General features: G+C 46.1%; 8 protein-coding genes across 11 annotated transcripts; 3 read left to right on the top strand and 5 right to left on the bottom strand.

Annotated features, from left to right (window-relative positions):
* Nucleotides 1-7,008: 7,008 nt before the first annotated feature.
* On the bottom strand, nt 7,009-8,833 carry LOC120663441 (NAC domain-containing protein 1-like). The gene is made up of 3 exons (XM_039942256.1): nt 8,428-8,833; nt 8,009-8,295; nt 7,009-7,917 (listed from the first exon to the last, which is right to left on the bottom strand). The coding sequence occupies exons 1-3, from the start codon at nt 8,597-8,599 to the stop codon at nt 7,264-7,266; spliced, it is 1,113 nt and encodes a 370-aa protein (XP_039798190.1). The 5' UTR covers nt 8,600-8,833; the 3' UTR covers nt 7,009-7,263.
* Nucleotides 8,834-27,674: 18,841 nt separating this feature from the next.
* Nucleotides 27,675-30,432, top strand: LOC120666595 (zinc finger CCCH domain-containing protein 22-like). The gene is given in 6 exon segments (XM_039946467.1): nt 27,675-28,345; nt 28,422-28,583; nt 28,718-28,903; nt 29,006-29,106; nt 29,205-29,700; nt 30,255-30,432. Coding segments are annotated over 6 exon segments (1,794 nt in total).
* A 3,038-nt stretch (nt 30,433-33,470) lies between these two features.
* On the bottom strand, nt 33,471-34,849 carry LOC120663439 (jacalin-related lectin 3-like). Of its 2 annotated transcripts, XM_039942255.1 has the most exons (4): nt 34,557-34,810; nt 34,361-34,450; nt 33,989-34,255; nt 33,471-33,901 (listed from the first exon to the last, which is right to left on the bottom strand). In XM_039942255.1, the coding sequence occupies exons 1-4, from the start codon at nt 34,770-34,772 to the stop codon at nt 33,599-33,601; spliced, it is 876 nt and encodes a 291-aa protein (XP_039798189.1). In that variant the 5' UTR covers nt 34,773-34,810; the 3' UTR covers nt 33,471-33,598. The 2 variants fall into 2 exon arrangements, with proteins under 2 accessions (XP_039798189.1, XP_039798188.1); XM_039942254.1 differs by having other exon boundaries at nt 33,989-34,450; nt 34,557-34,849.
* A 2,869-nt stretch (nt 34,850-37,718) lies between these two features.
* On the top strand, nt 37,719-42,224 carry LOC120663438 (pentatricopeptide repeat-containing protein At4g18975, chloroplastic-like; the record flags this gene model as incomplete). The annotated part of the gene is made up of 9 exons (XM_039942253.1): nt 37,719-37,837; nt 38,894-38,915; nt 39,091-39,204; nt 39,545-39,655; nt 40,587-40,730; nt 40,812-41,024; nt 41,137-41,341; nt 41,543-41,637; nt 41,734-42,224. Coding segments are annotated over 8 exons (1,017 nt in total), but the record flags the coding sequence as incomplete, so codon positions are not given.
* A 2,788-nt stretch (nt 42,225-45,012) lies between these two features.
* Nucleotides 45,013-46,390, bottom strand: LOC120663510. Its single transcript, XM_039942355.1, has 2 exons — nt 45,259-46,390; nt 45,013-45,174 (listed from the first exon to the last, which is right to left on the bottom strand). The coding sequence occupies exon 1, from the start codon at nt 46,369-46,371 to the stop codon at nt 45,268-45,270; it is 1,104 nt and encodes a 367-aa protein (XP_039798289.1). The 5' UTR covers nt 46,372-46,390; the 3' UTR covers nt 45,013-45,174; nt 45,259-45,267.
* A 3,593-nt stretch (nt 46,391-49,983) lies between these two features.
* LOC120663433 (probable galacturonosyltransferase 7) lies at nt 49,984-54,978 on the top strand. 3 transcript variants are annotated; one of them, XM_039942249.1, is made up of 9 exons: nt 49,984-50,398; nt 50,484-50,524; nt 50,656-50,727; nt 51,486-51,615; nt 51,715-51,767; nt 52,260-52,555; nt 52,834-53,191; nt 53,278-53,820; nt 54,118-54,978. In XM_039942249.1, the coding sequence occupies exons 1-9, from the start codon at nt 50,248-50,250 to the stop codon at nt 54,394-54,396; spliced, it is 1,923 nt and encodes a 640-aa protein (XP_039798183.1). In that variant the 5' UTR covers nt 49,984-50,247; the 3' UTR covers nt 54,397-54,978. The 3 variants fall into 3 exon arrangements, with proteins under 3 accessions (XP_039798183.1, XP_039798182.1, XP_039798184.1); XM_039942248.1 differs by having other exon boundaries at nt 49,985-50,398; nt 50,653-50,727; XM_039942250.1 differs by lacking the exons at nt 49,984-50,398; nt 50,484-50,524; nt 50,656-50,727 and adding an exon at nt 51,213-51,369.
* Nucleotides 54,979-55,195: 217 nt separating this feature from the next.
* LOC120663436 (calcium uniporter protein 6, mitochondrial-like) lies at nt 55,196-57,358 on the bottom strand. Its single transcript, XM_039942251.1, has 2 exons — nt 56,924-57,358; nt 55,196-56,007 (listed from the first exon to the last, which is right to left on the bottom strand). The coding sequence occupies exons 1-2, from the start codon at nt 57,278-57,280 to the stop codon at nt 55,552-55,554; spliced, it is 813 nt and encodes a 270-aa protein (XP_039798185.1). The 5' UTR covers nt 57,281-57,358; the 3' UTR covers nt 55,196-55,551.
* Nucleotides 57,359-60,881: 3,523 nt separating this feature from the next.
* Nucleotides 60,882-64,653, bottom strand: LOC120663432 (protein SCARECROW-like). The gene is made up of 2 exons (XM_039942247.1): nt 62,721-64,653; nt 60,882-61,988 (listed from the first exon to the last, which is right to left on the bottom strand). Exons 1-2 carry the CDS (start codon nt 64,262-64,264, stop codon nt 61,547-61,549), a joined length of 1,986 nt encoding a protein of 661 aa, XP_039798181.1. The 5' UTR covers nt 64,265-64,653; the 3' UTR covers nt 60,882-61,546.
* Nucleotides 64,654-68,653: the final 4,000 nt, after the last annotated feature.

Raw genomic sequence — 68,653 nt, 5'->3', positions numbered from 1 at the left:
CCTACATATTCACCCATACATTACCGTCCACTATAGAGACGACACCCAAACATTCGACGCTGAATGGGCAGCGCTGCATACATTACCAAAGCAACGTATTCACTTCCCGTACAAATCGCCTTACGGGACACCCAAGGGTACAAGTGCCCCCAAGGTACACGGTTATAACCAACTACATAACGAGTCTTCACCTCGTAACATTGCCTTACGAGATGGCCGTGACCACAATCACACGGTAAGAAATCCGCACTCCATATCAGGCGGCAGATAGCGACAGGCTCGTTTGAATTGAACATCATCACCTCCTCGTATGCTCAACATACGGGACTAGTGCACGTATGAAACATGTGGGCTATTCTAAGGACTATCAGAATAATCACCTTCCTTACCACAGCGTAGGTGCGTCGTTACAGAATAAGAGTTGTGCACAAAACTAAGGTTTAACGAGAAGTAAATACTGGAAGTGCTGGAATGAAATAGATACTTAGATGCCTCCTAACTTATATCACATAATTAGGGCATAATAACTATCTATCCTATTCCTTAGCGCATCTAGCGTCAACTTTTCGAAAAACCCAAAAGTTTTGCAGTTACGCACTCAAATAATCACCCCCAGTGCAATTAGCTCTGATACCAGCTGTAACAGAACAGTCCAAATAATATTGATCAAGTGCAATAATTTATAACTTAAGCTTAAACCACAGCTTCTGCACTCAACCAGTACACCCAGACGGCCTGCTGTAACCAGGATCGATTACACGGGAACTCTCAACAAAAGATGAGCACAGGTGATTACAAGCAAAAGCAGAGTTCAAATTAATTTACAAACAGAATTTAACACAAGCTTCAGAAATAATTTACAACAAAGTTTTACAATCCAGGGTTTACAATCCAAATCTCAGAGTTCAACACAGCGGAAGTAAAACAGAGTTTAAAACAGAGACCCAAAATACAATACGATAACTGCCATCGACGACAAAAGACGAGCTTCACATCTTGCCCATTGATGTGAGGCCAATCTGCCCATACTTCATGGAGAAGACGGAACCCAGTCGACAGTCCAACTCGGAGGAAGAGGCTGACCACTCCAAGACGCACAGATCTCCTCGAAGTCTTCCGGAACACAACCTGCTCAGAAGCGGGTACAACCAAACCCTGAGTACTCTAATACTCAGCAAGACTTACTTGTCTATGGGTATACTAGCCCATTAACTAGACATGCAAAGCTCTTTGACTCTGAAGTTGTTTTGCGGAAAAGCTACTAATACTGAATCCTTACTATCAATATTTTAGCTCCAATTGATTTGACAGCTACAAACTAGGTTCGCCTATTTCTCTAGAGCATACATGGTTGATCATATTATCTTTTAGTAACATACAACTCAACATTTTCCATTCCAGTCTCATTCCACTTCTTTACTAAGATGTGACGGAGAGATCAAGGTTCTCATATCCGCGAGTCACGGCGAATCGATCCGATTTAACCTTGCAAGGTGGACCTAACTCACACGCCCAGTGCGACCCCACCGAGTTACACCGAGCAACCGTTCCCACGATTACACTGAAGCCTGAATCAAGCCCGCCAGCACCCAGATGATGAGCCCCGCACGTGTGAATACCCGGTGAACCCGGGGACGACTTCACCATCCGTCATCCCAACCCAGCACCGCAGGTCGAGAATCAGAGTTCGACACAATTTAGGTAATTATTTTACCGGTTTCGACTACCTCCTACTCCCGACATGTGATTAGTACTGTTCAATCCTCGATCAATAGTGTCAACAATGGTACGGTCCTCAATCGACACAGGTGGAGTCTCGGTTTTTCCTTTATTCCATAGTCATGTCCAACTTTCCTCCACCCGGTCTCCACTTTCAATCATATAGTACTCTATTCCCATAACCTTCTGAAATAACAACCTTATATCTCGCGGGTGACAGAAAATACCCGTCTTCTACCGAATCTTCTTTACGTCTAGCAGTGCTATCGTCCTGCACATACTAGTAGAGACACTGGAGTAACCTAGGGATTATGCATCTAGGGTTCCATACAACTCCTAGAAACTTAATGCACAAGTACATACTTTAATAACACTTTGTAAATTTAAAGTAAGGGTTATACTTCGGGGCTTGCCTTGCAAGTCAGCAGGGTTAGCAACGTCTTCCGGAGCTTGCTCAACGGCTTCCTCGATCTGCTGCTCTCCGGCTGGTGGCTCCTGGACCGGCTCAGCAACTAGCTTGTAGACAGTTTCGTTCGTGGCGTCTACACGTATGAAAAATGATGCCATGCAATAATTAAAATGGTGCAATGAAATGATATAAGTGCTCATGATATTACCGAAAGAAGATTATTTGGCAACACAAAAAGAAAAACTGCGGCTAGGAGCGAAACATGCGCAAGAACTTAACTTGCAGACATGAATAAAGCCACAAAATTTACTAGCATGAAGGTACATTGATATCACATGCAAGAAAAATTTATTAACTTTTATTGCAAAAAGAAAATATTTATTTTTGCCCTAGCAAAATAAACTGGACAACAACAGATCCACAAATATGCTTATAGGCTATTTACCTCAAAGTTTTTTAGTATACTACACACCTAAAGTGTAAGCTACTGCATAAATTTCATAATTTTTAGAGCAATAGAACAACTAGTATTAAATAAATAAGCTTAAACACATACCAAAATTTAGCAGGGGCAAAATTGACATTTCACAAGCATGAGTATTTTTCCTCTGAAGATATTGATCTAAACAACTCAACAAAATTTATATTGCATTTTTTTCATTTTTCTGCTATTTACTACTAATTTTACAAGATCAGTACACAAAACTGAAACTGAAATTTAACTGGAAACCGGAACCTCCGGGTTCCAAAACCAGCAGTTCCGGTTTTGGGGGCAAAAACAGGGGACAGCCAGGCCAGGACCATGGCCGGCGCGTGACGCGCCGCCCTCGCCGGCGGCGAGGCCGGCCGGTGGTGGGGCGGGGCAGCTGAATGGCCAGCACAGGCAGGCCGGGCCGCAGCGCGTGGAGGCATCGCGCAAGGCCGCGCCAAGGCAACCCGTGAAGGGAGGGTAGCGGTGGTGGGCTAACCGCGACGCCGAGGCCGCGTTCCGGCGACGGCGGTGCCGGGAGGAAAGGGGAAATAAGCCGGGGAGTAAGAAAGGGATGCAGCGAAGCTCACCGCACACTTGAATCGAACGGAGGAGGACCGAAGGTGGGGGCTCGGCGTGAGTGGCGGAGCTCCGGTGAGGGCAACAATGGCGGCCGGCGGTTGGATAGTCGATTCGGCCGGGAAACGACTCGAACGAGCTCGGGGAGGTGCGGCGTGGGTGCCGGGCGAGGCGAGGAGGGTTTAGGCGCGCAGAATCGAGACACGGCGGCGAGAGGTGGCCGGAGCGACGCCGGCGACGAGCACTGCTCGTGTCGACCTGGCTCAGCTCGAGCTCGGAAAGGAAGAAAGGGACGGGGACGAGAAGCCTCCAGAGCACTCGAAGGATAAGGGCGACGCGCACAGAGTGCGAGGTTCGCCGCGACGGCCGACGCGTGGCGGCGGCGGCACAGTCGCCGGTATGGGCGCCGAAGTAGGTGAAACAGAGCAAAACCGGAACTTCCGGTTTCCAAACCCGGAACCTCTGAGTTTTGGGGCAAAACAGATTCAATTTTGGAGCGCCCAAAACTAAAATTTTCGCACAGCAACTTGAACTTTGGCCAAAATAAAAGTTGTAGAGAAAGAAAAGATCTACAACATTGGTTTTGGATAAAAGTTGTTTTGGTCAACGATTTGAGAGATAAAATTGGGTCAAAAGAAGATCAAAGCTGATTTTAGACTCAGCGCAAAGAGGGGTTCAGACAGAGATTGGACTGTATTTTGACTGCTGGTTTGTAATTAGCAGAAATTGCGCAAACATAATTAAACTTGAATGTATGTGATGGCATGAATTCAAAATATAATTATGCATGCACAATTACCACTAATGACAAAGATTAAACTAATAATCATGATTAAGTGATGCTTAGCGGTTAATGTACAAAATTAACACCAAGGGTGTTACACGTATGCAGCAAGTGCATGATCAACCGGCTGCCCGTGCCTACATCAACGTCGCCGAGAAAATTCCCCCAAAAACAGAGAGAGAAACATCCACGTTGCTTTCCTTGTCAGGCTCAGGCTGGCTCACAGCAGTTGGCACGAGCGCATTATGAAACACGCGTGTTTCGTACAAGAAGAGGGAAGGAAAAGTTTGATCCTTCCGGATGCAGGGTTCCGATCCGCCGTACCGTGCTGGCCATGGATGGACATTTATTTTCCGGCAGATATGTAGTTTAAAAGGCAAAAGGGTGGATAGAAATTTAAAAATAGAAATATATTTTAATGGCACTGGTGGGTAATTTATAAACATGTATATGGGTATGTTAGGCTCATTTTTTTCATAATAGCAATGGTGGATAATTTTAATTTTTTTCTCTCCGATTAACGTGGAAATTTCGAGACTTTGAGAGCAAACGTACAGACTCCATTTGTTGGCCAAATAATAAAATAATAAATGGTCAGAGAGGTCGAATGACGGCTAGCTGTTCAGACCACCAGCATGCACACAGAATTGAACAATCGAAATTGTACCGGTCAGGTCGAACAACAACTTTATCAGCCATCCAGCATGGGATTCTGGAAGATGACAGCCTCTCCGTTTATATGCTGTGCTCTAGGGCACGTGCATGCATGCTCCATCCAGCTGATTAGATGATCTGGCTCACTGGCCAGCCGGCCGGCCGCCGGAATTCAAAGCCGATCTTGACCCACCCAGCTAGGAAAACTACTGATCTTCACCTGTACGGTTTCTCCAAAGTTGGCACAGTTTTTGCTGACTTCACGTGCCAAAAAAAAAGGGTGAGACATGACAGACAAATTAGGAGGGATGAAGATCATGTTTTTTTTTTATAAAAGAGGCCTACTATATACTGTGAAAAAAATAAACCTGCTAAGAATTCTTCTTCCATATATATACAGACACCTGATTGACTATATATATGATCCAACAATATATGGTTAGTATCATGTTAGATTTATCCATGCGGCTCTATCCCTGGAGTAGTATATCTATCTCTATATCAGGGAAAAAGTTCAGTCTATTATACCCTTGAACTATCACAAAAATCTAATCCAACTATCAAAACTAGGCAAGTTTAACTCTTATTGTGGTTTCAAAGGCAATTTTTTATTTTGTAAAAATTAAAAATGCAAATTTAAACTAAAAAAATTCATAAGCAATTCATTTTAAATTAGAAAATATGAAACTAGTAACAATTTTTTTTCTAAAATATCAGCTCCACGACCCAGAAGGATACAGGATTCGGTGCAGGGTGTTTCTGAATGAAAAAAAAAAGATGAAGAAGATTTGATAAAGACCAGGTCAAATGACGGAACGGATGGTCGGAGGGGAAGCAAAACTTCGGCCCAAATCGCCTATTTTCGGCCGGGAACTGTTCGTCTGGGGCTTTATGGCCCATATGAGGTTTTGGCCCGGGTTACTCTACAAACTGACATTTTGTATGCATGTGATTCACCAAGCATCATGATTACTCCAAGCTGATTCAGAGCCATTCAGGATCAGATCAGAACACCTGTGTCAGTTCACGTCACTCTAAGAAAGCAATTATTAATTAACGCATGGCTAGCTGGTGGCTAGATAGCCCATTCTAGAAAAGGAATCAATTAACCGCCTGTACGTGCATGTCATATCTATACATCATGATTCATGGATAAGGCAATGCAAAGGCTTCAGTCTTTTGACATATAGTAGAGCACTACAGAGATCCTAGTAAGCTCCCAAAACTTTGAATCTTAACTTTTCTCATTAAGCATGGTTAGATATAATTTGTGATACGCATATGCTTACGGCATGACTTAGTTAATTGGAGCCTCCCTCTTATCTACTCTCATCAGTCATGGGCTCTTTCTAGCTAGACTATCATGTATCATCGTCTCCAAGCACTAGGAATAAAGAAGAATCAAAGCACCAATCGTACATGGTTAGGCTCTTTAACATGTGACTTCATGCTCCAGCTAGCTTTTAATTAATGTGTTGGTGATTGGTTCAAAGCATGGGTTTAGAGATAGACCATCAGCTCCAAAAGTTAGATGTGGCGAGGCATTGTTTGCATTATCTTCTTTTCATGTGGTACGATGGTTTGAAAGAGGTAGCTACAAGCTAAACCCTTTAACAAATGGCTGTCTCCAATGAGGAGACTTTCTTAACCAAATGGGGTAGGGCTTATCTAACTGCTGATGGAGCATGTCATATGTGGACCATCACCAACTAACCATGCATGTTTATTATATATAAATAATAACCAACGCAAGTGGTATTCAATCCGATCAACGTGCGCCGCCGCCGCTGCCGTCGTTGTCTTTCCGGCGTCCTGCGGCCATTAGAATAGCAGTAGCTCCGGTGATGACGTTTTGCCATTGCATTGGTTCACCAACGCATGCACGCACGCTCATTGGATATGTCTACGTGTGTGGCCAAGCATGCATCTAACTTCTTCTTCAACGTTGAATTAGGGAGCTAGCTAGCTAGCTAGTCCCAACAGGAGGTTGAATATATTGACCCATTTGTCCTCAAGTATTTACTTTGTCTCTTGGATCGACCTGCTTGGTTTTTCACTGGCAGAAATGAGAGCGAGCAAGAATGTTTTGTGATGTGCAATGACTCAAGACACCAGCCACGCGTATGGATCGGAGTAGTGTGACTAAGCTACACGTCAAGATAACCTAGCACCAACGGCACACCGTACGACAAGTAAGAAGGTCTACGCGTGTTTTACTCTGAGATCCATCGATCGCGGCTACAACGACGACAACGGGATCAGCAGGAAGCAGAAAAAGTATATTCCTATATGGAAGTAGAACAGCAAGTGTCCCGATTCATCTGTACATCGATCTAACCCTTTCCGAGTGGATAAGGGCAACCAACAGAGCACATGGCAAATAGTACAGTACGCATAGTACAGGAAACGAACGTGGTCATCTTTCATTGATCCACACGTGACTTTCAGTACGTAGTACACCTCCCTAATTTACAACCTTTAATTAATTTTACATGAAAATGAAAATGAAAATGAAAATGAAATGCTTCAGAAATTTTGAATTCATGTTCCGGTCACAAGCAAGAACCACCCCTCAGCCTCAGCTCGGTTTGTTTGACCCAGTGCACAAGTTTCAGCTGTATGGATTCACACCAAGCTCTCGGTGCAATACTACTGCATCTCGAGGAATGGATAGCTCAGCAGGCTGCTGTACTGAAAACCACTTCTGTCCACAAGCTGCTGCTGGTTGCAGTAGCTGCTCGTCGTGCTGCCAAAATGGCTGTGGCTGCTGCTTCTTATTGAATCACTTGGCAGCTTCAGTTTTCTACTGAAGTTACTACTGCTGCTACCATCCAAGGCAGAGGATTCAGCACCATCCATGGTCATCACTCGCTTCCTCTTCAGACCGTTGCAATTAGGCGCAACATGATCTGAACATGCGTCTACTTGTGGCAAATTGAAGTAGTGGCTGTCGTTGTTATAGCTAAGTAGTGATTCGTGTGTTTGTGTTGTTATTGGGTAGATTAGCGGTGGTTCAGGTTCAGCTGGGGCATCGAGGAGCTGTGAGAGCGCCGAGTAGTCGATGGTGTTGAGTAGATCGGTGATTGAGTATGACTTGCTCATGGTCATCGTCATCGTCGTCGGATGGAACTGATGATCATGATCATCATTGGCTTCAGACTTGGGCGAGGCTGCAATTGTGCCATTCATCATGTTGTTGTTGAGGGATTCTTCCTCCTCCACAGTTGAGCCCTCCTGGTCCTTGTCAGAGAACTGAAAATTGTTGCTCTTCTTGTGGATCCTGCAGAGGACCCAGTCGTCCAGCTGAAATCAACCACAATAATTAAAAAAACATCAGCAAACGTCATAGTATATAGTAATTGAGAAAAAAAGAATATTGGGAAATTTATCTCACCCTCATGGAAGATCCTCTACGCTTGGTGGTCTTGTTAGCTCCTGTGAGGCGGTACTCGTGCATGATCCAGTCTGTCTTGACCCCCTTGGGAGGCTTACCACCATAGAACACAAGGGCTTTCTTGACTCCGATGTTCTCGCTCGTTGGAGTCAACAGGATGGCCTTGTCGGTGCCGGTGGCCTTCCAGTAGCCGGATCCGGCGGCACGGTTGGGGCGGGCGCCGTTGGGGTACTTGCGATCCCTGGGGCTGAAGAAGTACCACTCGTTCTCTCCAAACAAAGCTTTGGCTGAAAAGAAAACGAAAAGGAATATGGGGAAAAATTTTGTTAGGTTCAGAAACTGAAGTTGAAGAAAGAATAGTTTGAGATAGATTATTGTGTGGTGCTGTCAGAATTCAGATAGTATAATTAATTAATTACCAGGAAGGTCCCATGGGTTGCACTGGTAGATGTTGACCTCGGCGATGATGGGGACAGGGCATGGGAGGGAGGAAGCTTGGTTCATGAGGTAGTGGACGATGAGCTCCTCATCTGTGGGGTGGAAGCGGAACCCAGCTGGAAGATTGGGTAGTCTGCTAGTCGCGCTCGGCATGGCGTGGCGATAAACAAGAATGGTGACTGCTCAGCTCTGATGTGCTAGCTGTTGGATTAGCTAGACAGTCTACGTACTACACACAGTTTATACTACTGTTGACTACGTACTACTGTATAGATCAGAGAGCCTCAAGAAGGAAGGATCGGAGGAGATGAGAGATACCAGTAGCTAACTAACTAGAAGGAGTAGTGCTTAGATAGAAGGCAAGCATGAGTCTTGAAATTTTTGAGATGGAGGGACTGGGCCTCCGTTTTATAGGCGCCACGCCCTTGTCCTCTTGCTCATGGGAGCGTGCAGTTTTAGTGGACTAGTGTGGATTAGGATGACGTGCGTACAGGGGCACAATGGACACATTGTTGCCATGTGCCAGGGCGTCAATAACTCAGCCTGCTACGGGACTGCACTCTTTCACACCTAATTAATCAGCATCGGGTACGTACTGTAAATTACCGTGATAAGCTAATGCCTTCTTCTTCAGAGTATGCGGCGTCAAACACAGTAAACAATTGGTTTAGAGCTAAGGGCCGGGAGTGCTTGCAGATGACTAATTTGCCCTTGGGCGCGTGGTTATCGGCCGGCGTGGCTCCACGCAAGGCACCCGTGTGCAAGGGGGGAAGAACGAGGATAGTGAAAGCGAAGGAAAGCTTTGGTAGGATGAAGACGACGAGGACGACGATGTCTACAGTGCCACGTGTCGACCTGCCCGCCAATGATATGTGATGGTGTAGCGTATGGATTGCGGCGACCTCGTGGCTTTTGACTGGTCCTCCTTTGTTTTCCTTCCTGTTGAGGTTGATCCATAGGGTGGGGTCCGCCTCGTGGAAACCATGCTTGTCCGCAAATAACAAATTAAATCAAGAGAGGACCTAGACTTGAATTTGTGCCTGTCTGTGGATTGAATTTGTGCCTTTGAATGGTTCCTATAGGGAAGAGTTGGTAAACGTGGTTGAATTTAACAACATCCCGGACTGTGTTTGATTTTCATACTTTGCTAATGCTTTTTGGTTGAACCTAGATCACTGGTGAACGATTTTCAGGAGAATTTTATTGATACATGGTGGGTACGAAAAGCACAACTACCTCCGCCAACCACTCAAAGCTATGCTTGATTCTAAGGTCTCGTTTGGTTTTTTTAAATAACTGTCACATCGTATGTTCGGATATCAATTTGAATATTCAGATGTCAATTTAATTAAAATAATTACATAAGTTGCAATTAGGGCTCAAGACAAATCTATTAAGTATTACTAATGCACGTTAGCAGATGATTACTGTAGCAATTAGTGCTCAAATTATGGACTAATTAGGCTTAATAGATTCGTCTCGTGATTAAGTCACGACTTATGAAACTATTTTGTAATAAGTCTATATTTAGTACTCCTAGTTGGTGTTTACACATACGATGTGATGGAACTTATGACTAAAACTTAAAAAACCAAACCTAACATAAATGTGGACAATACTGATGTAGATTAAAAGAGTTTACTATGGATATTTTTTTCATAATGACAATGGTGGGCAACTTATATACAATGAATATTGGTGTCAACAATGAGCCAGTGAGTATACAAAAAATGGTTTGATGCTTAAAAATTATCTCAGTAAGTTGTGTTTGCTAGCCAGTGAAGAGGTACGGTAGGCCTTTTTGTCTTCGATTCATATTTATCCACAGTGGAATTGAACTAGCCTTTTTGTGTCCAATAACCGCCCACTTGTTTGGCATCTTACTATTACTAATTGAAGGTCTTACTATTACTAATTGGAGGCTCCTTTTGAGTCTCAAAGTAAAGCCACCTAGGATTCTAGTTAGACACTCTAAAAAAATAAAGAAATTCTAAAAATTCTCACAAAAATCAGAAACATCCGGCTATCAATCCGACAACTCTAATAATAATAGTCACTGGATCTGTTATATTTCCTAATAAATTACCTATCCCTACCATTATGAAATAGACTAAAAGTAACCCCCCTAAACATGTATTTAAATTACTCACCTTTGCCATTATAAAAAAATTAAAGTAACCCTCTAATCTTCATGTAAATTACACACCTATGCTATTATAAAAAAATGAAAATAACCCCCTAAATTTGCATATAAATTATCCAACTATATAATTATTAAAAGATAAAGTAACCCCAAATTTGAATCTAAACTATATATAATTATAACAAATATTAAAGTGCACCAATATAAAATTATAAATTACTATTTCTATCATTATTAATATATTATTTATGTTATTAATACTACCCATGATATGTGTCGCCATGGATTCATGTATGATGAAAGAGATAAGAATACCAATTTATAAACAAATGCTTCAATTAAATATATATCAAACATATATGGAGGTGTGATGCAAAATAAAATCTATTGCAACTAGATATAATGATAAATATGTATTTTAGAGTATGTGTTAAAATATTTAACAGATGCATGATGATATGAGATAGATAATTATAATAAATCGAATTTGTATATTAATTCTAACTAATCCATGCGGCAGCATGAGTTGATAGGCTAATATTACTACATTAGTACACATGGCAACATGAGGCTTTATCTAGCTAGAGAGGGCCGGGATCGATGGATTATACTGCTGATGACGGACCGAGTGACGAAATGTGCGAAAGTGATGCGTATGAATTGCTTGAGCGATCGCGCTACAATGCTATACTTGTTGTCATCTCATACGCACATCAGTGTTGGGATCTCAGCTTCTTAGATGTCCAAACAGAAAGCACGAACAATATGAAAATGGCAATGAAGGTAGGCACTTAATTCTCCAGTAATAACCAGAAAATTCAACCCTTTACACTGTTGAGAGAGGGGGCTATTTATACCCCTACCCCTCGGCCAGGTTTTCCTAAATTGCCCCCTTCCAACTCATTTACAACTCACTTACAGCCGGTTTCGGGATAAAATTATAAGGTGAGAGGTACACAAATCCGACCTTCTCACGTATTCACGTTTTACACACACGCCTACACCCGACGAAGGTCTTTGCATCCTTCGGGGTACTTCGGAGGTCACGGCCCTGAAGGTTCCGTCTTCGAGCGATCAGCCGTCGCCTTCGTTGCCGAAGGCGATCCCCTTGGTCCCGAAGGTCCTGGCCTTTAAGCTTGTGCTTCTGAGTGACCATTCGTCACCTTCGGCCGCCCGAAGGTGGGATCCTTCGTTTGTCGCAGGTCTTGGTCTTTAAGCTTGTGCTTCTGAGTGACCATTCGTCACCTTCGGCCACCCGAAGGTGAGATTTTTCGTTTCTCACAGGTCTTGGTCTTTAAGCTTGTGCTTCTAAGTGACCATTCGTCACCTTCGGCCATCCGAAGGTGAGATCTTTCATTTGTCACAGGTCTTGGTCTTTAAGCTTGTGCTTCTGAGTGACCATTCGTCACCTTCGGCCACCCGAAGGTGAGCTCCCTGGCTTGGGTGATCTCGGGAGCGACCGTCGCCCTTCGGGTATGCTCGCCTTCCTTCGTTGGAGCCCTGTAAACGAGTTAGGGAGCATTTCCGAGGGTGGGAGCCTATCCGAAGGTCCAATTCCCAACAATAGCCCCTCGAGGGCGAGGTCTGAAGTCGACGGTCCGAACCCGCGTCGAAGAAGAAGATTGCGCGCAACCTTCGGGAAGCTCCCGAGGAAAAACGTCTCCCGAACCGTTGGCTGCAACGGTCGGTTTTGGTTGTGCACGTGTCAGGCTCCGATTACGTTGCTTGGGCGGCCGACTCCTCGATTTTACCATTGGTACTGTTGCTTTCCCCTGCCTATATAAGCGGAGGGGTGGGTGGGTAAAACCTGTGCCCTCTTGAGCTTTGCTTACCTTCGACGCTTTTTGCTATAAAGCGCTTCTTCCGAAGGTTCCGCTTCGTGCGTGGTCAAGCTGCTCGTTTTTCTCGGTGTAAGTAGAATAGCGGTTCATGGCTCGCACTAAGCAAATAGCGAGGTTGATCGAAGGTTCGTTTGAACCCTTTTTCCTAATTTGCCTTTCTTTGTTTTTATGTAGATATGGCATTTATTAAGAAGGTGGTTTTCCGCGCAGACTCTGATCCTGTTGAACACCCGAAGGATCCGAGGCTTCGCGTCCTGCAGTCCAACAAGAAAAGGCCAGCGGAAGTCCGTCGGGGGTTTCAGTGAATGTTTCTGACCTAATGGGTCCTGAGAAGCTTAAGACCTTGCTCTTCGAGCCATCTGTCGTCTCTCAGAGTACGATCGATTTCTATGTTTCGAAAGGATATTTTCCCGAGGGGGTGTGTTGCCCTTCTGGCCTGGAGGTTTTCCCGGTGCCTCAGACCGGAGAGGTGGTTGTTTTTAAGGATTTTTTTACCACTGGGTTGCGCATTCCGATGGATCCTATAGTTCTGAAACTACTGGAGCCATTCAATGTGAAGCTTCACCATTTCACCCCGAACGGGATAGCAGCGTTGTCAAAATTTTTGTGGGTTGCGAGGACGTTTGGAGGTGGGGTGTCCATTGATGCCTTTTGTAAGCTGTTTCAGTTGCACTGTCAGCCTCGGAAGGTTTTTGTGGATGATGATGATGAAGAGAGTGAGGTGCAGAATGGGTGTTGTACCTTCGTTCCTCGCAAGTCCAACAAGAAGTCAGGCTTGACGAAGGTTGTGCTTGCCACAGCCCAGAAAAACAAATGGGAGGGGAACTGGCTAGGGTACTGGTTTTATGCCAAAATCGGTTTTCTGGATCCCGAGGGTTCGAATGAGGAGAAGTATCTGTTAGCTTCGGACATCGAGCCGTTCGATCACACTTATCAGCCTTCGTACAACAAGCGTGTGCCAGGCTTTAAACCATGTGTGGAAGATTTTATGACGGCCTGTCAAGTTTGCGGGGGCAGGGACGTGATGGAAGAGTTTTTGGCTGCGGGGATTTGGCCTTTGTTCGCTGGTTGGGCTCCTCGAGGGTTCGAGCGGAAGAGTTTTTCTGGGATGGTGTATGACTTGACCTCTCCAGTTTTCGGTCTTCGAAAACCTGAAGGTTCTAGTGACGAGGTGATTGTTGCCGAGCTGGAGCTGGAGGCCTCGGACATCTTGGGGCCTTGGAACAGGAAGGAATATCTTTCCTTGGTCGAGGTTTGCAAGAGGAACCTTCGTTTGAACAGATGCTTGGTGGAGATGGGCGTGGAGTACAGCCTTCGGCCGGTGCCTGTGGGTGCAGTTCTGAGGATGACGCCTCCGGGCAATGTTGGCTCCGAGGTGGCGTCGAAGAAGTCCAAGGGCAAGGCTAAGAAAGAGGAGATTGGGACTTCAGGCGAAGGTGGCGGAGGGGGTGGTCGTGGTCGCGGGAGGGTGAGGAAGCCTTCGAGCTCGAAGGCTTCAGTTGCGAGGGCCGAGAGCGCTTAGAGGAAGGCGCGGGACGAGGAGGTTTCTTCGGGAGATAGTGGTACGCCCTCCTTTATAGAAGAGCTCATGGGGACGGTGGGTGGGGAGATTGTAGTTCGCGAAGGGAGGCTTTTTAGATCCCGTTATGATCTTAGCGATGAGTACGGGACCATGCTTTTTGGTTCCGGCCGTCGGGTTGAGGTGGCGAGGGCACTGATTAACCTTTATTGTCCCTCCAAAGGTATAACAAAACACCGGAGGATTCAGAGTCTCGTTAAGACTGGCGCCAAGCCTTCGGACCTTCCGAAGGCTCCTACGCCAGTGTCGGCGGTCACCATTCCTACCTCTTCGGCTGGTATCGAGGAGGGGGAAGTTTTGGTTGGTGAGACACTGCTCTCTCTTAGGGGCGGGGATATCCCGGGTGGGTCCTCGGCTCCACCTGCGGACAAAGAGCTGGAGATGCTGGAGGGGTTGAATTTTGACGAACCCGGTAAGCTTCGTTACTTTGTTTTGCGTGGGCACTTGGTTTGTTTGTGACCTGAGGGCCCCCTTTTTGTTGTCTTTGCAGTTGTGTCTGCGTCGATGCAGCAGCTTTTGGCCGTGAAGCACGGGCCTGGCACGACTGGGATTCTCCCCCCTGAAAAGGGTAAGGCGGGGCCTGATTGTGTTTAACTTTTGTTCTATTTTTGGTGTCCCCGAAGGTGATTTTGTGTTTGATTCAGAGTTTAATGCAGCCGTGGCAGAAACATCCACCTCCGATGATGCCTTTATCGTTGCTGACTTGAGCAAGAAGCTTGCTCAGGCCAGCCGTATTTTGATGCAGAAGGCCAAGGCGGATGCGGACCTTCGGGTCAAGAGCGCCACTGAGAGATTGAGTCTGGCGGACAAACTGCGGCGGGCTGAGGCGGAGATTATCGCTCTGAAGGACGAAAACAAGCAAATGAAGGCCAAGTGTTCGAAGCTAGAGACAACTACTTCAGACAATGAGAAGGTTCTAGAGAGCCTTCGGAAGACTGTGGAAAGGGACGCGAACGAGAAGGCTGCCCTTAAGGGAAGGATCACCGAATTGGAGAAGGTTCACACTAATGTGGGTGAGCTCGAGCAAGTCTTCGCTGAGGACGCTTTGCGAGCCGAGGAAGTGTACCAAGATTACAAGAAGGCTCTTGCTGCTCTCGGGGCAGAGCCTCTGCCCTTGCCTGAGCTAGCCAAGGGTTCTCAGGTTATCTTTCAGCTTCTGGACTGGTTGCTGTCGGAGTTTGAGGGGCTCGGGGAGGTGATGAGTATTGCGAATGATAACGCGGCGTCCGTCTCCTTCAAGTGGCTTGTAGGGAACCTTCTCCGCGCCGGCGCCGTCGACCTCTCTAAGCTCAAAGGGGGCTTTCAGTACGTCCCCTACGAGGGTTTGTCTGAAGAGGTTAACAAGATATAGGATGTCAAGATTGCATACTTCGAGCATTTTTTGGTTTTTTTTCTTTCTTGTGGTAAAACTTTGTTATTTGTGTAGGAATTAAATCCTGATCAACCTTCGTGGGTCGGTGGGACGCCCGAGGCCAGCAGGTCTCCTTCGGGACGTGACACGGACGGATCGCCGAGGGCTCAGATCTAAAGATTAGCTTGTAGGGATTTGTTTTGGGGGCTTTAGAATTTGTTTGTAAATATTCCCATACTGTAGGACGCGAACAGCGCTAAGGTATTGATGAGCTGGGAGGCTTTCAGCCTTGCTCGTCCCGGATGCAGCATTGTAGAATACTTATGCTGGTCCGGTCGTGATTCATTGTAATCTCTTTTACTTTTTCGTCCGATGTGACCTTCGCGACGCTTCTCGACGTGTATGTTATTCTCGCGATTGCCTTTCCCGGGGCTTCTTATTGCGCATCCTTCGGGCTTCCTCTCTGTGTGCATCCTTCGAGATGCCTTTTTGCGGGCATCCTTCGGGGAGCTTTATATGTGTGCATACTTCGGGGTGTTTTGATATGTGCATCCGTCAAGGTGCCTTGTTATGTGCATCCTTCGAGGTGCTGTGTTTTGTGCATCCTTCGAGGTGCCTTGTTGTGTGCATCCTTCGGGTTGCTCTGATATGTGCATCCGTCGAGGTGCCTTGGTATGTGCATCCTTCGAGGTGATGTGTTTTGTGCATCCTTCGAGGTGCCTTGTTGTGTGCTTCCTTCGGGGTGCTCTGTTTTGTGCATCCTTCGAGGTGCCTTGTTGTGGGATTTGCGAGGGGTCTTAAGAAAAGCGTCCCCCCCTTTCTGGTATATTCCTCCCGGAGGTTTGTTAGGTAATGTAGGACTGAGCGACACGCGGGGATTTTGTTTTTGGAGAAAAACGTCTCCCCTCTTGCCAGCCTGTTGTTCCAGGGGATCTTTTCGAAGGTTGCTTTTTGCAGGGGCAAGCTCCCTTCGGTAAAGCTTGGTCGGCTTTTGTTGATTGCCGGAAGTGTCCTTCAAGAAGTAAGTTGTTGTCGCTCGAGGCGACGCTCGTTAGGGTTGTGTTTCTTGGAAAAATGTCTCCCCCCCTTCCTAACGAGTCGTCGCCCGGAGGCAGTTTATGAAAAAAGAGGGTTTCTTTCTTTGTGGAACCTCGATAGATAATTTGTTTACTGTCGAGGCAACGTGCGGAAATTTTGTATTTTGGGGAAAACGTCTCCCCCCTTTCTTGCGTGCTGTTGTCTTCGAGGGGTTTTGTTCTTTTTGTTTCGGGTAGATCGAATGATTGGTGCCGAGGTGCCGAGGGTTCAGATGGAAAAAATGCCTCCTCCCTTTCTGGCATCCATCTTTCGATTCTTCCGAGGTTATTTTTGGTTCGGACCTTTTGAAAGGTCGAGGCCCTTTGGCGATCGTTTTGTAATTATTGTGTCTTTTGTGCCGAAGGTTTTTTGGTTCGGACCTTTTGAAACGTCGAAGCCCCTTGGCGTTCGTTTTGCACTTATTGTGCCTTTTCTGCCGAAGGTTTTTTGGTTCGGACCGTTTGAAAGGTCAAAGCCCCTTGGCGTTCGTTTTGCACTTATTGTGCCTTTTGTGCCGAAGGTTTTTGGTTCGGACCTTTTGAAAGGTCGAAGCCCCTTGGCGTTCGTTTTGCACTTATTGTGCCTTTTGTGCCGAAGGTTTTTGGTTCTGACCTTTTGAAAGGTCGAAGCCCCTTGGCGTTCGTTTTGCACTTATTGTGCCTTTTGTGCCGAAGGTTTTTTGTTTGGACCTTTTGAAAGGTTGAAGCCCCTTGGCGTTCGTTTTGCACTTATTGTGTCTTTTGTGCCAAAGGTTTTTTGGTTAGGACCTTTTAAAAGTTCGAAGCCCCTTGGCATTTGTTTTGCACTTATTGTGCCTTTTGTGCCGAAGGTTTTTTGGTTCGGACCTTTTGAAAGGTCGAAGCCCCTTGGCATTCGTTTTGCACTTATTGTGCCTTTTGTGCCGAAGGTTTTTTGGTTCGGACCTTTTGAATGGTCGAAGCCCCTTGGCGTTCGTTTGATAAGTATGCAAAGTTTGCGGATTCTGCATACTTTTCTAACTTACTATTTTATGCAGCATGTAGATGCTGGCCGAAGCTTGCCATTTGGGCTGCTTAGGCGAAGGTGAGACTTTGTTTGGGGGAAATTCATTGCATTGAGAGAGTTTACAATGGGTCTGCCTCGTCAAAAACCTCACCTCCGGTGTGGAGTTTCCCCCTGTGAGGAAAAGAGTACGACCCTTTTACAATGTAAAAAAGAACTGAAAATAACTGCGAAGGTCCGCAATCGCTTATAGTTTCGCGATGCGGCCTTTTTACATGCTTATATATAGTACTTTTTAAGGCTGTCCGCATTCCAAGGATGCTGCAGCTCATTGCCTTCAGCGTCGGACAGGTGATATGACCCTGGCATGTTGCTCTTGATTACTAGGAATGGCCCTTCCCATTTTGAGTGGAGCTTGCCGGAGGTTTCGGCATTTGGCTTTCTTTTTAGGACCTAGTCCCCGACTGTGATGTTCTTTTTCACGACCTTTTTGTCTCTCCACTTCGTGGTTTCGTGTTGATACTTCACAAGGTTCTCCGAAGCTTGAAGGATATCTAGTTCCATAAGATCCTTGTCGATCGATGGTATGGCCTCAACTTGGTGAGTCACCCTTAGGCTTCGGTTTTTAATCTCCTCTGGTGTCATTGCTTCGGCACCATAGAGTAGCCTGAATGGTGTGAACTAGGTTGTTCTTGATTCTGAAGTGTTGTGGGACCAGATGACCTTTGGTAGCTCATCCGCCCATTTGCCCTTTTTCTGATCAAACAGGCATTTTTTGATGCTGCCGAAGATGATGTCGTTGGCTTTTTCGACGGACCCATTTGATTGCGGGTGGTAAACAGAAGCAAAGATTGCCTTTGTGCCCACACTGTGACAGAACTCTCTGAAGAGTTGTGAATCAAACTATTTGCCATTATCGACGGTGATTTCCCATGGGACCCCAAACCTGCAGATGATGTTCTGTCAGAAGAATTTTCTAATTATTTCTGATGTGATGTTGATTAGGGGCTTGGTTTCGATCAACTTTGTGAAGTACTCGACAGCAACTGCTGCGTACTTGTAATTGCCTTGAGCGGTGGGTAAGGGTCCAACGAGATCAATTCCCCATCTTTGCAGGGGCCAGGTCGGAGGTATTAGCTGGGTTGGCTCCGAAGGTTTTGAGGACTTCGGGCCCATCATTTGGCATGCTTGGCATGTCTTGACTATGTGTTGGGCGTCCTTTAGCGTCGTGGGCTAGAAAAATCCTTGCCTGAAGGCTTAGGAGACGAGTTGTCTGAAGCCAATGTGGGATCCACAGAACCTAGAATGTATTTCCTTTAGGAGCTCGATGCCTTCGGCTGTGGAGATGCACTTCAGCCATGGGCTGGTGACGCCTGACTTGAACAGCTCACTTTCGGAGATTATGTGGCCCCTTGCTCTTTGGAACATTTTTTTCTCCTCTCTCATTTGCCAGTTCATTGTTTCCCCGAAGGTATTCCATTATGGGTGTTCTCCAGTCTTCAGCTGCTATGACTGAAACCTGTTTTTCTTTCTTTGCCTTGACCGAAGGTTCTGTTATTTCTTAGTAGAATACATCCGAAGGTAATTGCTCCTTTCTTGATGCTACTTTTGCCAGCTTGTCAGCTTCGTCGTTCATGTGCCTTGGGATATGAACGATATCGAAGCCTTTGAAATATTTCTCCATCATTCTGACGGCATCGAGGTACTCGATGAGCTCTGGTTTTCTTGCTTCTGAGTCCTTTTCAATGTGGTCTCTGACAACCTTCGAATCTGTTCTGACTATGAAGTTTTGATGGCCAAGAGCTTTCATTTTGCGAAGGCCCAGGAGCAAGGCTTGATACTCGGTGGTGTTGTTGGTTGATGATTCGAGGTTGCCGAAGCTTAGACGTGTTGCATATCTTGTTTTTGCTCCCGAAGGAGATTCTATGATTGCAGCAATACCCGCTCCTTCATTGCACCAGACCCCGTCGCAGTGCACGATCCAGGTTTCAGCCGAAGGTTCCTCCTTGAAGATTGGGGATGTCCAATCGGCAATGAAGTATGCCAATACTTGTGACTTGATGGCTGTTCTTCTCTCGAAGTCTATGTAGAACTCAGAGAGTTCCGAAGCCCATTTAGCAATTCTGACTGAGGCCTCTATGTTGTTGAACAAGTCATGCAGAGGTTGATCTATAACTACGATTATCTTGTGAGCTTCGAATAGTGTCGAAGCTTCCGAGCAGACATGACTACAGCATATGCAATTTTCTCTAGCTCTGAGTACAGGAGCTTCGAGCCTGCAAGAGCTTCGGATACGAAGTAGACAGGTAGCTGCTTCTTCTTTCCTTCAACTTCTCTTTCGAGTACGAGCGCTGCACTGATAGCAGAGTAGGATGCTGCGATGTACAGGAGCAACACATCCCTCGGGTCAGGTGAGGTCATTTTGACCATGTTCTAGAGATGGTTTTTGAGTGCCTGAAGGGCTTTGCTTTGCTCGAGGACCCACTCGAATTTGTTTGCATTGTGAATTACCTTGAAGAATGGTAGGCTTCGGCCAGCAGAGCGAGAGATAAATCTGTTAAGGGCTGCTATCCGCCCTGTGAGCTTCTGTACGTCCCTGATGGACTTTGGCTCCTCCATGTTCCAGAGAGCTTTTACTTTGTCAGGATTTGCTTCGATGCCTTTGGTGGACACGAGGCATCCTAGCACCTTTCCTTTGTGAACTCCAAAGATGCACTTGTTGGGGTTCAAGGACAGCCCTGCTTTTCTTAAGCTTGCGAAGGTTTCAGCCAGGTCTGCCACATGGTTACCTCTTGTTGAACTGGTTACTACAATATCATCAATGTAAGCCAGGACATTTCTTCTGAGTTGGTGCTCCAGGACCACTGAAGACATTCTTGAAAAAGATTGTCCTGCATTTTTCAATCCTTCGGGCATCCTCACGAAGCAGTAGGTGCCAAAGGGGGTTATGAAGCTTGTTTTTTCTTCGTCTTCTTTCCTCATCCAAATCTGATGGTATCCGGAGAAATAGTCCAGCAGATACATCAGTTGACTGTTTGCCGCATCATCGACGACTCTGTCGATTCTTGGTAGTGGGAAGTCATCCTTCGGGCAGGCTTTATTGAGGTCAGTGAAATCGATGCACATGCGCCACTTGCCATTCTTCTTTTTGACCGGCACGGTATTTGCCAGCCATGTTGGGTATTTGACTTCTCGAATAACATTTGCATCTAGCAGTCTCTGGACTTCGGCCTTGACTGCTGCGACTTTTTCATCTGCCATTTTGCGAAGCTTCTGCTTCTTTGGCTTGATATTTGGGTTGATATCCAAGCGATGCTCAATGACATCTCTGCTGACGCCCCGTAGGTCACTGGCGGACCATGCAAAAACATCTTGATTCTTGCAGAGAAACTCAAGAAGCTCTTTTTCTTCCTCGGGCTCGAGGGTTGCATTAATGGTTACCATTTTGTCGGGTAGATGTACGTCAAGGGGGACCTTCTTGACTTCGCAGTCTTCCTCGAAGGTTGCTTTCTCATTGTCTCTCTATTGCTCTTTGAAGGTAATAGACTTGTATTCAGTCCGAAGGTTGTGGACTTTTTTCTGGCCTGGGGTGTATCCCCGCTCTATGTCCCGTGCAAGCTGCTGGTCCCTGCGGACGGTGATGACCCCCGTGGGAGCTGGAATCTTCATGCACAAGTACAGTTGATGAACGATAGCTTCGAACTTGTTGATTGTCCCCCTTCCTAGTATTGCGCAGTATGGGTAGGGCATCTCTACCACATCGAAGGTGATGTGCTCTGTTCTTACATTGGCCGTGTCTCTGAAGGACACAGGGAGTGACAGTTTCCCGATTGCGTTCACTCTCTTTCCTCCGAATCCCATTAAAGGGATATCCGAAGGCTGAAGCAGGCTTCAGTCGATGCCCATCTTATCGAAGGTGTCGGAAAATATGATGTCTGCAGAACTGCCAGTGTCAACTAGTATCTTGCCAATCCTCCAGCCCTGAATGTTTGCCTCGATGACAAGAGCGTCTGTGTGTGGGTAGCTGATGAGGTTGACATCTTCTTCGGAGAAGGTGATCGGAGAGTGTGACCACTGGGTTCTTTTGGTTGGACCTTCGGAGACGATGCAATGTACTTGCCTGAAGTAGTCTCTGCGCTGTCTCTTGTTTTCGAAGTCCAGGGTGGAACCTCCGGAGATGGGCATGATCATCCCGAAGGTTGGTAGTGCCGCGGGTTGGCTATTTGTGGTTTGGTTTTCTTGTTTTGGTGGGTGGACGGGGGGTGGTGGTAGCTGCTCTTGTGTTGGTTGAGCTTGGGTGGTGGGTTGACTGGGTTGTGTTTGAGGGTTTGGCTGCGACTGCCAGTTGTGGTTGTAGTTGTAGTTGAACATAGGTGGGTGGTATGCTTGGGTAAATGGGGGGGTGGAACGAACGAAGGTTGTGTGTACTGTATTTGTTGAGGAGTTTGTGGAGTCTGAGGCCATGTAGTATGCCCAACTAGCTTGGCTTTTTTCTCGGACTCCATTCTCTCAAGGGTCTTCTTCTTCTCTGGGCACTGATTTGTTTTATGGTCGGAGTCAGACCCGTGAAAGTGACAGAAGAATTTTTTGGGCTCACGCGGAGGTCCACGACCTCGGCCCCTTCCTCTGTTACGACCTCTGCCCCGTGCTCCGGACGAAGGTTGCTTGTCATTTGAGTGCTGAGGTTCCGACTCTGGTGGTATCATGAAGGGATCAAAGGTTAACTGTTCATCATCATCTTGTGAGGGTTCCACAGGTAAAATGAGTTGCTGAGCTGGCTGTTTCTCTTGCTGCCATGTTTGCTGATTGTATTTTTCTGCCTGACGCATGATTCTTCTTTGCTCTACCCTTCTGCGGTGGTCGGCATTTGATTTCACGTACTTCTCTACTTCTGTGTAGAGCTCCTCCAGGGTCCTCGGGGACCCTCTTGTGAGATGAGAAGCAAGCTGGCCAGGCAGAAGACCTTCGATGCAATTCTCGATCGCATCTTTCTCTGGGAAGTTTGGGATTTGAGCCTTCTTCTGAACGAACCTCCGAAAATAGTCATAGAGAGGCTCGCGGTCGTGCTGTGGGCACTTAAAATCTTTCACAGTATTGGTATTTAGCCTTCTGAATCCATGGAAGTCCTGGAGGAGCCTTCCTTTCAGCTGGTACCAGTTATTGATTGATTGTTGAGGAAGGTATGAGTACCAGTTGGCCACAGAACCTTCGCAAGCCATGACGAAGGACTTGGCCATGGTTGAGTCGTCACCTCCGGCCGAAGCGATGGTTTCTTCGTAGGCCATGAGGAACTGGGTTGGATCAGTTATTGCATTGTACTTGGGGAGCTGTGTGGGCTTGTAGCCGAGCGGCCAAGAAGTTCACTGCAGAGCGACTGAGAGTGACGAGGTCGGGTCAAATGGGAGGTTGACCGGTGGTGGCCTTCGGTCTTCATTGTGAGCGAAGGTTGTCTGGTGGATGACGCGGTTTTCTTGTTGGACAGAACCTTCGGCATTTCTTGTATGCCCTCTGCAAATTCTCAACTTCCGCCTCCGTTTCTGCTAGTTTGCGCCTGTCCTCGGCTAGCTTGTTTGCCTGGTCCAGTGCCCTCTTTTTGGTGGTGAGCTGAGCTTCGATGTTCCTTTTCTTCATTTCAAGGGCCTTGAGCTTGAGTACTACTTCTGTGAGCTCCGCGGATTGGATTTGATGAGCTTCGGTGTTTTCGGTGTCATCAACCGGATCTCCATGAACAGCTTCGTTGGTGATGTCTTCCATTCGTGTGTTGGCTTCGTGCTGCGGTGTAAAGCCGTCGAGGACATGGCCAGGCTCAGTGGTGTTGCTTGTGGTGCCGGCTGGGGCTTTCTTCTTCGCTGGGGCCATCGAAGGTTGTTTTTCGAGCTGGGACGGTGGGCGCCGCTGTTGGGATCTCAGCTTCTTAGATGCCCAAACATGGAGCATGAACAGTATGAAAATGACAATGAAGGTAGGCACTTAATTCTCCAGTAATAACTAGAAAATTCAACCCTTTACACTGTGGAGAGAGGGGGCTATTTATACCCCTAGCCCTCGGCCAGGTTTTCCTAAATTGCCCCCTTCCAACTCATTTATAACTCACAGCCGGTTTTGGGGTAAAATTACAAGGTGAGAGGTACACAAATCCGACATTCTTACGTATTCACGTTTTACACGCACGCCTACACCCGACGAAGGTCTTCACGTCCTTCGGGGTACTTCGAAGGTCACGGCCCTGAAGGTTCTGTCTTTGAGCGATTAGCCGTCGCCTTCGTTGCCGAAGGCGATCCCCTTGGTCCCGAAGGTCCTGACCTTTAAGTTTGTGCTTCTGAGTGACCATTCGTCACCTTCGGCCGCCCGAAGGTGGGATCCTTCGTTTGTCGCAGGTCTTGGTCTTTAAGCTTGTGCTTCTGAGTGACCATTCGTCACCTTCAGCCACCCGAAGGTGAGCTCCCTGGCCTGGGCGATCTCGGGAGCGACCGTCGCCCTTCGGATATGCTCGTCTTCCTTCGTTGGAGCCCTGCAAACGAGTTAGGGAGCATTTCCGAGGGTGGGAGCCTATCCGAAGGTCCAATTCCCAACAAGCAGGTTTATTATTTGGTTGTCTTATACTTTTTGACAGGCGTCTGTGTCCAATAATAATAAGAGCTTTGCACACGTACGAATGAATGGCCTGCTGAGATGATCTGTACAGGATGCATGGTGCTAGCTAGCTGATCGATGAGAGCTTTCCATGGAAAAGCATGCCTGATCGATCTAGTTGCGGCCTCCATCTTCTGGGCCGGCCTGGATCGATCTCTGCAGGCCAAAGCTGCTTATTCATTCACTCGTTCACAGTGTTTTTTTTTCTATCTCTCCCTTTTCTTAGAGAGCTACTAGTACTCAATCTATCGCTGTTCCGCATGCAGCAATAATAATGCGTTGCCTTTTCTTTTCTAAGCTAGCATACTAATTTATCACCAATCCGTGCTCCTGCACGGCTGAAATCTCAAGAAACATATATAGGAGTAACCACTAATTATAAGGTTGTGGAATAATACCATGCATTTTGCCTACACTATAATTTTTTTAATTTCCTCTAGAAAAGAATTGAATTATCAGTATATATAATAGTATACTTTGGTTTTACAAAAAAAAAGTGTGTGTGCTTACGGTTAAACAATTAATGTAGATGTATCATAATGTTTTGGCCACAATAAATTTCCTGTACAACCAAATAATATTGAAGATATATAGTGCTGTGCTTTGTTTTTAAAAAAATAAATTTTAATTGAAAATTATTATACTCTAATTAGATAATTAAAGTCTACTGAATTGATGATCGGATGTTTCTAGTTTTTATAAAAAAATTATTTATTCAAGCTTGACACGTGCAAAGAATGAAAGCCGGAGGATAGGTCACCACTCACCAGATATGTGTATATATCTGCATGTGCGTAATATTCGTGTATGTTTTTTTTTCTTTTGAGATTATGCATTCGCGTATGTGGAGAGATGAGAGATGTACCAGGCCGGCTTATTCACCTCGCGGTCCACATAAGCCCAAAGATATTTGCCTCTTTTCTTTTTTGGTCTAGGAGCCGGCCCATTAGTAGGTGGCCCAGGCACGCCTTACCAAAGCCCACCAGCACCAATTCCCTCCCACTTCCGCACCACACCATCATTCTTCTTGTGTTTGCACAGAACCCAGAACGAACTAGCTCAGCCCTTATGATTGTTTGCATGTGTCGCATCCAAAGTTTCTTTCTAAGAGTATCTAGTCCTCTCTGAAATCCGAAGTTTCAGAGTTTAAGTTCAGTACTCAGCCGGGATCAGAATTGGGCACATACAGTACCCAATAAATACATACTACCAACAATCAGATTGCTCCTACTTAATTCCCCCACATTTAATTTCCTACTCCAACACTATTCTCTTTGCAGTACGCCAAAAGACGCACTCGATCGATCGAGGTTTGGATTCATGCAGATGCTAGCTTAGGTTAGTTTCAGTGTACAATTTCATAGCACAGTTATCTAAACTGAAACTAGGTAACTGTGTTAGATAATAATGCTATGAAACCCCATTAAAACTAGCCTTAGGTAGCATGTATTTCATGCAAGAAAAAAGAGCTAAACTTGCAAAAACTAAACTGAACTACTCGAGGCCAGCTAGCAGTAAGGCCAAATACATGCATGTTTGTCGTCCGTCGGCCCGGCTTTATCAATTTCCAAGGTCGATCGCGTCCAAATGCCAGTAAGGTCTTGCATGCATACGCAGCCGTTTCTTTGTCGCGTCGATCTGAAAAATAAAACCGATCGACTACGTCTTGCATGCATTAATTGGCACGCATGCAGCAGCGACTCACGCAACTGCAAGCTGTATGCATGTGCGTACGTACGCCCTGATTGACTTGTTTGAAACAAAGGCAATCAAAGGCTATATATGCAGTGACGCACACGAGTGCTGTTTCGTGTGAGCTCATCAGCCTGGCTTGCGTCCATCGAATGAGGCATCAAGGTCCCAGTTAAGAACAAAACAGCAGTTTTGTTTCTTGCAAGGCAGCCCGGCCGGAACTGAAAAACAGGACTGAGACTGCTCGTTTCCAAGAAAAACTGAAAAACAGGACTGCTTGTTTCCAAGAAAAAAAGGACTGTTTGTTTCCAATACACGAAAGTCCTACAATAGACACACCATCTTTTTTCTGCGATAAAATTAAGTTCCAATAAATCCAAATTCTAACGAAGCGTAGTCACCTATATTTACTACCTAACTTGTAAAAAATCTTTGACAACCATCTAACTATTACATTTTGCTTTGAGATACAATTTGTGCTTGCACAAGATATGTGTAAACTGTTAGCGATTGAGCCAAATCATATAAGCGAACTAATTGTAGTAACACATAAAAAGGTGGTCTAATACTCCTTAGAACTAGTTGTACACGCCAACTACTAGCAACAACCTTAGGAGAAGTGCCAAATCATGTATACTAATTGCCAAAAAAGAAGAAGTGCCACACCTAAGAGTTTTTTTTTTGCCACTGGTTCAAATTTTGGAACTCCTCCCACTAACAATGGTTCTACCACCGAACAAGCATTGCTGCTTAATATGAGTAAGCAACTAAGTGTGATGTTTAATATAAGTATAAAACAAGTCACTAGAAAATTAAAGTGTTTGTTGACATGCAATTCCTAGGGATAATGAAACGGTTATATACATGATGAAGACCATATAAATATTATCAATGGAAAAATTAAGTTACGAGGCTTGGAAGAAATTTTCTATATTAGTGTATACCATTCATGTAAGAAACTAATAATTATTTGTTTAGGACTTTAGAAAAAATAAGATGTATCATTTTTAAAGAAAGCCTCAACTCCTAATGCTTTGCTCAACCATTCTAGTAATTGTTTTTTCCCATTTAAAATATATTTCTATTGTTTGGGGAGAGTATCACTAACAGCCAAGAAATTAGGAGGAGAACAATCACCTTGTCTTTCCCACATAGGATTCCAATTCTAAAACAAAAATCTATTCCAACTACCTAATTATTGCAGTGCTCTTGGGATTTTATTTCCTTTTGAAATTGGGATGCCATTTCTACTTGCACAAAAGGTTGTAAATTGCTGGAGCCTAGTCATATGTGCCAACAAATAGTAATACATAGAAAATCTGTAGAGTACTCAGAGACAAAGATGTATATGCCAACGGCTAGTAACGTTAGGTAATTATGGCTCTTAAATAAAAAGTTGAAAAACCCCGCTCCTCGAGTTTTCCCACCGTTGGTTGAAATTTTGAACTTCTCGCACGGACTGGTCTTACCCATTCAACGGATATTATTACTACTACTAATATGTATATTTACATCCACAACGCTCGGTAGCAAAAAAAAATGCAACCATTAGCATCAAAATCAAAATATGAACCTCACCGATCATTCATCCCTTGTTCGAAATCAAAGCATATCTTTGGTCCTTGACTCCTTGTCACGCAAGAAAACAACCGCTCAATTCAAATTCAGCACCAAAATTTTCCTAAAACATTGACGGAGGGAAACGGAACAGCCAGTTGTGTGGACTGTGGAACCCAACGAGCCTATTTTAATTCACGGTGTCACACTGCTAGCTTTTTACAACTGTGCCCCTGGCTCCTCTCCTTGTAATCCCCCTATTTTCACCTCCCTTTCCTCCTCTCCGTCGACCCCCCCCCCCCCCCTCAAGAAGAAGAAAAAAACCCCACCACCTGATAAGAACAGACGCGCTCCTGCTCCCCACGGCAGGCGCCATGGACGCCTGGGAGGCCACCAAGGTGGTGTTCGACCGGGTGCGCGCACTGGACCCCGACAACGCCTCCAAGATCACGGGCCAGCTCCTCATCCATGACAACAGCAACAAGGAGCTCATCCGCCTCGCCTTCGGCCCTGAGCACTTCCTCCACGCCTTCGTAGCCAGCGCGCGCGCCGACCTCACCGGCAAGCCTGAGTCCCCGCTGTCGCCCATGCTCGGCCCACTACAGACCAGGCCACCCTGGGGCTTCCCGAGCCCTGGAAGCTGCGACCATCAGTCGCCGACGCCTTTCGCCGGCGCCGACCATGTCGGGTATGATGGCGGCGATGCGTTCTACCCCGAGAATGAGCACGACTGCTGGTCCCCGGTGAGCGGCGGCCACCGCTGGAGCTTCTCGCTGAGCGACGCCGAGGTGGCTGTGTGGAGGCCGTGCATGTACTCTGCGCGTGGCTATTGCAAGTACGGCTCCTCCTGCCGGTTCCTGCACGGCCTGCCCGAGGACGACGCGGCGGCGAAGGAGCGTGAGATGGAGGCCATGCGCACCAAGGCATTGGCCACCGGGCGGCCGCAGCAGCTCATGGCGCCGGCGTTCCCCTTCTCGCTGTTGCCGCCCAAAGGCATCAACCTCAACTTCTTGCTCCACCACCACCAGCAGAACGAGCCGCAAAGGTGCCATTTTTACCACCCAAGATTGCATTTTGGTCTCTGTCTTGTGTCCTTTCCTAATTTTGCATTGCTGTTTCAGAGTGGCCATGCTGATTGGCGGCGGCGACATGCCCAGGTTCCCGGTGCGCTCGGCTCGGATGGACTGCTGCGACCTCATCGCCAGCCCCGCCGCGCGGCAGATCTACCTGACATTCCCGGCCGACTCCATCTTCAGTGAGGAGGACGCGTCCAACTACTTCAGGTACCGAGCACGCCGCCATTGTTGCATTCTATTTTGTTTGCATTGTCTCCTAGCTAGTAGTCCAGACTGTCCAGTAATGGATGACTCTGACGAAATCGATTGATCGTGATGCGCCTTTGGTTGCGATCGAGCAGCATGTACGGGCCGGTGCAGGACGTGCGCATCCCCTACCAGCAGAAGCGCATGTTCGGCTTCGTCACCTTCGTCTACGCGGAGAGCGTGAAGATCATCCTGAACAAGGGCAACCCGCATTTCGTGTGCAGCGCGCGCGTGCTCGTCAAGCCATACAAGGAGAAGGGCAAGGTCCCCGACAGGTTCAGGTCCGTTGCATCTCCCATCCTGACAATGCACGTTGCTTGTCTCTTAACAATTTCTGCTTCTAAAGGAACTTTTTGATTTCTTTTATTTTTGTCTGATTGCAGGAAACTGCAGCACCCGCACCATGGGGACTTCGCCGGCTGCACGTCGCCCACAGGATTACTTGATTCCAGGGGTCCCTTTGATCTGCAGCAGCCACAGATTGGTGAGTAGTAATCGTTCTCTTTTCTGCCTGCATGTATGCTTGCTACATTTCTTTTGCAGATTGCAGGTGTTTTGACATGCTGATTTTGCAATTGTTAGGACCAAGGACGATGATGTACCGGAACATTGTTGCTAACCATGAGGCGTATCTGAGGAGGAAGCTTGAAGAGCAGCAGCAAGCGGCCGAGCTGCAGCAAGCCATTGAGATGGAGGGACGCCGGTTCATCGGGCTGCAGCTCCTTGACCTCAGGAGCAGGGATCACCATCTTGGCTCCCCCATGCCTCTTGGACAATCTCAAGGTCAACTTCTTAACCCAGACAAGTTCTTGGCTCTTTTTCATCAGTGAGGTGCTTCCATGTTGTGACTTCCATGGTTTCTGGTTGTAGATATGAAGCTGAATAGTACTAGGCTTTCCATGAGTGCGCCTTCAGCTGCTGCTATCTCTGCAACTAATGCAGAAGGCAAGCACGAGGAGCAGCAGGTAGAGGATGGTGATGCCAGTCCCAAGCAAACGGTCAGCCTTGGGGAAGATGAGAAAAGGGAATCTAGTCCTGTGAAAGCAACACAAATTGTTGCTTGTGGCTTCCAAGAAAGGTAAGATTGTTGTTGTGGAGTAAAATATTTACAAAATAGGCACTAAGGTCACAAGCTATTTCTTTTATGGGAAAGGAGTGGGAAAAAGGCAGCAAAGAGAAACAAGGCAAACCTGGTTGATATTTGTAGTCCTGCTAAACTTTTCCCACTTCTATCATTGACTCTAAATTTGCCTGTCCAACAAATTGTTGCTACAACTTATGTATGGTTATAGTGTGTCAAAGAGGTGCTAATATGTGATAGCTAATCAAGCATTCTTTTTGTCTATATGCTCTATTTATTCTCTGGCTTAAAGCTAATGCGCCTCTAAAGGGAATTGTTAAAGGATGTGAGGTGGATAGGGTGTTAGAGTGGCTGGTGATAGGTTCTCTTGATTGGAAGTAACAAAAGGGGAAAAGAAAAGCCATGGTAAAGGGTAGGGGAAAGGAGAAAAGAAACTAATGACCACAACTATTGGCTAATGTTAAGCAGTATCTCGGTGCAACTTGTTCCTTTTTTTGATTTGGTTTTGATCTTTCCAGGATTGATATGTTCCTTGTGTGTTTGAATTGTAGTGGCGTGGTGGATGACATTTTGCCCGAGAGCCCCTTTGCATCTCCCACCAAGGCCTCTATTGATACTCATACAATAGCTCACAATGGCAACAGCAACAACAGCAGCGCTCATCATGTGGCTTCATCCCTTTTCCCACCTACATCCACCCTTGAGCTGCCCCCATACAGGTCCTGCTGAGTTAACCCAAAATCGAAAACCGATTGGATACCTGAAACCCATTTTATATGGTAACATAGTAAGAGCAATAAGTACTTTCTATAAACATATACATATTATATAACGTTCACATGCATAAACAAGATAAATAGTAAATAATTTTCCAAGTCAACTTAGAATAAATTTAATAGTCTAAGTGAACAAAGTTATTATTAAGTATACTATAAAACATGAGTTTTTATTGTAAACGATTATCCGATCCATTGGGTATCCATTGGCGAAAAACCAAATCCAAAACCAAACCCAATAAGTTTCTGGCCCCGAACCCGAAAACCGTGGGTGAGAAATCATCCCCGAACCAAAAAAACCGCTAGACCCGAAATCCGCGGATATCAAATCCGAAACCGAACCATTGCCATCCTTAGTTGGGCTAAAACTGAATTTTAGACACAGTTTGTTTCTCATTATTTACAAGAAATTGCAGCAGGGTGTTTTGTTATTGCTATTCATGTCGTAAGAAAGATTGATTGCCTCTATGTTTCTTCAGGTTTTCTGCTGGGCATGAAGCGATTGGCATGTGAATACAGAGCAAAAGGGGGTCTCCGTTCCTCTAATCTGGGAGTAAGTATCAACAGCCTTGTCTTTCTTTATGAGAGTCCTGTAGGCCTTGCTCAATCATAACGTAAAACTTGCTTCCGGCCCCTCCTGATGGTTGTTCTAATAGTATTTTTATGTGTTGTCTGCAGGAACTATCATCATGACCCCTTCAAGTGGAAGAAAGGGTAACAACAACAGCAACAAATTAAAGAAACAAATCTAGGTTGTTTTAGCTCTAGGTAAATAATAGTCATTTAGTAGCTCCTGCCCGTATCAAGAACAATGATCAAAAGGTCCATCTCGTATGCTCGTCTGTAGTATGGATCTCAGAATGATACAGGTGATCAAACCATAGATGGTGCAGTAGCTAGTAACTAGTCCCGGCAGCATACAGACATCCAAAGAAATCATATAGGGTAGAGAGAGGTAAAGAAGAGGACAAAAGCCAGACAGAGATGGTGTCGCAGCTGCAGAAGGAAAAGTGACGCAGCAGGAGGGGTACAAGCTCGTGACCAGAGCACTCACGGGTGCAGAGAATCACCTCATGAGCAATTCAGAGACCCGTCATCCGTGTTCTATTTTGGCCATTGCTGTTGTCATGTATGCTTGCCGCACTTCTTGGTCTGTGCATCTCTTTTCATCCTTGTGGTGGAACAGCAGGACTTTTTTTTAAAAAAAAGGAACAGCAGGAGGAAGTAGACAAAGAAATGGAGAAGTAATTAGTAGTCATATTTATCTCAGTTCATATTTTGTGATTGTTATATTCTGAAGGGGTTAGGTTTGCTCTAGATTTACCTTAAAGGGAACTGTCGCTGCTTATCTGATGCTCATGGTTGAAATCTGCTTAGGCCCTGGAAAGATTCACAGGCTGCACCATGTAATTCGGAAATATTTGTGCAACCACTAATACCATGCGACTAGTAATGTGTCTAAATTTTTTCTAAAAGAATGGCATTTTTTGGAAGGGATTACTTAATTTGGTTGACCTACGTGTTGCATTATCATACAACTAATTATTATGCTCATGGTTGGATTGGGGTAGGCGCTTGGATTTTCATCTCAATCCTCAAGCCTGGTGAACCAGCGATCCGGGACGCTGGATCGCGTGTGGCGGCGAGGAAGAAATTCGTGTGCCGATGGGCTCGGGTCCATTTTGGTCTCATCCCTAATTGGTCTTCTAGCCACTGCTTTTAGGGTGTGACATCGGCTGTCGCTCCAAGAGATAGCACTGCCAAGCTCATTGTCATCTGCATTAACTGAATAAAAAATTGATACTACTAAATGTATAAAGTTTTCCTTTTCCAAAAAATGCTACTAAATGTATTATATGATGCTCAATAATATATTTTGAATGTACGTGCCTGCCACACGCACACTTTGCTAGTTTCACATATGCTTTCAATAGTTTATATTCCATAACTTACAAAGACCACCTTGAAAGTAAAACAAATTACAAGCAAGTCCTTGCAAATTTCTCCCGATGGTCCCAATCGCTGACGGTTGAACCTGCTGCCTGTGAACTTGTGAAGCCGACCACTTTGCTGATGAAGAACATCAGAAATTTTCAAAGTCACAATGAGCAGCATGTCAGGGGCACCAACATGCTTTGTGAACATCGAACATACAGGCCAATCATCGCCGGATAGCAGGGGTCTGGCGCCTCAATCACCAGCGGCCCCTTCTCGCCGAACAACAAGTCGCCCAGAGGGGGAATGAAACCACCAGTAGCTGTGGGAAAAGAGAGTCAACCCGATTTCTCAGCGAGTTGGTGGAGTGCGGGCTTCCCCCCTTTCAGAAGAGAAGTATGCAAGACTCGTACTCTGCCATCGGAGATGGGAGAAACGAACTCCAAACCATCGGAGTCAAAGTAGAGGAAACAAAAGCTCCTCATAGCATCCTCGCCAAATCCAACACTACCGTTGCCGTCGGAGAGGTACTGGAGGGACAAAAGAACCGGCCGGCTATATAGAGCGACCGAGAGCAACACAACATATGTCATCTCATCCGTACGAGGAACCACGCTAGAGGCCAATGGAGATGAAGCTGAAGCTGCCGGCGCCTCCTCTAGAGAAGCTCAAAAGAAGCCCAGCTTCGCGGCACGAACCTCACGGAGAACCTAAAAACTACTACCTCTATATAGTAGGACTATACAAATCCGCCGCCAATCCAACCATGGCCCCTCCTCATCCGACACCAACAAAGGCGTCGGAGACGAGGTAGCGGTCGAATCGGCGGAGGAGAGGAAATCGCCTCTAGTCTCCGATCTAAATTGTAGCGCGAGCCCGACTAAAATTAGCCGCGAAGCTACTATATGGGCTCAGGTTGGATATCTATATATCTACATGACAGCCCATGGGCCCCTTACCATAAGAATGTATAAACTGGCCCATTTCTTTGCACCAAATGCCATCACTTATTATCCTGCAGTAGCAGTGCCCAACAGCTTAATCAACGAAAGAACATTGCCTGATCCCACACTTGCTTTGTTTCTGTTTAGCGCTTCATCGTGCAAAGGAACATCATCACATCAGCACAAGCAGGATATAATATATATAGTTTATTCCGTCATAATATATATATTCCTGGCGTATTAATGTTCCGGGTATCTTGTAGCCGGCCGGCCGGGTTTGACAATCGAGGATCTTGGCTTGACGTAGACCCCGACGGCATCGAGAAGCCAGCCGGAGCGTCCCCAGAAGCCGACGATGCTGGCGCCGTCCGCAGCCGGCACGGAGAAAGGCGTCCCCGTCGCCGCAGTGTTGCCGTATGGCCCATACGTCCTGCCGGTGCTGCTGCGGAAGGTCAGCGAGGTGATGACAACATCGGAGACGCCTCCAAAACGCCCGATCGTCCCCTCCACTGCAGTGACATGCTCACCTGCGGACAGCTTGATCTGCATATATATGTGCAAGAGAGCAAAAGTTACGACGAGATCGATCGAGCAAGTTGATCATTGGGGTTTTTATACCGATCGACTTACCGCGGCACGATGTAACTCTGCGGATTGGTGGCGGCCCCATGGACCCGCCAGTCGGATTCGGTTGTCTCCGGTGCCGGCGCCGGCGAGGGAGTAGGGGTAGGAGTACTCGCAGGCCAAGGAGTGGATGCCACTTATGGAGTGATGCAAGATGATGCTATGGAGGCGAGGAGCGCTGGGGCCGCGCATGTAGAAGGGCTGCCCGCCGGATCCACCCCATGGGCCAACGCTCATCACGCCACGAGGCGAAGTAGTCCGATTTGTGTGGGCCTGCTTGGGGTTAGCACTGCTAGAGTTATCCCATGACAGAGGTATGTAGGGATGCTGCTGATTTTTAGCTGCTGCTGAGCTTTCTTCGTGACGAACGCGGCTCACCGGAACGGGCTCCCACACCACCTGCGCTACGCTGCTGCCTTGCCGTCGTCCCGGTCCCCAAATATTATTCATGTTGGTATCCCAAAGCTCCTGAATGAAACAAACAGATCGATCCTTATGAATGAAAAATCAGCTTCCTTTAGCAACAGTTAGTGCAGTATTAGTACGGCCGGCGGCCGGCCGGCCGGCGTGCTACCTTTGCGAGGTAGGCGAAGGCCCCTCGGATGCTAAAGCTGACGCTGACGCCGTCCGGCCTCCTCTCGAGCGCCCGGCCCAGCTGGATGCCGACGAGGAGAGCACCCGTGTACATGAAGAGGGGTACCACCATGACGAGCACCACGGCAGCCCCGGAGAGCTTGAGCTTTGCCATCCCCAACAGCGGGGTCCTCTGTGTTCGGTTCAGAAAAAGCATTGCCGCCTCCACCACTTCTGACTTCTCTTCTCTTGGATATCGATCCATATATATGGTCGAGCTGGATGCTGGCAGAAGCAACAAGCTATCGATTAATTCAATTTAATTGTCATTATCGTCGCCTCTTGTCTCTATCAATCAGCTGGCGGTGCAAACACGCTGATCGGAACATCCAAGGAAACAAGATTAGTATTAGCCCCCGGGTAGCGACTTAGAAATATTTTAGCTCGGGTTCAGCAACCAGTACCCTTCCACACTATTATTGTAGATTGTAACTCCCAGAGGCGACAAATGGAGGACCACACGGTCTATAGGAGCCACAACATGCGTCAATAGTCTAAAAGTAATTTCAAAATCTGTAAAGAATTGGGTGGGCAATAAAGTTGGTCTCCTACGTAAAAAAAAATCGCTTCTCCTTGACCTCCTCTTTTTCCTTGGGCATGGGAAACATTGGACCCAAAAGGTTGTTTATGTGCTTCGTTCTACTTTAGCAATAAATGTTATAAAGACCACCTGTGCAATGTATCTAGACAGTCATAAAGGGTGCATTTGTCGTAATATAAGAGAAATTCCAGAATTTAGATTCCAATTAATGAGTCTTTCAGAATTTAGCATCCACATTATAATGATATATGGAGACAATCTGAATCACTTTTCTATCACATTGCGGCTACCCTTATGGTGCATTGCCTTCTATGACTTCATTACATCATTGGTAAAGGCAAATGGTTTGGGTGGTAGCAACTCCAGCAATAGTCCCTACTCAAGGCCTCTATTTTCTTGAGTAGGGGCTCTTCTAACTTTTTGGGCTTTCAATTTTACTCTCAACTCCAGCAATAGTCCCTACTTTACAGCCCCTACATTCATAATAATAGTAGGACCCACCTGTCATTGTCTACATTTTTTCTCCTTTTATTTTCTACCTTTTTCTTCTATCCGTTCCCTCTCTTTTCTCTCTCTCCCGCATCTCTCCTCCACCGCACAAATGCCCCGGATGCGAAGGCCGCCGCCGCGGCGGCCCCGCCCACAGCGCGGTTGAGCTGCTGGTGGACTCCACGGGGAGGATGGAGCGGTCGGTGGCGCCCCGCTCCACGGCCGCTAGCGCGTCCGTGAAGTCCCGGCATGGGAACGCGAGCCCTAGAACGCCACGCGGAGCTCGGTGGCCGCGGCTGCAACGCCCCTGTCGGCGGCGCGGGTGCAAACGGATCCTGGCCTCCGCCATGGACATACTGCGGGCGCGCGGCCGGACTCATTGGAGTGGACTCGCCGGCGGGCGGCGGCGGGAGCAAGGCCGGGCGGGGCAAGAATGCTCGCGGATGCTACTCCTCAAGGGCTCGGGGCAGCGGCGACAAGGTGGGTCCAGCGGCGGTGGTGGGCAGGACGCCGGCGGTGGGGGCAAGGCTGGGTGAACTAAGAACCCAGTGGCTGGCCCAGCTCTGGGGCGCGCGGCGGTGCTTGAGTTCGAGGACAGTGGCAGCGCCGGTGCCGCATCTCGGGGGCAGCGGGGGTATGGGGATGGTGGCAGCTCCGGCGCCGCAGATCGGGGATGGTGGCTGCTCCGGCGCCGCAGTTCGGGGGGCGACGGGGTGCCCGAGCTCGGGAACCATGGCGGCAGCAGGGAGCTCGAGCTCGAGCTCATGGGCGGGGGTGGAGAGGTGCGGTAGAAAAAAAAAAGTAGGGGCCTCCCTACCCACCCGTGGGAGAAGGAGTCGGGTGGAGAGATTTAGGAGCCTTCCGAATCTAGGGACTCAAGTAAGGGCTCAGCTGGAGATGTTTTTTTGTCACTCAGTCTCTACTTTAAAAGTAGGGATCTAAATAGAGACCCTGCTGATATGTTTAATGCTACCTCTATCCTAAAATATAAGCATTTCTAGGTTTGGTCAAAGTCAAATTTGTTCAACTTTGACAGTCAATATTCTTGTAAATAGGTTATTTTAAATATAAACATTTATATATTATGATAATTATTTTCATAATGAATCTAGTAATATTATTTTCATAACTATAAATATTTACTATTTATAGTTAGAATTAAACAAATTTTACTTTCATCAAACCTAAAAATACTTATATTGTAGGACGGAAGGAGTGCTTTGGGCTCTATTTAGATTGGGTGTTAAACGGGCCAGCATTGAGACGAACTGGTTCGATTTCTTATGAGCTGTAACCGTGGACTGTGCTGTGGGCCTGTGGTTGCTCACATGGGCTCCGGCTCCCAGCAGATCTCCAGTCCAGACTCCTGCTCTCGCAGTCACGACTCACGATTCGACCCTCACCCTTTGCTTCCCTGCCGCCGCCGCCGCCGCCACCGCCTCCGCCTCGCTGCTGCTTCCCGGTCGGCCGGCCTTCACCTCCACCTCCTTCTCCTTCTCATCCCAGTTTACATTGGTCATCCTCGAGGAGCTCGCCATCGCTGGCCACCGGCGGCGGCGCGGACTGCATCTGGGCGCTCGCTTGCAGCCGCCGCCGTGCCTCTCCTTCTGCCGCCACTCAGCTTCTCCGTCACTCCCGCAAGGTGTGTGTCTCCCCTTCTTCCTCTCTGCATCTCTCCGTCTCTGACCGCACACCCTTCCCTCAATTTTGGGAATCCGTTCCCGATTTGTTCGATCCACCCGCCTCTGGGGGCAGTCATGCGCCGATTCTTGTAATTGCTGCTGCTGCTGGATTGGGCAAGGGGGCAGGGAATAATCATGTAATCAGGTTGCTGATTATCTCTCGTGGATGTGGGAATGCATGCTGCAATATGGTACCAGGATCGAATTGGATCGGTAGGTGGTCGAATAATCCCTCTCAGGTTTTTCTGTGATAATTGGAGATTCCGTTTTTATTTCCAAATTCAAATCCGGTTGGAGAATTAGTTGGGATTCTAGAAGTGGAGGTGTTCAACTATCATGACATTGACTGCACTTGTTCACGAACATGTGAGTTCTCCATGCAGGAGCTTGATCGAAGGCGACCCCGGTGACCGGCGACCAGCGGCTGCGGCAATACAACTCTTGTGCAGGCAGTTTTCAACAAGAACGCCTGGGAGTTCGCCGTCACCAGGAAGTTCCAAGGAGTGGACGGTGCGTGCGTGCAGTTCAAGCTTGGTTCGGTTACCAGCTAGCTAGTATTCCTATGCATAGACACAACAGTTTGGGAAACGGGTTCTTATTGGTTTGTAACTATAGTTTGGCTAATAGTTTATTATGCTATAAGCTGAAATGTTTGGACTGGGTTGGTGTATGGCGGTGGAGGTTTGGATTGGAGTGGGTAATATTTATTTCCCTCATGAGAATGGATTGTTGTGGGTACAGCTAGGTTCTCAGCCCACTTGCAGGGTGAGGACTCCAGACGTGCACGCCGTCCAGTGCTTCCCGCCGCCGCTGCCATGCTTGGGCAGCTCCGGCGATCCCTCTGCGCTTTTCACCGCCTACCCGCCACTGGCCACACAGCCTGCAATCCCATCCCTCTCCACCGGTGAGTGTGCCCAGTCCCCTACCATTACTCTATAACCCCAGCTTTTTCGCCTTCCTTCAATTCGCCATTCTTGTCTCCCAGCAAACCAGTACTGCTAACCACTTACCTAGCCGTAGTAGCAGTGTCCAACGGACAATTCACTTTTAATTGGCAAAAGACTGTTGCTTGATGCCGGGCCGCGCTTTGTTTCTGTTTACCTCTTCTTTCACACTACGATATGCCGTCGATACTTTATCTCATTCCTCCAGATGTTGTCAAGTGCTGAATGGAGTTGCCAATGCGGCAATATAAGAGACGGTTGGAACTTCTCCTTTTCTTTCTTCTCACTCATTCTTGTTTCGAATTTGAGTTCTGTAATTCTTGTCCAGCCTAAATGCAACAATTAACTACTTAGAACTGATAATTACTACATTTTTCAAGCAGTAGTTTGTGCACTGATGCCATTGTAGGGGTTCAGAGTGAAAACATTTTTCAGGTAGTTTTTATCCGATGGCAAGCGTCTATATCGATGATGCTGGAAATTGCATTTCTAAATATTTGATTGCCAAACTATAAATTGCAAGTATTAACTTTTGCATTCCCCCTTACTAGTAGGTTCATAGTTGATGATTTCTTAAGGAGACTGTGTTTCATAAACCCTTCCCTTTTTATTTACACTGCAGGTTCTGGAGTTCGCATATAGTGGTACACACCTCTTCATCTTAAGAAAGAATATGATTTTCCTTAATTCTGTTTAGTCCAGTGTTCTTAAGGCGTCGCCTAGGCGACAAGGTGTACCCATGGCGCCACAGGATGCCTTTTCACCTTAAGAACCATGGTTTGGTCCTAAACTATTTGCGCCTCTGGCTCATCTGTTTAGCCTGTATCTGGTTGGTGTAACAAGCATGCTACTAGAGATTTCTGTACTTCCGAAAAAGTTACCAGAGGTCGAGTATATCAGCCAGAGGAGCTAGAACCAACTACACCTGCGAAGGTACCCACAACAATATCACTCCTTTTGTTTTGTATTGAGATATATCTATATATCTTGTAATTATTTTGTTTGCCAGTCTTTCCTTCTTGTTGTTCACTATCAAAGATCCTATATTATTTTTATTTGCTCAGCATGTCAAACAACCTAGTAGATACTCAAACCAGATGGAAATTCTTCAGTGTTTCTGCTTGGATGCACTGATTTCATAGAATAGTTTATTGCACATTTTCAGGTTGCTTCCATATGAGCATTTATGATTCTTGAGGTTGGTAGATTATATTTAGCTTCAAAACTGTTGCATTATGAGATGTGGATTACAGAATTTTTCTTTCTTACACAGGATACTGATATAATAATTGATCGCATAAAAAAGAGCACAAGGGAATTGGAACAAGGGCCTATTGGAAAAAAATTATCTTCGGCAGAGAAAAGAGAATATCTTGTCAATACTGTATGTGCAGATAGTATTCATATCATTTATTTACCTTGTACAGGTATATCATATTATGTTTCAAATTCAAATGATGACGATACATGCACTAATAATGTGTCTACAAAAACATTTTGAAAATTATAACTGCAAATGAAAGATACATTGACAAAAAAATTAGCATGCGTGTAATTCCATTTTTTTATTACGAGATTCGAATTGCATGGTACACTTTATAGACAGTTTTCTTTCACCGGCAGGATAATAGATAGTAGATAGTTAACATCTCGCATGATTTTCTTGATTTCGGTAGAAGAATAAAAAAAAACTCGATCTGCAAGGGGCAAGCCGCCCCCCGGGCATTAATGTAAGAAGAAGACCTCTCACGCAGGCCGAGAAAACCCCTGAACTCCTGCCCCACCATTACACAGGGGCGCCGTAACCCATACCGTAACCTGTGTGAGAGCGGGACGGGGTGAGCCGGGACCTATTTCCATGTGCTTTGGCGTGTAGGCAGGCGAGGGGATTTTTTTTAACCTTAGCCTGAAATTCGCTCCTACCGGGAGTCGAACTCAGGATCTGAGGAGTGCTACCGAGGACACCTAACCAATCCGGCTAGGCACCCTTTCGCCTCGGTAGAAGAATGATAGCAGCTAATTCGTTATATGATGAATTGTTCTCCTAGGAAAGTAGATTATGTTAGCACCTGTTGGCTCTTCTTTGAATGACTAATAGGATTGTATCCTCCATGTACAAAACGTTCAAAGCAGTGTGTTAATCATTTGGTATTGACCTGGGTGCACATATTATATCCTTTATTCTTGTTCTGCATGGATATGATTACACCACTTGTGCCCATTCAATTTTTTCAAGAAGTTTCTTTTTGTTGCAGTCATTTAGCTGCTTCTCCCAGTGCAACAAAATTACTAAATACAACGTTATCTAACTGCAGCTTCTTGGCCTTGAAGATTCAAGAGAAGTTGTTTATGGCACCCTTGATGCTTGGGTTGCCTTTGAGCATGATTTTCCTCTGGCTTCACTAAAGCAAGCACTTTCAATTCTTGAGAAGGAGCAACAATGGCATAGAATTGTCCAGGTACTGTATCAACTAAGTTACTTTCAACTGTTTTTGTCTTCTGTGCAGTTTGAAGTAAATTTCTTCTGACTACATACTCAGGTGATAAAATGGATGCTAAGCAATGGGCAAGGAAACACAATGGGAACATATGAGCAATTAGTGCGTGCACTTGAGAAGGATAATAGAGCTGAGGAAGCACATAAAATCTGGCAGAAGAAAATAGCCCATGACCTGCATTCAGTTCCTTGGCGTTTCTGTCATCTAATGCTGGCAATCTATTACAGAAATAATAGGCTAGAAAGGCTCGTGAAGGTTTGAACCTGAACTCTGTCACTTCTGATCCAGTTTAGATTATGCTTCACGTATTTTCATATGACAACACAACTTATATGAATGAATTGCCCTGCCTTTTCTGCTGACTTAGCTCTTCAAAGAACTAGAAGCATGTGGTCGTAAACCTCCAAACAATGATATTATATGGAAAGTGGAAGATGCATATGAAATTCTTGGACTAATAGAAGAAAAGAAAGCGTTGCTTGAAAAATACAAAGATTTATACAACAAGCCATCTCGTGGTGATCGAAAGAAAGGCTCCAAATCCAAAAGGACTGAGATGAATAAGACAGGCGGTTAGTTTCCATTCCTCATGTGAAAAGTTCTTTCAGACACTACGCTTGTGAAATTTCCATTTGCCTCGCTTGCAGAACATAGTTCTTTTTAGGAGGATATGTGATGGTGTGATTCAATCGTTAGGGTGTTCCCCTGAGCTGCATGAACTCGATTTATTTGTTAGGGCACTATAATTGACAACAATATTATTCTGTTCTCAGCGGATGGCAGCAAGATGGAAACATCTGTAAATCTTCAAGTTTACTGTTGCCCTTTAGATGAAGAATCTGCTGCCACTGTTAAGTCATGACAAGAGGTGATGTAAAGTATGCAGTCGATGAGTTTTAGTTTACAGTATATGTTTTTCGAAGTGCTGCTCAGACATATCTCCCTTTTTCTGTTCTGCTTCCAGATTCATTACTGATCCACTGACGAGGCTACAAGATGAGGCAAAAACTGGATGCTGCCAGCATTAGTACATGTCTAGCTGATGCAGACAGTAGTGGGCGTCACCTAATTTGGGACATGCCATCTTCTTTTCCCCCTGATGCTGGTGATAGTTTGCAATATTCTGAATTTTATTTTGGTAAGTCTGCTTGGGCAAAATCGAACGTGAAACATATCATCGCCGCAGACATCAATGGTTACTCTTGGTATTGTCTAGCCATGGACCCATGGTACAAGGGCATTTGTATTTGTTGAGAAACTGAAAATTTTGGGTTCTTTTTAGCACCATCTTGCCCTGTCTAAGAACGACAGAATCACACCATTATCACTTATGCACCTGTTGTATAATCTGCAGTGTTGATTGCTAGCGAAATGTTGTATACTGTATACATGCACCCATCCCATGTAATCCGCACGGGAAGTTGAAATTTATTTATATCTTAAGCGTTGCTGAAACACTGAAGGTTAAAGAAAAGCATTCCTGTGTGATAGCTATGATCTTTTTTTTTTTTGAAAATTATGATAGCTGATAACAAGTGAAGTGGTGAGCTAAAGCAGGTGGCCATATCTTTGCTTTCACGATGCTTTGCCTTCCTTTTTCCCACCGGGTGACGAAGTAGGCCATCAGAAATCACGGAAACATACAATGAAAACTTTGAAGCTTGCATTTTTGTTGGGCCCAGGCCAGCCTGAAGAGCTTTGGATATGGTTATGGGGCTTGTCTCAAAGGAAAGCTCTTGATGTACGGCCACGGCCACCTCTAGTTTTGGCTTTTGACCCTGAGGGTGCAAGAAAAAAGAAAAGAGAGGAAATGATGATGGAACCCTAGTTGAGATGCGTAGTGCCAGGAGTCGAGTCGAGTCGAAGTGGTTTGCACGCTCAGTTGATCGGCATGTGCCTCGATCTGGCCCGCTACTCCACTCTTTGAGAACTTGGTGCTAAAAGATGTGCATAAAGGAATGCTGCTGAAGTCAGTAACGGGAAGGAGCATTCATTCCAGTGCTGCATCTGCATAATGAAGGAAGGCCTGCGAATTCGATTCCTCTAGCTATAAAGTGTATTTCTTTTTTCTTTTCTCAAGAGTTTGTGCGCATCGCATCCGATATCCTGACATGGCTTTTGGACATGCTTACATTCATGAACGCGATGGTTCCTGATTGATAGGCGTGCATATCAACCCCAAGCCAGTTTCTGGTCCTCTTTATTGAGAAAATGAGAATTCAACCATCTGCCCTCGGTTGTTCTGCTTTGCAGTAGCTTAAACTGTGTTTCTTTTTTTTTAAAAAAAAACTGGGATTGCTGAAAGTTGGTTCGGTGCCTTTTGTATTTGGTTGCATTGTCGCAACAAGTACCTCTGGTTCTTTTTTACTTTTACTGCATTGCTCCGCTGAAGCTTTAACCAGTCGAGTGGGGTGAGCATTGATTTGTGAGTGTCCTGACCGAAGTGGTATGGTCTGGTTAATTCTGGCACCAACCACCAACCATCTTGATCTTGATATCAATCAAGACACGAGTGCAAGAAAGAAGCCAGGATCCCAGGCCCGCCCATCTTTGTACTCTAGTACTACTAGTAGCTCTCATTCTGAATTTCTGATTCTGATGCATGCAACAGCAGGGAACAATAATCTGATCCGCTGGCAGGTGCGTGAAGCGCAGATGAGGGCAGGATGTTGGTTAATTTGTCATGAACCACAAGAAAAGAATCATATAAAGATCGATGAACACAAGAAAATTGGAATCCCGATGATCTGGGACATGGATCAGCACGCAGCGTTTTACCGCCGAGGCGCCGACCATCTAGTTAAATACTACTACTTAATTCCCCAAAATCCCCAATAAAAATTTGCATTGAAGACCGTACCCCCTCTCACGGAGCACGCTTCCCAATACAAAAATTTTCACCATTTTCCACAACTAAACAGACACTCTGGCTCTGTTTAGATCATTTTGCATTTTGTATTTTTAAAAGATAATTTTTAATATTTGAAGTATTAAATGTAGATTAATCACAAAACTAATTACAGATCTCGTCTGTAAACTACGAGACGAATCTATTGAGCCTAATTAATTCATCATTAAAACATATTTACTGCAGTATTATTGTAGCAATTTAGTGTCTAATCACGTCCTAATTAGGCTCATTAGATTCGTCTCGTGATTTACAGTCCATTTGTGTAATGCGATTTATTTTTCAACTACATTTAATACACCATACAAGCGATTTACAAAAATTTTGGATTTTAGATTTTTAGATCTAAACGCCTTATTACTACAATACAAGTAGTACTAGGATATCACCCTCGTGTCTGATGCAACAGACTCGAGCGCCTGCCTGCCTGCCTGACTGACTGACACCGGCAATCTGGCATTGTAGGATATATTCAAGTGCGTTGAGAAGCTGACGTGGTTGATGATATGAGTGCACATGGTGGATGTGGATCGTGTTTCTACTAAGATTTGTTTAGTGTATAGCTGTAGTAGTCGTACTAGCTTACAGGTAGACTGATTTATATTGGACTTGTTCATCTTTTTTTTTCCAAAATCACTTTTCTTTTTCCTCCTAAATAATGACTGGAGCTTTTTTTTTTTGAGTTTGAATTTGAGAGATTGCTCGCCACATGTTCCAGGTGGCTTAATAATGACTGGAGCTGAACAGTAAGCAGTAACTAGTAGGTATCCAACACATCCACGGGCGGCAGATGCAGCATGCATGTGAAGACAGCAGTGACAGTGAGGAAGAGGACCATGAAGAAAAAAATGATCCGATCCGGTCCGTCGAGTATAGACGGTACCAAAGCAATCAGCCACGGTCTGTATACAACAAGAAAAGAAAAAGTGTGGGCCCGAGATGAATCCGTCCGGTCCGGTGCCCGCCTGGGCCCAGGGTTTACTTTTTTGTTTTTTTTTTTCGAATCCCGCCGTTTGCCGGAAACGAAATTTCGGTCGAAATTTCACCGAAATTCGCTAATTCCGAACGGAAAGTGAATTCAAATTCAAAAAAACGAAATTTCGGTGAATTCCGACCGAAATTTCGGTGATTTCGACCGAAATTTCGGTTTTGTCACCGTAAAATGATGCAAATTAACAGAAAATGATGTGTATATATGGAAAAATTGAAAATTTTGGCAAAATTTCCCCTGATTATGTGTATATTGACAGTTCATAATGCATAACATATATATAACTCCACAAAACAATGACAAATACACCATTTAACACATAACTCATGTCCAAAGTCCACACATACAACGTAATACATCCAAAGTCCATTAGAATTATTACACATAACTCATGTCCAAAGTCCACACATAGAACGCAATACATCCAAAGTCCCTTAGAATTATTACAATCCAAAGATACAACAGAGGCAAAGACATAGTCCAGAATAATCCATGTAGCATATTCTCTGCATTTAAATATTTATGTGAAATAAATTGAATAAGTAGAGGAAGCAAAACGTATAGATAAGTTCTGTTGATAGGATAAGTACCTGCATTCTTCAGTCCTCAAATCTCTCTCCCGGTGGTCCCTCATACGGCTCGTCTGTTGGTGGCAAATACACGTACGTAGGTGGGCGATATTGCAACTGTGGAGCTCCATATGGTAGGTAGCCATGATAATCCAAATAAGGCAATGCTGCAACTGCCTGCGGAAGTGGCGGGTTCACCACCCCTGGTGGTGGCCACAGAAAGCCCCCTACAGGGGGAGAAGTACTGTAAGGGTTGTAGTACTGACCACTGGAGGCAGAGTTGGAGCTATCTTCATCATATGCAAGTGGGGCCTGTCGACCATGTCGATGTGTCGATGTTGTTTGTCGTTGTGAAGTAGGTGCTCCATGATCTGTATCTTGTGTTGCATGGGTGAAGTCCTCCTCCCCAGTGAACCTTATAGTAGGAGATATACGATAACCACCACTTTCGTTGCCATCACCTTCACTGCTACTGGAATCATCATCATCATCATCATCATCATCATCATCATCATCATCATCATCACCAATGTCCTCACCACCACTAGGCTCAGGTGTGGTATCGTCACTACCTAACTCCTCCTCAGTGCGTGGTTTCTTCCCTTTTCTCATTTCGGGACCAATCTTAGTCTTCCTTTTTCCCAGATGTGTGTCCCCAATTGTTTCTTCGGCCCATGTCTCCACATCTTCATCGTGACCATGAGAAGAGCCTATGTCAGTGAACATCTGGCTCGGCAATGGAGTGTCAGTGAAGTCAGAGTCTTCATCAAATGCTGGGTCTCCATTGGACCTTGATTGCTTCATCCAATCTTGAATTGCTGATGACTGCCGGTACAAAGAAAGATCCATGAAACTGCTAACTGGATCATAGTCATATGGATCGACCCCTCTAGTAGCACGTTGCAGATGCAAGCGGAGGTTGTAGTTCACAAAGACCAATTTGTCCAATTTCTGGTGGCTCAACCTATTGCGCAGTTTGGTGTGGATGTAAGCAAATGTGCTCCAGTTCCTTTCACATCCACTAGAGGCTGCACACTGCGACAACAAGCGTCGGGCGACCCTTTGCAACACTAGTGTATCTCCCCCAAATGTAGCCCACCAAGCAGCTGGTGAAGTTTTCCGGTCAATGGCCATTCGCCTAGCAATGTCACTAGAGAACTCATCTTGCTTCGTCCTGAATATTTCAAATTCTTGCAATGCAATTGCTGCTGAATTAGTATCCAATATTTTCTCCAGGCCATTGCGCATTACTGCCATGACTTTCTGTGATGTGCCCAAACTGTACTGCACATAAGGGTTAAGAGCACAAGCAGTGGCCATATATGTGCCTGACATCACTGTGGTCATCCTTGCATCTATCACAGCCATAATCTTTTCAAACCGGGGGTAGTCACTGCTGAACTTGCTGGCATATGTCTGCCTCATGTTTTGATACTCCATTGTCACCTCACTCAAATTAGGTGTCTTGTCTGTGTCAGCAAATCTCAAAAATATGTACAGATGCTCAACATCATTGATCACATACTCCATATTCGCCCACCATTCAAGACTTGTGATGCATTCGTAAATGTACCTTCCAGTTTCACTTTTGAAGTGGCGGGACCGTCGGAACTCAGGTGACACTAACCATGTCATGAACTGGTCCTTCTTCTTATACATGCTTTCAAGGAACATGTAGTTGGTCCCAAATCTTGTTACATTCCACTTGACCAACTCTCCACCGATGGCTTCCCTCATCATGCTGTGTAAACTGTTGGAGTTGTAGAGCCAGCTGCAAATTCGTTGCGCGCTTCGAATACAAGCATCATGCTTCGGCCACTTCCCTATGTCCTTCAGCATAAGGTTGATGGTATGGGCAAGGCAAGGCTGCCATGCAATGGTAGGGAACTCGTGACAGAGAATTTTGCAGGCTTTTTTGTAGTTCGAACCATTATCCGTGACAAGCTGAACCACATTGTGAGGCTCCACTTTCATGACCACTGCTCGTATCTCCTGCACAACATTGCCAATGTGATATGCGTATGGTACTATATTTTATGCCAAGGTGAGAACAATGCATCGATGGTCCTGTAACAATACTATATTTTATACTTACCTTCAACAAGTATTGATGGTCCTGTATTTTGTCGGACGCATTGATGGATTTCAAGAAATACATGGTGCCACCGCTATACACCAAGAAATTAATGACCGAATTACGCATAGGCCCCGTCCACGAATCACACATGATCGTGACTCCACATTCATCCCACTCGTTCTTCCACTTCTCTATCTCTTTCTCTATCTCCTTCACATTCTCATCCAAATATTTTCCATCTATCTCCCTCCCTGATGGTATTTTGATTCCAACACCTGCGGTCATAGAAGAGAAAGCATTAAGATCACAATGAAGGATATGTAATGTAGCTCAAAATATACATTGTTACCTTGTTTCTGGGTCTCCACGATCGCAGCTTTAAAGTATGGGTCATCGACTTTCCGGCCGGGAATACCGACAGCATGGCACGCCTTCGCCCATGCCCTCCCTAGAAGCTCTCTTGATGTCCTCCCCTTGACAGTCCATGGGCCGGTATCAATCCTTTGCTGCCGTGGACCACTGCTCAACCCTAGATGGTAGTCCCTAACCCTCTCGGGGACTTGTGTCTGGCTCCTTCTGAACATCGAAGGCAGCGGTCCACCACTGCCTCCAACACTACCACCTGCTCCTACACCACCACTCCCTCGATCAGGACGACTACTACATCCCGATCCGCCACCCCTATCATATCGTGGCCCAGCTTGCTGCATAAATTCATACTCTTGGCGGGACTGGTGTAAGGCCGCTTGTAGTTCTGCATCCTCGTCGAGCCCCTGGCCTTCCTCTTTCTCTAGATCAATGTGCGGCCCCCTTGCAGATTGGTCCCTCAGCAGCTTTTCTCGGGCCCTTGCTTTAGCTCTAGCCTTGTTCCTGTCCAACTGCTCACTAAAGAAGGCCTTAACTTCGGCTGGAACCGAAGAGCAGTCCTTCACATCTTTCCCCCTATGTGCCAAATGCTCTTTGAACCTTGTTGCTCCTCCCCCACTCTTCTCCTCCCTGCAATACTTGCATTTGAAACCACCCCTGATCTTTTGGCCATGCTCCCACACTAGGTCTGGCATTGTCCTACAATTACAGAAAAATAGTAAGGTGTAAGTTCATGAATAACACATGAAGTAGCAACTCATGTTCTTTTTTATGAATACCTACTAACAACCCATGAATACCACATAAACTAACAATTCATTAAAACTACCAATTCATACATTGAGACTAACATGAAAAAATTCATACATATCAACTAACTGATTTTTTCTATGCTTTCTATGTCACATGGTCTCTAGAATCTCAAATCAACTAACTTAGATCGACATCAACAAGCATCAACATAAAAAAAACCTTCTCATACCTTAGTTCCCGGAGCCGAGGCGAAATCCGGTCGGTTTCACCGGTTTTCCGCCGAAACCGCACCGAAATCCGCCCGGATTACGGATCCCTTCCGACAGCGCATCCAGGGAACGGAATCCGCTACACCGCGCCCGGATTTCGCCGCCTTTCCGCCGAAATTTCGGTGCGGGGAGGCGAAAATCGCCGGCGGCGGCGGAGGGGACCAGAGAGGAGACCGTGGAGGGGAAAAAAGAGGCTCGGGCGACCGTGAGGGGTGACGCTGACGACCAGATAAGGTTTACCGTGTTAACGGGTTAACGGGTCCACTCATCGTTAACGGGTCCGAACTCATTTAGTGATTTTAACCAACCAAATCAACTTATATTTGAACGATTTCAAGTGCTACTCGCTCAAAAAAGTACCTAGTTTTTTATCATATTTTTTTCATATTTTTTTACAATTTTTTTTGAATTTTTGAATTTCGACGAAAAGTAGCGAAATTTCTCTTCCCGGTAACTAGCGGAAACAGAATTTTTACCGGAATTTCGCCGAAATTCCGCCGAAATTGTGAACCTTGCCTGGGCCTGGCCGACCTGTCTTCTCCATCTCGTGCAAAATGGCGACCTAAAGCTAGGCACCAACCTGCCTGCTCGTAGTAATAGCAAAGCTTGAACGCCATGCAATGGCCATCGTGGTCAGGAGTTCAGACTCTTTTCCTCCTTTTGATTCAGTTTTCCGGCGGCATCATCTCCGGGTGCTTTTCCGTTTCTACCTGTGGGAAATGAATCAATGATAGAAACATGTCACTCAAAAGAAGAGCAACTAACCCCCTAAACTTGGTTTCTCCACATCCTTTAGTGACGAATAAGAGAGCATTTGAACATTGACGATGTGGCAACTAAAATAAAATCTCGACTCTAACTTTTGTTATAATATATCTCTATGTTTTTAGTACGTAGCAAAAGTGTATTAATATGAAAATTACTTTCCGATACAATCCTATCTACTCAAACTATTTTCTCACAAATAACTGAGAGAGCAATCAGTAACAAAATGGAATTTGTCTTGACTCTTGAGACGTTTAACAAGCAGAACCACTGTTCTAAATTATCAAAAATTTTTTACTGAGGAGCGACAAAAAAAAAGGAAAGAAAATGATAAAACTTTGTATCAGGAACTGAAGGAGCAGTGCCTGTGTTTTCCCGCACACAAGCTGGCCCCGGTAGTCCACTTGTTTTCTGTCAAAGGCGAAGGGAGATCAGAGAGAAAGACGCGTCCAAAGCAAAACTGCAAAAGCAGGGGTTTTGGGCCATGGAATGGAGGGGTCCATTCAGAGTTGAGACTTGAGAGAGCCGCTGCACACTCCATCCAGCCTCTCTCCAGTCTCCACTCCACCCCTGCCTGGCGTAGGATCGGAGGAGTGCGCTTGCTTCCATTGCAGAACGCGCCCCGCCCGAGGAGGAAGAAAGCCGCCTGCTTTCCTTAATGCGGAGGTAATTGCATCACCACCAGCCCCACCACCGAGCTGCAGCAGGTGGCTCAGGCCTCTGGGAGCGGAGGCAGAGCAGAGCACCACCCAGCGGAGGCAGAGCAGAGCCACTGGTACCATGAAGGGGCACCAGCAGCAGCCGCATTCCTCTCCCCTGTTGCTGCCGCCCAATAAGCGCCGCTGCACCGCCCTCGCCGCCGCCGTCCCGGCGCTCGTCGTCTGCTCCATCCTGCTCCCGCTCGTCTTCCTCCTCGGCCTCCACCGCCCCGGTGTGTACGCTGCCTCCTCTAGGGCCTCGGATCTGCGCGCCTTTCTTGCTCGACCCCTAACCGTGTTACTCTGTCACTCCTGCAGGCTATGGATCGGAGGAGCGCGCCGCGGTCGTCATCAGCACCGTAAGCTAGCATCTTCTCGCGCCAACTTCACATTCTCCTCTCCAACTGTACTGCATTCTCATTCTCGGGGTACCCGACTCAATCCATCTTCTGATTGTTGATTTCCTTGATTCCTCCTGTGTAATTAGAAGTTGAACGGTGTCGGGGCGCGTAACAAGCAGCATCTGGAGAATGGGGCCGCCATGAAGCACAAGCTGCTCAAGGTACTGCTGCTACCATTCAACTACCACTGCTTGCTACAGTGTTCACTGCATTCACACTCAATCATCTTCGCTTTCCTATCTTGGCGAACGCGAGGTAACTGCAGCTCCGCACCAAGTTGTGCGAGAATCGAGTTGATTTTTTTCTCCCACCTGTTTTCGTGGAAATGAGAAATTGAGCTACAGATTTAGGGCGTTCACGCGCTAAGCGTGTGCGTCCGTGTTCTGCGCACGTCCGCATCTGCGTGCAGTGACGCTCCTACCACCTTTGTCTCCATTCTGAAGTTGCTATTCTTGTGTGTGGCAACCAAAAATTGCTTCACTCATCATGCCATGTCATGCCTCCGATAAAAATGTTCCCAAACCTGCTGTTGCTGGCAAGATGCTCTCTTGCTATACCTTCTAGAATTCCATTGTGGGATTCCTCGCCCATTGTTTGGCTTTTTTTTTCTTCTTCAAACAATTGGTGGCTGCACTTTTCTATATTCTGTGACCACTGACCACCTTTCTGCCAATCCATAGCTGAATTAAAGATGAACGCGAAATATTCTTACGCAGTCTCTGAATTAACACCGGCTGCTGCGAAGTGTCCAACACTGCTGATGAAACTTTGCTCAACTCTGGAAACCAATGCACAATTACCTAGTTAGATGAATCACTTCGCAGCATCGATGTTTCATGGCTTGCCTGCTATACTAAAATTTCGAATATTTCCTTTTCAACCTTGACTAACCTCCTTTCTTTTTAAAATTTGTATGCAGGATGTTTCCAAAAAGAATTCTGGGTCTAACGGGATCCCGGTTGAGAAATCTACTAGATCAAAATCAAAAGCAAAGCTCAAGGGTGCTTTCTCTTTAGTTGAGCTAAATAATAACACCTTCAAAAGTAAAGGTAAGCATTTGGAGCGTACAAACAGCAAAACATTGCTAGTATTTTTGTTCGAAAAAGACAGTACCAGTATCCATCTTACTGTATCTAGTGGTGTTTCAGGACCTCATATGCCGAAAAGATATCAAAGGAAGGACCTGTCCTGGAGATCAAAGGTAACAAACAATCTCTTTATTTGCCTACATTTTTTAGTATAAAAGTAGTCTGCAACTCTGCATTTTTTGGGTTTGAATAATAGTGGAGTAGACTCAACGGCTTTACATACACAAAAAAAGTGATCTCAGTCCATGGTATGAGGCTTTTATGGCAAGCCTAGTAGCCTACTACCTCTCAAATCTTTCGAAAAAAAATACTACCACTCAACATTGAAGGCCATATTGATCAAGTATTCCTAGTTGTGAAATTGGTTTTACATACAAATTTTATAATGTATATCAATTAGAAGTAAGCATATATTTATTCATCCTGTAAAAGCCAACTGTAGTTAGTTCAAATGTTAGGCACTACAGCTTTGTCTTGGTGCAGGATGTGACTCAGTATTCCTGTGATTATCTGTGCTTTAAATTAAGTCCAGGCATTTTTTACTAGCGATCCTTCATAACTGCTTTAATTTTGCACTATAGGAATCTGAAATTGTTTTGCAACAGGATACTGTTGTTAATGGGAAAGAGAACCATGGAGAAGAGACAGTGCATGAGGGGAATCCCACGTCCTGTGAACATGAATATGGAAGTTACTGCCTCTGGTCTACGGAGCATAGGGAAATTATGAAAGATGCTATTGTGAAGAGGCTTAAAGATCAACTTTTTATTGCAAGAGCTCATTATCCTAGTATTGCTAAAATAAAGCAGCACGAAAGATTTACCCGTGAACTGAAGCAAAGCATTCAAGAACATGAACGCATGCTGAGTGACACCATCACAGATGCCGATCTGCCACCAATGTTAGTATCATCTTAGATTTAAATCTTATGTGATCTCTTTTTTTTTATAAACCTTTTCGCCTACATTGCTATAGGAATTCATTTACATGGCTTGGTTTCTTATTTCAATTGACATCTGATTTTCTTCAAGCAATGAAGAAAGTAGCATAGATCATTATGATGCATGTGACTTAATTTTATAAAATATTGCTTTGCAATGTATTTTTATTTTTATTTATTCTGTCCTTGAATTGCATGTGACTTAACTTTATAAAATAAGGCCTTCTTGATCATTTCAGTTTTGCAAAGAAGCTAGAGAAAATGGAGCACACGATTGAGAGAGCTAAATCTTGTGAAGTAGGATGCTCTAATGTTGAACGGAAACTTAGGCAGCTACTTGATATGACTGAAGATGAAGCTTATTTCCATACAAGACAGAGTGCAATTTTATATCATCTTGGTGTCCAGACTATGCCGAAAACTCATCATTGCTTGAACATGAGATTGACATTAGAATATTTCAAATCAAGATCAATTAGCACTGACCAACTAAATAGGCAGAAGCTTGAAAGTCCTGCCTTCCAGCACTATGTAATATTTTCCAGAAACGTACTTGCAGTTTCAACCACTATTAATTCAACAGTTTTAAATTGCCAGGTATACTGTTATTTTGAAGAAAAAAAACTGAAAGCATGTCGAGATATCCATCTGATTGCTAACTTATGTAATATAACACATTTCAGGATTCTGGCAGCATTGTTTTCCATTTGTTCACTGATGCGCAAAATTTTTATGCCATGAAGCATTGGTTTGAGAGAAATTCGTACTTGGAGGCAACTGTTCATGTAACTAACATTGAGGATCATCCGGAGCTCCCGAAGCATGCAGAGATGCAAAAATTATTACCTTCAGAGGAATTCCGTGTCACAATTCGTAATTATTCTGAACCTTCCCTGAGGCAGATGAAAACTGACTACATATCTGTTTTTGGCCATTCACATTTCGTGTTGCCTGACCTTCTTCCGAGTTTGAATAGAGTATTTGTTCTGGATGATGATTTGATTGTCCAGAAAGACTTGTCATCTCTGTGGAACCTCAATATGGATGGTAAAGTGATTGGTGCTGTCCAGTTCTGTGGTGTTAAATTAGGACATTTAAGAGCTTATATTTCTGAACATAATTTCAACTCTGATGCATGTGTGTGGTTGTCTGGTCTGAATGTCATTGAATTGGAAAAATGGAGGGACCTCCGTGTCACCAGTTTGTATGTTCAATCACTCCAAAAGGTTAGTAGAATTCACCATTCCCCTTAGTCCTATCCAAAGGATTCACTTTAAATTATCATTGTTTGTCTTAAGAAAATTTGGTTTGGTTTTCATGTAGTAGCTCTAGTGCTATCTTACTTTTTCCAGATAAATTCCTCATATGCCGCTGAAAAAATTGATGTTCTCATATATTCCACTGATGTTTCAGTGACATTTGGGCCTGAATGGGACTATGAAATTTCAGGGGCATAGAGGGAATTACCCTTTCTCATGACCTACAATTTATCTTCTGATGCACTGCCTGTGCTTTTCTTACAGTTGCAAAAGGAGAGCCTGACATCAAAGAGACTGAAAGCACTCCCTGTTAGTCTGCTTGCCTTTCAAGATCTGATATACCCCTTGAAGGACTCATGGGTTCAGTCAGGCCTTGGACATGATTATGGAATTAGTCGAGACCATATAGAAAAGGCTGCTACTCTACACTACAGTGGTGTCATGAAACCTTGGCTTGATTTGGGGATACACGATTACAAAAGCTACTGGAGGAAGTACATGACTACAGGAGAGACGTTCATGACGGAATGCAACATTCACTAATAAAGAATCACAAGAAATGCACCAAACTCAACATTTTGGGGCATTTGTACCTCTGACCTCATGGACTTGCTTAAACCACAAGGTTATGATGAACAGAAAAACACTCCAGACCTGGAGATGGCCCGAATACAACCCTGTGGAGACAGTGACCAAATTCCAAAAGGAGAATAAACTGAAATGCCTTCTGCAAAAACTTGCAACTGTAAGCGTCTAAGATGTCAGAAGGACACCAGCGTGAAACCTTTGAGTTACATTGCAGAAGTACCAAGATATGTGTCTATTCTTTCACCCGTTTGTACACGGTTGGATGGCCTTTTTCATTTGCTGCTTGGAGTTGCAAAAGTGCAGTTCCCTTGCTGCTGATATTTTGTATAAAATCTTTAACGTTATTCTTTTGCTCATTGTATAAGAGCAATACTAAAGCAAATGCTGACTGCGGCACATCATGTACAGGGAACAGCAAATGTTGCTTGAATTGGCGAGCAGTCGCTTGTAATTCTTTTGCCGTAAGGCTTGCTATTGTTATTGTGGGATGCTGATATCCCATTGACAGCATAACGGACGGTTGTTTGTTCTACCAAATGCATGGCATTCGTTTTTTTATTTATTTAGAACCTTTCTGTGGTACAATCATTCGCTTCTCTTTTTCAGATAAAGGAATAAATCAATATTCCTGCCTCTACATCCCAGTGCAATGTATCCAACCAATTATTACAAAATGTGAGTGAAGGAATGAGAATTCAGATGGTTGCGCCTATCATAATTTGGATTTAGGGCCTGCAACCAAGCACAGCAAACGAAAAAATAAACCTTATTCTTTGATACTTGCATAACTGCCATCTTGTTTTCTTGGTGACAATGCCTGGAACATATAGCGGCACAGCTCAGAACGTTATGGGTCCTCAAAACATTTCTGTCAAAATACACAGGATATATTAGCAAGGTCTGAACATTCAGTTTGGTTCACCATTCACCCTTGATATGTAGCTAAAGGGTAACTTTTAGTATATGATCTAGGCATTCTATCAGGACCAAATTGCTATCTCGAACTACAGTCTCAGATGGAGGGTATGTAATAGTGTCTGTTCTACAACCTAGAGAATACACAGTGAAGCATCAGGTAACAGAGGAGAAACTTTATTAGTTCCTTAGGTGTCACAAACCATGAAGCTTAGGACCATGAGGGTTATGGCCTTCCAGAGGACACCTACAGTGCTTCTGCAACTCCAGATACCTCTCCATATTGAACTTCTGTGCGGCACAAAGCTTTCTCTGTCTCGACAAAAACAGTCTCTCCATAAAGTCCTGATACGTCGGGTCCCTTGAGGTGATGAGGAAATAGGCGTAGCCAACAAGCAGGCCAGAAGCAGTGGTGAAGAAGGCGATCGGCTCCATCACATCCCATGAGAATTCCCAGAATGTGAGACGGAAGAAGAGCCCTACTTGGCACATGAAGAACCCTAAGCCAGACCACAGGATACGCCGCACTTGCTTGTGTGCCAGCTTGTCGATCTGTTCCTTCTTTTCCTGGAGCTGCTTGAACTCCTCTTTTCTTGGGTCATTCTCAGGTCCGAGCGCGAGTGGCACAGCTCTTCTAACCAGGTCCACCACCTAAAAAGGTCAATAATCAACAATACAAGATTCAGTCAGAAAATTACACAAAATGACTCTTTTTGCACGTCTTGACATGTTAAGTAAGGAAAACATTGACTCTTACTAAATAGGCTGAAATACGTTATTTTCACTGTAAAGGGTAGGGAAATTGTAGCTTTCCTACAGGCGGTCATCTGAAAGCAACAGGAAAAAAAAATCCCGCCCTGGTCATGCAATCCTTGTTGGATAAAATTTTGGCCTTTATTGATGTAGTGTCTACACTCAAAGAATAAAGCAACACCTTCCTCTCAGGTGGATCCTTTGATGCCTTAAGTGTCGTGGATGGTAATAACAAGATTCCACTTTTCCTCTGAGAGTGTTTTATGGTCTTTGCTCTGACCAGGGTAGGTGAGGAACAAACAACGGTTGAGGAGGACTGGAACCTAGTACACAATTAACCATCCTATATTGAATATTTACATTATTGTAATTCCATGCAAATGTTGATCCTAAGGTAAGCTAGCTGCATACATGCATTGCCGAGAATTCAATGTTGATCTTGACCTGTGTCACCTCTTTGCTCAGCCTTTTGGTAATTGATGGTGACAAATTCCTTTAAAAAAAACATTTGACAAATAGTTCCTTCTTACATGTCACAAACAGGACTAAGAAATGCACTATGAGTAGATCATCTAGAATAACATAGGAATATTGGAATTTTGATGGGGTTTTTGTTATGATGAAAGAGGGAATTGATGAATTATTCCATTTTTAGGTGGTTAGCAACGATGTAAACCCCAAAGCAGTAGTAGGCCGGTAAAAGGGACATATGACATATCCGAATCGGAATCCAGAATAAAACGGTCACGAGATGCAGGTGACTTAAAAGGAAGGAAGTAGTAACTGAATGAAGAAATGGGTTGGGAAATGTGACCTTGTCGGGGTGGAGGTAGGCCTTGTCCCTGAAGAGCAGGACGACGCCGGCGTCATCCATGGCCCGCGCGAGCGCCTCGGCATCGGCGTGGGTGCGTGCCGCGCCGGCCTCGACGCAGGCGTCGAGGAGGTCGCCGTAGCCCACGACCTCGTCCGGGCCGTCCCGCAGGCGGCGCTTGAGCGCCTCCACGGCGACGAGGCGCACGAGCCGCCGCGCCTCGGCGGGGGTGACCTCGGCCTCGCCCGGGGCCGGGCGCAGCGGGGGCGGGGAGAAGGGGCGCGCGTGGAGGAGGAGAGGAGCGTAGGACGGGGAGCGGCGGAGGAGGAGGCGGGAGGCGGCCGCGCGCCACAAGGACATGGTGCGGTGGTGGTGGTCTGGAGGAGGAGCAGGCAGCGGGGCGGTGCTTGCTTCCTCGGAAGCCTCGTTTTTTTTTCCTTTTTTTTTATATCAAAGCCTCGGCTTTTTAGTTTTTTTTTGAGAAACCGGGATTGCATTTCATATGTAGAAGGTAAGGTTTACATTGCAATTCTTGCAAAAGCACCCTCGGTACAAAAGAAAATTACACAACAGTCCAAGCAAGGGTCTCCCGGTCATCTTCGTCACCGGCGCACAGAGCAGCCTCCCGACGGATCTCCACCGCACCAAAGATTGGAAGAGGAACACGTCGAGGATGCAACTTAAGCTGAAGCCCTTCCCGACGATTGGCTAGAAGCCTCGGCTTTTTAGTAGTCTGCCTGGTAGAGTACGGCGGTCTTGTTGGGCTCGTGGGCCGGAACGGGATGGCGAGCCTCTTCCTCGTCTTTTTTTTTATTTATCTAATTTTTTTCTACCTTGTTCCCCTTCATCGTGAATTTTATTTAGAGGGCGGCGGCGGTTGATGGTTTTGGGCTGCATCATCATGAATTTTGGGTTGCTGATGATTCGTTTGTGTGGTGGATGGAATGGTGAAAGCTGACGTTCTTGCACCTGCAATGGATTGCAATGCGGGCTGTGGCTGTCTGTCACGTCCGGTGTGTAGGGGTGGTAATGGGCCATGGCCCTAGTGGCCTCTTCACAATCTAATAGGACCTTTAAAATTTTTAGTTCAAAAATACATATGTTTAGAGCCTGGCCCTTTTAGGGCCCGATCCTTAGATTTTCTAGTTCAAAATGTTGGGCCCTTTACCACCCCTACCGGTGTGTACATCAAATAAAGAGCCGGCCCAGGCCATTGCATTGAGGATGAGGAGGCTGCTTCAGCCTAGGGAAGGCCAGGCCCATGTTCAATAAATTAGAGATTGGGCCGCATGAGATAAAATATCCAGCAGATTCCTCCCTCCCAATCCAATGGGCTTCCCGAACACCAGACTCGACGACTTCCTTCCTGTTGGAATTGGAATCACATCACACATTCACATGACACTCAGAATCACTCGGTAACGTAGCCAGGAATTCATTTTTTCCTATGTTGGAGGGCCAGCAGTGCTAATTTATCTAATAATTTGATTAAATTCAAAATTTTCAGTGCAAAATTACAGATCACAGGGGGCCATACCCCTGCGTCCCTGGCTAGGCCCATAGGATCATTGGCCCACACGCTGACTAGACTCAAAACAGATGAGACTGCCCAAGTAATTTCGGGACGCGTCATACTGAGACACACATCCACACGCACATATGCACCGCCTCAGCACTCGGTGAGACACCCAGGTTGCGATCGTTGAGGGTCCAACCCAAATGGGCTGCCTGCACATATGTAGTGCTAGCTACGTCGATTCTCATGGAAACTTTAACTTGGAATCTATTTGGCAAGACTCCGGTTCCTCCAAAAACGGCTCTGCCTTCGACTTCTGCGGTAGAGCGGCTTCTCTGGTGCAGCTAGAGCTATTTTGTAAAACGTTTGGTAAAAAAGCTCCGGCTGACTATTTCAAATGCACAGAAAAAGATAAAATGCTCATAATGCCCTTGCTTTTTTTTCTTTTCTTCTTACCCTTTCTTCCTCCCGACGCCCAGCAGGCACCTCTGCCCCCTTCCCCCTCGCTCATGCCGCCGCTGCCTCCAACCCTGCATCTTGCTCCTGCCACCGACCGCTGGCACCTCCCTCCTCTTCCCTCCTCCCGCTCTGCCGCCAATACCTCTGCCCCCTCCTCCCGCTCGGCCGCGGCACCGCCGGCACCTCCGCCCCCTCCTCCCGCTCCGTTGCGGCTTTGCTGGCACCTTCGCCACCTCTTACTCCCACCGCTCCGCCCTCCTCCTCTTGCTTCTACCGTGTCGCCGTCATCCTCCGCCCTAGCTCCCATCGTGGCCCGCCACCGCCGGCCTCCCGCGCCACCCTGTCGTGCCTCTTACGCGGAGCAGCGGTCGGACGTCGCGAGGACGCGGAGCGCACAAAGAGACCTCCGTTCACGCCACCCTTGGGGGCCAAAGGTGGCAGGCAACCTGGAGGAGCTCCACGGAGCCAGGCGAAGCCTCGTTTCGTGGCTCCACCTCACCAGTGGAAGCCGAAAGAGGCTCTAGGTGCGGCTCCTTACCTGAAGCTGCTCTATTTTGAACCGTTTGGTAGGACTCCAAGCCGGTTTTGGAGCCCCGCCAAACAGACCCTGGGTAGGATGCAACTATCACATCCCACATCAGATGGTATCAAACCAAACCACTGCCTTGTGGCAACTACTGTATTCCTCAAATGGGTTTGGGCAAGTCCAACAACCACGCCCGACTATCATCATCACTCCCCCAAAAACCATCCACAGCTTTTGCTGCAAGTCCAAGCCACAGCCCTCTCTCTGCCCTGAGTAACAAAGGGTAGAGGTATCAGTGTCTTTCCCATGCTGCTGATCTCGTGCCAGTTGCAGTACCCCCTCTCCTACTACCCACGAGAGCAAGAGACAACAGGGCACGGCTTCGGATTGTGCTTCGGCTGTGAGGAGAAAAAGACTGGTCATTCGGAAGAAGAAATGGTGGGGCCCTCGGACAGGAAAAGGTATGGAGGGCAGCGCAAAAAAGCTTTGTACGAGTAGGAGAGAGGAGCTTATGTTCAAAAAAAAAGTAGGAGAGAGGAGCCATCCCCCAATCATGCCAGCTATTTCACTCTCTACTCTCTAGGACATCTTAAAAAAAAAACTCTAGGACGAATGCCCCTCGTCCCTCAACCTCTCTCATGTTATCACAATGAGCAAGCAGCATGTTATCACAGGACAATCCTGCAAATGGCATGACTGCCCGCGCAGGCATGCCTGCAAAGTGCTTTGATGACTGTCATGTTTTCCTACAAGGACCCCGTTTAGATGCACCAAAAACCCCCACAAAAACATCACTTTCCATCACATTGAAATATTAAATGTAACAAATGACCCATGCATGGAGTACTAAATGTAGGTAAATAAAAAAACTAATTACATAGTTTTGATGTACGGTGCGAGACGAATCTTTTGAGCTACAGTGTTTTTTCCCTAGCGCTACAGTGAATTTCAAGGGGACTAAACACAGCCAAGATATTTGCCTCATAACCCAGTTTGGAAATGTGACTAGGAAGCAAGCTAAGACAGGTCCTAGTACTACCAACAATTCCTCCTTGCACCACCACCACCGATCTCAACATCTGTAACCTAAACAAAACACAAGTACACAACCGAGCAGTCTTCATAAACAATGCACAGAAAGGCAGTTCTCAGTGAGCTAAGCCAAGAAGAGCAAAAAAAGATTAACTACTACAGTAGTACTAGCAAACAACTAGTGAAGTGGGATTGCTTGATGGGGATCGTGAACTAACAAAATACGCCATAATCTCACTTGTGGAATGTCACTGGGGGGAAAATAATAAGGATGTAAGCTCAAGGCCAATTGGTTAAGATGATGTTCAGGAAGCAAGAATTGACAGGCTGATGACCTCATGGAGGTAAAGGTGAATACGATGTTAAAAGTAAACAATACATATCCACACACAAAAAGGTGGATTCCACTAAAGGTAACTATGCCTTATGCAACACACATGAAGATTATTATCAATACACAAATGAGTAGTAAACAACACGGTGAGAATAAGCAGGAACAATTTGCACACTGCACCAGTTGTAAACACTGATTTAGGATGCCATTTATCTAGCCACAAATTTGAGGTTAAAAATCCTTAATGGTTACCCCCACCCCCAAATAAAAATAAAAAAATACTCCTAAGTAAATAAATAAATCAGTGGCTTTGGTATTGAGCTGATGATGGATTCCTCAGCTTCTCCTAATTTGTAGAGAAAACTAATAAGACTCTATTAAAAGTGCCTCCACCCCCAGCAAAAACCTAAACGAATACACAAAAAGAGCACCTGATAATGTAATTTGTGATCAAGGACTCTACATATAATGAAGCAGCAGGGATTATATTAATTAGCAAAGGAAGATGAAAACTAGGGCTGATTGGCAGGATTGGTGAAGATAACCGATCAACAACTGAACAAAATCTACCAAGCTTGCATCAGTAACTATCATTGTGAAGAGATCTAGCAATTAGTGATCAGAAATGTTTCAATTTTCCTAATCTCTGAACCGATTAAATTGAGCAGCTAGCTAAACAGGTAAAAGATCTGGGCAAGAACCCCAGGTAAGATCCAGTAGGAATAGTAATTCTTTAGCTCTGTAAATTTGCTCTCAAATTTAACGGCATGGGGTCTGAATCGGGCGCCAAGCAGATGCAGTGAGCAGGCAAAGATCCTTCCACCCGAGCTTGAGAGCACCATTCTCCTCGACGAGCGTGTACCCGTCGGAGGGGAACATGCCGAGCAGCAGCGACGCCTGCGCCGCCGCGCTGCCGGCGAGCGACGCCGAGCGGAACCCCGACTGTGCGAGCTTCTCGCGCCAGCTCCCTAACTTGACGTCGCCGGTGCGCGCCGGCCCGCCCACGGCGAGCACGTTGCGGATCTCCCTCGATAGGAGCTGCTGCTCCACGACGTGCCGCTCCGGGCTGTCCTCGCCGTAGCTCGCGTCCAGCGAGTCAAACAGCGCCGAGTAGTAGTGGATGGCCTCCACGAAGCGCGCCAGGAAGGAGCCCGAGTGGCTGAGGTCCTGCTCCACCATTGTCACCACCTTGGGGGCCAGCCTGCAATCCGTGGTCCACGGGGACAGCATCAGTACGTGCATTCGTGGCCATTAGATTCTGCTGGCAGGACAAGATTCAACCAGCAACACTAAGCGTTTTAATGATGCATCAAATCAAGGACATTGCAGTTATCTCATGGTTTCGCAAAGGTACATTGGACAGATATGTAGCAGTCAATCGACATCGACTGTTAAAGCTAACATCTTGGATAAGCTTTTGAGTTTAGCTTCCTGATCTAGTATTAAGAAATGATGGTTAGTCGAAGATGACAGTTATTCCATTTCATGACTCTGGCACTAGAAACTAGAAACCTTTTTGGCATAGAAAGTTGGCCATGATGATAAGAAGTTTCAGCTCACTCCTAGTGATCCACTAACCAAATTCAAGCGGGATCTTTTGTGGTTCTGAGATCGCCCAAGACCATGGAAGAGATCGTCTCAAAAGCATTGCAAAGATGCAACCTTTTTAGCCTAGAAAGTTGGTCATGATTACTAGTAAACTTTTGGAGCTCCAAAACGCAATTTTTTACTGGTAAACCATCGATCGGAGTACGCTTGTACCGGATGTACTCCCTACGATTGATGCTTGATGTGCATATCACAATGTGACAGACATTAGTTAACTACTAGTGAAGTGGTTGCTGAAAAGTAGTCATGATGGTAGAAGCAAGCAACAAGGAGGATAGGATTTGACATGGAAGCTGCTAGCAATGGAGGAGAGGAGCCACCGGACCTTTGGATGAGCCAGAGCGTGTTGGAGTCGTTGCCGGTGACGTCGTAGAGCGAGTGGTGGAGCCAATGGACGGCGACGGCCTCGCGCCGCGTGACGCCCAGCTTCTCCGGGTCGACATTGCCGGCCTTCTCCGCGACGGCGCAGAACTCGAATGGCAGGCCGAGCGTGTCGGCGAAGTCGGAGAGGCGCTTCCCCGTGGCCTCGAGCGCCTCCATGGACGCGCCGAGGCCGGTGAGCCTGACCCTGGGGGGGCCGCCGGGGCGGGAGGCGAGGATGTGGAAGAGGCCCGGCCACTGCAGCCCCTGCATGATGTCGAGGTCGATGATGTGGACGCGCTCCTCCCGCTCGAATGCCTCCTGGATGGCCTGGTTCGCCGTGAAGTGCGAGAACTTCACCAGGGGGCTGATGCCGTTGAACACCTGGAACGCGGCGGCGACGCGGCCGTGCAGGCGCGCCGCCGCGGGGGACGCCGCCGGCAGCGGCGCGTACAGGCCGAGGCACGAGCTGACGAGGCGCGCGGACATGGCCTCCGCGAAGTAGGCGGCGACGCGCTGCGTGGAGGTGCCGAAGGGCGTGGCGAGCTCCGCGATCTCCAGCAGCGTCAGGTGCGCGTCGTCGAGGTTGTCCGCGTTCACCGACTCGGCGCACTGCAGCAGCAGCGTCAGCAGGTGGAGGCCCTCCTCGTCGCGCTGCTTCCGCCGCTGCTCTTCCTTCCGCTCCTTGGCGGCCGCGGCAGTCTCCTCCGCCGTCGGAGCCTTGGGCGACTGCGGCGACGGGTTCGGCTCCTCCTGCTGCGGCTCGTGGCGGCGCTTGTCTGGAACCGGAAGCGGGGGAGGGGGAGGAAGAGCGGGGGGCACTGTTGGGGCGGCGGCGGGCGGGGTGCTGCCGTGCAGGAGGGCGGGAGGATGCGGGAGCGGCGGCGGGGCGGGGTCGGCGTTGAGGAGGGAGCGGAGGCGGAGCTCGAGGAGGGAGGCGAGGCCGGGGTTGCAGGGGTGGATGATCTCGCGGACGTTGTGGATGAGCTGCGTGATGGAGACCCCGGCGCCGCCGCTGCTGCCGATGATGTCGCGGATGATGCCGTCCACCCACGCCGTGGTGGACGCCGCCACCTTGGCCGGCGCAGGCGGGGGCGCGTGGGGGACGTCCACCTCCGCGTGCGCGTGGTGGTGGTGGTGCTGCTGGAACGCGGGGAGCTGGAGCTGGGTGGGCAGCGCGGGCAGCTGCGCGCTAGCTGCCGACTGATGCGGCTGCGCACCAGCGGCGGCGGTGACGTCGGAGAGGTCGCCCGTGACGTGGCGGCGCGGCGGGGGAAGGTCCATGTCGGGCGCCGGGCGCTTGCGGACCATGGCGGCGGCGGCGGCGGATTCCTGGTGCTGCTGGTCTAGGTGGTGGTGGAGGTAGTGGAGGAGGAGGTGGTCCTGGGAGGAGGGGAGCGGCGGCAATAAGGAGTGGGAGGAGGTGGTGGCGTGGGAATAAGCAGCAGAGTGAGGGGGTGGCGCGGCGGAGGAGGACGAGGGGAAGAGCAGGAGGGACGAGGAGCCCATCTACAAACGCCAACAAGAAGCCGCCGCGCGCATGGCGATCGATCGGCTGCTGATGCGGTGGAGGTGCGCTGAGCAGCTGAGGTGAGAAGGATGAGTGGTGGAGTAGATGGTCGAGGAACGGAGTAAAGAGGAAGACGCCGCCGGGAGACGAACAAGCACAACAAGGCCTGTGTTTAGTTGCCAAAAAATTTAAAATTCAAAAAAAATTCCCCATCATATCAAATTTACGGTACATATTAAATATAAATAAAATCAAACGCCCCATTCGGTTGCACTTAAAGCGCTGGCCGGTAGTTGGCTGGCGCCGCTGGAATTACTATAGCTGCTGGAATCAACGGCTGGCTGGCTAGGTCTCATGTTAGATGGGGGTGCGGGATTGAGAGAGCCAGAACAGAGAGAGGGACGAATACGAAGGAGGCCGATGCCGTTCGGCTGGACTGGAGCTGCCGAACGACTGGGAGCCAGACCAGCCCAGCCGGCGATCTAACCAGCGCTTTAAGTGCAATCGAACGGGGCGAAAAACTAACGAAAAACTAATTTACAGTTTGGTTCTAATTTGCGAGACGAATATTTTAAACCTAAATAGTCAATAATTGGACAACAATTATCAAATACAAACGAAAATGCTACATTATGCTACAGTGTATTTTGACACTCAAAAATGGGGCACTAAACACAACCAAGGTGTTTGGGTTGGGTTGGCTAAATCATATTTATGGGGGAGAGCGGCACCAGCTGCATTGGTAGGGGTCTGCTTCCCCTTGGGCTCCGTGCTTACCCGCCTCATGTTCTTCTTAAACAGCTTATTATCAGTGTGTTTTTCAAAATAAAAAAAACGGTTTCTTTGTCACCACTTAACGGAGAAAGTAGCAAATTTACCACTAATTTTTATTTGAATTTACTTACAATCCAATAAATTATCAACACTAGCCTATCAACACCTACACGGACTAATTAAAATTAATATAGAAATAAAATTTATAGCTAATAATTATAATTCACACTATATTTCACCTACTAATATAAATTTTCACACATATTTTAAAATATATATTTACCTTTATCTAGTTGGAATATATTTCATTGTGCATCACACCTCCATGAATGTTTGATATATATTAATTTGAACTATTTGTTTGTGAATTGGTATTCTTGTCTCTTTCATCATACATGAATACATGATAACATATATTATGGGTAGTATTTTTATATAAACAATAATATAAATAATATATTAATGATGATAAAAAATAGTATTATAATTTTATATTGGTGCACTTTAATATTTTATTATAGTTACATCATTAGATTCAGATTTAGAAGTTACTTTAACTTTTAATAATAATATAATTGGATAATTTATATACAAATTTAGGGGATTATTTGCTTTGTTTTTATAATAGTATAGATGAGTAATTTACATGGAGATTAGGGGGTTACATTAGAATTTTTTATAATGGTAGAGGTGGGTAATTTAGTATATTTTCATAATGTTGGAGGTGGATAATTTATTATGAAAGATAATATATCCAATGACTATTGTGATTAGAGTTGTAGGATGGATGGTTTGTTGTTTCTGATTTTTATAAGAATTTTTATAAAAGGACGTGAGGGTTTAAAACAAACCTCCAATTAGTAATAATTAGTAATGGTAAGATATCACACAACTATGCGAGGTTCGAAAGGAAAATTGATTGTTTCACTACTACTAGTGGGGATGGGGGAGATGCTAGTGACACCAGAGGAAATACTTCTTCCCTGCAAGATCAAGCGGATGTGGAAAGTAAATTAGAAGCTCGATCGAGGGCTGAATGAGACAACTGAACTTTTTTTTTTTTGAAAAGATCAAGCGGATGTGGAAAGAATACATTACCAGTATTCTTTAAATTGTTCACCTTTTTAATTAGCATAAACCTACTACCTGTATGTGATATGTGAAGATAGATGAACACAGTTGCATTTGCAATATTTAGGGCCTGTTTAGTTCGTGAATTTTTTTGAATTTGACTACTATAGCACTTTCGTTGTTATTTGACATTTAATGTCTAATCATGAACTAATTAGGCTTAAAAGATTTGTCTCATCATTTACAGTTGAGCTGTGTAATTAATTATTTTTTCAACTGCATTCAATACTATGCATGTATTCGAATATTCGATGTGATAGGTACTGTATGAAAATTTTGGAAACAAAACAGGGCCTTAACATCTAATACATCGGTAACTTATCTTTCATGTACTGGGTCTTGTGTACCGGTAGGTCATTGCATCACTACTTTCCTACAAAAAAAATAAATTGCATTACTACTCGATTCAACTTTCTGACTAGTTCTCGTTTACAGAAAGGATATGATGGTGATCTCTGATCTCAGCCTTGGGAGGAATCCTAGCTACTCCAGATTTGCACGCAGCGACACGAGTGTACACAGCTAGGAGGTCGAGACGTTGTTGTCTTCGAGTCTTTTAGCAAGTCTCGTGTTGAACTTTGCCCATGCATTCTTCTTTTGACCATGGCAATGGCATTGGCTTGGCTGCTGAACCATCAGCTCAGCTCGTCTCTCTGAACCGGACAGGAACCGCATGACGAAGAACGGAAGAAGAGATTCTCTGGTGGCGTCTCCATAGCTGTCCGGCTTTGTTTGTCACCGTTTCACTATCAGCATCATCGTCATCGTCGGCATGGGGATACGGTGGTCACCGGCGTGCATGCCGTTGCCCTTTGCGACCGGCAAGCTCAGCCCATCGTTTCTTCTTTCGCCTTTTATTTGCTGTAGAGTGTTATATTGTGATCCAAATTCTGATGGGAGAGTGTTGGAATTTGGGCTTGGCCCATTAAGGCCCATGTGGTGCAAACTTTTAATCCCACATTGCTAGTAGAAGTTGAGGAGACCACGTGACTCTCCTATATATCTAACCCATATGCTTCACCGGAGAATATCAATCATATTATTCCTCTTGTAAGCCGCCGCTAGGCGTTGTACACAAACACCCGATATAGTGAAGTTTTTGCTGGCTGGCGCCCGTGGTTTTTACCCTTCGCATTGGAGGGGTTTTTCACGTTAAATCTTCGTGTCTTTCTGCGGTTTGATCTTTCTATTTTTCATCGTTTTGTTCGCCGTCGCTTCTAACAAGTGGTATCAGAGCCGTGGTTTCAAGTTTGGGTTTCGTGATGGCGTCGATGAAGTATGATCTACCGATGTTGGACTACAAGACAAGGTTCTCGCTGTGGCAAGTCAAGATGAGAGCTATTCTGGCGCAAACCAATGATCTTGATGAGGCGCTGGAAAAATTCGGGAAGAAAAAGAAGGATGAGTGGACCGATGAGGAGAAGCGCAAGGACCGTAAGGCTCTTTCTCTTATTCAGCTTCATCTATCTAATAATATTCTACAAGAAGTGCTGCAGGAAAAGACTGCTGCAGAATTGTGGCTAAAACTGGAATCGATCTGCATGTCGAAGGATCTTACCAGTAAATTGCATATGAAGTTGAAGCTGTACACGCTTAAGATGCATGAGGGTGATTCGGTGATGGGTCACCTATCTGTCTTCAAGGAGATCGTTGCTGAACTAGGGTCGATGGAGGTTAAGTATGAAGATGAGGACTTAGGTCTTCTTTTATTATGCTCTTTGCCAAGTTCTTATGCAAGTTTCCGTGACACCATACTATTAAGCCGTGATGAACTAACCCTTGCGGAAGTTTGTGAGGCACTCCAGTCTAAGGAGAAGATGAAAGGCATGGTGCAGACAGATGGCTCGTCCTCTAGGGGCGACGCTTTGCATGTCAGAGGCAGATCAGAGCAAAGATCCTCAAGTGATAACAACGATCGTGGCAAGAGCAATGACGGTAGAGGCCGCTCCCAGTCCAAAGGTCCCAAGAAGAAATTCTGTAAGTATTGCAAGAAGAAATCTCATATGATTGAGGATTGCTGTAAATTGCAGAATAAGGAGAAGAAGAAAAATAAATCTGATGGTAAGGCTAGTGTTGCTTCTGCTGGTGAAAACTCTGAGTCAGATTGTTTGGTTGTCTTTGCTGGTTGTGTTGCTGGTCATGATGAGTGGATTCTTGATTCTGCATGTTCTTTTCATATCTGCACTAATAGAGATTGGTTCAGTTCCTATGAGTCTTTGCAGAACGGTGATTTTGTGCGCATGGGAGATGATAACCCGTGTGAGATTATTGGCATTGGCTCTGTTCAGATCAAGACCCATGATGGCATGATTCGCATACTGAAGAATGTAAGGCACATACCAGGGATGAAAAGAAATCTGATCTCGTTGAGCACACTTGATAAAGAAGGACTCAAATACACCGGTTCAGGTGGAGTTGTGAAGGTATCTAAAGGTTCTCTTGTATGTTTGCTGGGTGATCTCAATCCTTCAAATTTATATGTT

This window comes from Panicum virgatum, chromosome 3N (assembly GCF_016808335.1).
Source record: "Panicum virgatum strain AP13 chromosome 3N, P.virgatum_v5, whole genome shotgun sequence".
NCBI classification, from domain to species: Eukaryota; Viridiplantae; Streptophyta; class Magnoliopsida; order Poales; family Poaceae; genus Panicum; species Panicum virgatum.
Note: the sequence above shows the minus strand (reverse complement) of the source record. Positions and strands in the feature narration are given on the sequence as shown.

Excerpts from the sequence above, each read along its gene's own strand:
- LOC120663433 (XM_039942248.1), top strand. The coding sequence starts at position 50,248 with ATGAAGGGGCACCAGCAGCAGCCGCATTCCTCTCCCCTGTTGCTGCCG. Across the intron at positions 50,399-50,483 it reads CCTCGGCCTCCACCGCCCCG|GCTATGGATCGGAGGAGCGC; the intron begins GTGTGTACGCTG and ends TCACTCCTGCAG. Across the intron at positions 52,556-52,833 it reads GATGCCGATCTGCCACCAAT|TTTTGCAAAGAAGCTAGAGA; the intron begins GTTAGTATCATC and ends TGATCATTTCAG.
- LOC120663436 (XM_039942251.1), bottom strand. The coding sequence starts at position 57,280 with ATGTCCTTGTGGCGCGCGGCCGCCTCCCGCCTCCTCCTCCGCCGCTCC. Across the intron at positions 56,008-56,923 it reads CCTACCTCCACCCCGACAAG|GTGGTGGACCTGGTTAGAAG; the intron begins GTCACATTTCCC and ends TGACCTTTTTAG.
- LOC120663439 (XM_039942254.1), bottom strand. The coding sequence starts at position 34,820 with ATGGATCGATATCCAAGAGAAGAGAAGTCAGAAGTGGTGGAGGCGGCA. Across the intron at positions 34,451-34,556 it reads CCTTCGCCTACCTCGCAAAG|GAGCTTTGGGATACCAACAT; the intron begins GTAGCACGCCGG and ends TGTTTCATTCAG. Across the intron at positions 33,902-33,988 it reads CAGAGTTACATCGTGCCGCG|ATCAAGCTGTCCGCAGGTGA; the intron begins GTAAGTCGATCG and ends ATATATATGCAG.
- LOC120663432 (XM_039942247.1), bottom strand. The coding sequence starts at position 64,264 with ATGGGCTCCTCGTCCCTCCTGCTCTTCCCCTCGTCCTCCTCCGCCGCG. Across the intron at positions 61,989-62,720 it reads ACGCTCTGGCTCATCCAAAG|GCTGGCCCCCAAGGTGGTGA; the intron begins GTCCGGTGGCTC and ends CACGGATTGCAG.
- LOC120663441 (XM_039942256.1), bottom strand. The coding sequence starts at position 8,599 with ATGCCGAGCGCGACTAGCAGACTACCCAATCTTCCAGCTGGGTTCCGC. Across the intron at positions 8,296-8,427 it reads CAACCCATGGGACCTTCCTG|CCAAAGCTTTGTTTGGAGAG; the intron begins GTAATTAATTAA and ends TTTTCTTTTCAG. Across the intron at positions 7,918-8,008 it reads GTAGAGGATCTTCCATGAGG|CTGGACGACTGGGTCCTCTG; the intron begins GTGAGATAAATT and ends GGTTGATTTCAG.
- LOC120663510 (XM_039942355.1), bottom strand. The coding sequence starts at position 46,371 with ATGGCCATTGACCGGAAAACTTCACCAGCTGCTTGGTGGGCTACATTT.